Source organism: Chenopodium album, chromosome 6 (assembly GCF_948465745.1).
Source record: "Chenopodium album chromosome 6, dcCheAlbu1.1, whole genome shotgun sequence".
Classification (NCBI taxonomy): Eukaryota; Viridiplantae; Streptophyta; class Magnoliopsida; order Caryophyllales; family Amaranthaceae; genus Chenopodium; species Chenopodium album.
The window spans coordinates 66628958-66701046 of record NC_137839.1 but is presented as its reverse complement, the minus strand read 5'-3'; the positions used below and the strand labels follow the sequence as shown (position 1 = coordinate 66701046).

Below are 72089 nucleotides of genomic sequence, written 5' to 3'. Positions count from 1 at the left end.
GATGCCCTAAGTAACAAAATTGCTTTCCTTAGAAAATGGATTGAAAAGAAATGTAGAGAGGTTGCAAGAACTCAACAAGTGAAGAGACAATTTCTCACTTGTTGGGATTTCCCAAATAATTATGGAAGTGAAAGAAAAAATTATAATAAAAGAAGAAACTATAAGAAAAATAAACTTGACCGATCAAGAGGAGAAACCTATAAGAACAAGTATTATAAACATAGATATATAAAGCCAAGTAGGTTTTTCAGAAAGGCAACATATTATCCTGAGAAAAAGAAAACATGCAAGTGTTGGTCTTGTGGAGAACTAGGACATTGTGCTAATGAATGTAAGAAAGCTAATCATAAACTAATGGAAGCCTTAGGAAGTTGGGATTACATAGAAATACCAGAAGACGAGGCTTTAGAATTGGCTTTAAGTAACAATAAAGGAATAGTAGAAATCATAGAAGAGGAAAATGAGTATAATGAAGAACCTGAAGTTAGTGATGAATTTGAAGATGAAAATTATGAAGAAATAAATAACATGATGGAAGGAGAAGAATTAGAAAATTCAGAATCAGATGACAATGAGGAAGATAAAAGCAAAATGAAAATAGGTCAACTAAAAAGAGCTGAGTATTCATTTGAAGATAATGAGCTAGATCAAGTAAACAAAGAAAGCTGGAATTTTCCCCAAATTACTATAGATAAAATATTTAAAACTTATTTCCTTAAAAATAGAACTAAATTTGTATGTGAAGAAATGGAAGGAAGCATAGTAATCGAAGATTGTGAACAAAAGGCAGCCGAAATGAATATCGTAAACTGGAAAAGTATTAAAAAACATAAAGAAAAAGGAAATTATAGCTATATTTGTATTGGTACAGTAAAAGTATACATAACCCCTTTGCAAGATTTTGGCAAGGATGTTAAATGCTTGAGTTTCATGTGTGATATTAAACATAAAGAATTTTATGATCAAATTATTAGTGGTATCACATGTAACTTAAGTCAAGGAACAGTAAGCTATATATGTGAATCTAGATATTATGTAAGCTTAGAGGATTCCTTTGCGTCAAAGTTCTTAGCTATCAAGCTATTAACAGAAGGAGTGAAAATGCATAAAGGAACACGACCCATACAATTAAGATGGAAGGTGGTTTATAAGTTGGTAAACACTATAGAATCATCTTTTAAGAAACAAATAGTCGATGCTCATAAATATGAGCAAGGAGGAGGTCCTAAGAAGAAAATTACACCTATAAAGGTAAATTCTAATGAAATCGAAAAAACTTGGGAGGAATTCTTTATGAACCCTATTATTAGTAATAGATTAAGTAAGATGTTAATTTATGAATCAGGATTACTTCATATTGGAATGAATACAAAACCTAAATTACAGAGAAATATGAGTTTTAGAACACCAAGTCTAAGTAGACAAAATTCAACAATAATAAAAATGAAAAAACAAGGTGATGAAAAGCCAGAAGAGGATGAAGAAGAAATATTAGTTCTACTAAAGAAACTAAATGAAAAATATGAAACCAAAAAAGCCTTAAAACAACCGGCAAGGCATAACATTGATATGGGATCATGTTTTAATTTCGAGTTAAATGAAAATCAAAATAATCCTATTGATAAAAGGAAGGTAATTGGATATAAAACCAAAACTGTGAGTGAACTAGTATATGAGGATGAAGTTAATATGCAATTGGAAGCTTGTAATGAAATATCCAGTACTAATCCTAATAACATTTACATTCCAATTGATATATTCATTAAGGATTACAATAAATATAGATTATGTGCATATATTGATAGTGATTGTTCTACATGTTTTGGAAAGAGGTCATTATTTCCAAATTCTTGTGGAAAAAAGGCAAAAATTCTATGCAAGTTCGAATTGCTAATAATAGTGTCAAGATGCATACAGAGATAATTGGAGATTTAAAAATAGAAATTGGAGGAGTTCAATGTGTTATTCCCATTTTATGTGCAACTGATCAGCCTAGTCATGATATGATAATAGGAAATAATATTCAAAGGTTATACTCTCCATGCACTCAAACTATTGATCAAATAATCTTAACTATTAATGGTCATTCTGTTCCTATACAGAAAATCACAAAGGCTTATACTCATCAGACTATGGAATTTACGCGCAGATAGCGTGGTGATAGGGTTACTTCTACACAACGAGAGGTTGCACTTAGAAATTCTGAGTGTGATTCATCGTTAATAAATCAGATAAATAAGCAACAAGAAAAACTTTGCGAAAAATTATACTCAACAAATCCTTTATAACATTGGGAAAAGGATAAAGCATTTGCTAAGATAACTCTAACAAATCCTAATAAGATTTTTAGAGTAAGACAAATGATTTATACCTACCAAGATATTCAGGAGTTTGATGAACAAATAAAAGAATTGCTTAATAATAAGCTAATTAGGAATAGCAAAAGTCCTCATAATAGTCCAACATTCATGGTAAGAAATCATGCAGAAGAAAGAAGAGGTAAAGCTAGAATGGTCATCAATTATAAACAACTAAATGATAATACTTTTTTTGATGGCTATTACATTCCTAATAAAACCGTGTTATTTAATAAAATACAAGGAGCCACATGGTTTTCTAAAATGGATTGTAAGAGTGGCTACTGGAAAATTAAAATGGAAGAAGAAAACATTCCTTTAACTACATTTAGTGCCCCTCAAGGGCATTATGAATGGCTAGTAATGCCTTTTGGATTAAAAAATGCTCCACAAATATTTCAGAGAAGAATGAATAATATTTTTAGAGAACTTAATCATTGTTGTTTGGTCTATATAGATGATATCCTAATATTCTCAAAAGATTTAGAACAACATAAGAATGATCTTAAAGCAGTAACTCAAAAATGTGCAGATCATGGTATAATCCTTGGAAAAGATAAATGTGTTTATTCTAAACAAGAAATTGAGTTTCTTGGATTAGAAATTAAAGCAGGGAAAATAATACTGCAAAAACATATTTTAGAAAAGATTGAAAAATTTCCAGATAAAATTGAAGATAGAAAACAACTAAAAAAATTTCTAGGATGTTTAACCTATGCTTCTAATTTCATAGAAAATCTTGCTCTATTAAGAAAACCATTACAGAAAAAACTCAAGAAAGAAATAACTTGGAACTAGAAGGAAAGTGATTCCAAAATTGTTCAAAATTTAAAAGCTATGTGTAAAGATCTTCCTATATTAACACTACCTACTAGTGAAGATGATTTAATCCTTGAAACAGATGCTAGTGATGAGCACTGGAGTGCTGTGTTAAAAATTAAAGAAGGAGAAAGACTTTGCAGATATAGTAGTGGAAGTTTTAATAAAGCTGAGTTAAATTATCCCACAATGCAAAAGGAAATCCTTCCAGTCATTAGGGATTGAGAAGTTCTTAATCTTCTTAGCCCCTAAACCTTCTCAATCTTCTTAGCCCCTAAACATTTCTTAATAAGAACATATTGCAAAGGCATACTCGGTTTTGTGAAAAAGAATTTGTCTAATATGCAAGCGCAAGGGAGACTCCTGCGTTGGCAATTATGGCTTAATCAATTCTCTTTTACTGTTGAACATATACACGGATCGAAGAACTCTTTAGCCGATAATCTAACCAGAGAATTGGCTAATGACGAAGAAGCAAAAGACATCAGAAAAACCTCCTGCCCATCAACTAGAAACTGATAAAGCAATGGAGCGGGTTTCACCCGCCACTTGGGCCTTGATGGAGGCCATGATTGTTTCATCAAAAAGAAGACCTCGAGATGGTTTAATTAAAGTTGTCATGTAGCAGTTCGAAGGTTTCTAATGTACGAAGTGATGGTAATTATCCTGAGGCTCATTCCTGATATTCAGGATATAATACTAAATATAATAAAAGATAATAATTTTAGGTTCTGGTATGATCTAGTTATATCAAGTTCATACAAGATGTATGATGTCTATGATCTATGGGGAATTAGAATAATATTCAACACCAATTCCAAAGTGGGTATTGTGTCAATTCATCCACATTCACCGGAATGGAGGGCACCTTATGTAGCAGAGCACTACAGAGCTTGGGATTATGGGATGGTTCATAGTATTGTACCATTTCCTGATAATAATACTACGTTCCTTGAGAAGCTCACGAAATTCCAGAAGTATGTTTTTAGAACAATTTATGAAGCAACAAGATATAAAGGAAGAATTGAACAAGTCCAAGTGCAATGTGCAAACATTGAAATTGTTGAAGGAAAAATTAACTCTCCACATTTCCTGATCATGTTTGAAGACGTTCATCTCAAACTCAAAGATCCAATCTGTATCCAGCAGAGACGAGTAAAGGATCCTACAGAAGCAAGAGCTTATGGATTTTTCTATATTGCTCAGTATCTTAACCAGTTCATAGCCTTAAAAGAAGAACCACCAGTTATAATGCATGTGGGAAATACTACTATAGTAGCACCAGAATGGTTAAGAAATTATTTAGAAGGAGTATTACATGGTGAATTAGTGTATGATTATCTAGAATAAGTTGAAGATGGGAGATATTTATCCTTAGAGGGAAAAGAGCACTTATTGGAGATCTTTGTCACATGGGATGAATCCTATGCTGCTAAATGTGTGATGGATCTAGGTATAGAAGAAGACAACCCATGGTATGTCCCTTATGAAGAGATTAAGGACAACAAAGGCAGTCAACAAGATATGATAGAATCCTGAGCCCACACCTGCAATTCTGTATTCTACTTTTACTGTTGTAGCACGTTTTATTTGTTTTAAAGAATCTTTAGAAAAGAAGTGAACGATATTCACTTGCTGAGTCATGGTTTTCTATAAACCATAGAAAGTGTTGGTGACTTTTGTGAGCCTTCCCCTATATAAAGGGAATTAGGCAAAGAAGTGAAGGCAGAGTTGGAAGAGTTAGCTAGAGAATTGCTCTGAAAGTATTAGAGAGTCCTCTAGAGAAAAATACTCACCTTAAAAGACAGATTGGTTCTCCATCTCTCTTAAAGTAGAGAAAACTCTAGTTCAGCTTATGTCTGTTTAAGCTTTCAGTTTGTGTGTTTGTTGTAATATATGAGTGTTGTAATCTTTTCAAATTAAATATAAGTTTCGTTCAAGAAGGGAACGTTATCCCCTTGAACCTTATATATCAAATGAGTTTTCTTTCTATTTAGTTGCATCATAAACACAATAAGGATTGTCTAATTAGAGATTACGGTCTAAGGTAGGAAACGAATTAGATCTGTGCTGAGTTTAATCTAAGGAAGACAGGGTTGGGGTTAGTTACCTTGGTAAAGCCGGAAGCTCAGAATGCCGGAGGTTCCATTGTCGACTAAGTTCAGGTATTGGTTAAAACTCTCTAGTTAAATAACTATTATTGCGAAGCATGGTGGCCTTTTAAACTGTTAAAATAATTTATTTTGATGTATAAGTAGTAGAGTTGTGATAACTAGTACCGTTAAAAGTCATTTAAGTAATTATCAGATCGAATTATAGTAAAAATCAGTGTGTTATAAAAAACTGTTATTTTAATTTAAGGTACTGTTATTAATTTATCAAATACTATTATTGAGTCATTAAGTACTCTTAATTACCCTAAATAATATAAAAAAATATATATATATTCTGGCGTCACTTGGTATTGGGCGGGGTAGTTTATACCGGTTAGCGGTCTATCATTTCGATCCCCATGAGCTTTGTTTTTAATTCGGTCACATGTGACGTTTTATGGGCCTAGTGTATTTTCAATACCCCTTGACGGCATTGAGTGTGCATTATTGTAGATAGATGAGAGGTTAGTAGTCTTAGTACTATAAATATGGAAACGTGTAATCTAGGTCACTTGGTATAAATTCTATCAACTAGATAGGATGCATTCACGATGTTTAAAGACAAGAGAAATCAGGAAATTGTTGTCAGGGACAGTTAATAATCCATCCAGTAGGTAATCAATATAAATTTTTTGTGTAAAAAGAACACTAAAACGAAAATAGTGTAGAAAGATTTTTAATCAATCAATTTAGTTGACATCAACTATTATTAGACATTGATTTAACCGAACATTGAACATATAATATATTGACATACATAAAGGCTTGATATATACTACAAAAGTACCTCCTTTTGGTTTACAATGCATGTTTATTGAGATAGGTAAACTGTTAAATTACTTAATTGAGGTTTAGAGGGTAATTTTAATCCTTAATGTTCAAATTTGAGGTCGACGATAAAAAAAAAAAAAAAAAAAAAAAAAAAAAAAAAAAAAACTAGAAAAAAATGCTTCAATCGATTTCCATCCAATCACACATACCAAGAAATTTACTTGGTCATAATTTTTATTTTTTTTTTTTTTTTGAAGACTACTGGCTCATAATTAACTTGGGGCGTTTCTACTAATTTAATGCCAATTTCAACCCCAAATTTGATCCAAATGGACCAAAATTACCCCTAAAAACATAATCGAGCAACTTTTTTAGCTCGAAACAAACATCAAATCGTGGAAATTGCTTGCACGCAAACTGAGGGGTTTTTTATCTTTATTGCAGTTTCAGTCTCAAATTTGATCTTGAAGGGCCAAAATGATCATAAAATAAATCATAAAAACCATAACCTAACAATTTTTGCAACTTAGATATAAAGCATGCATGATGCATACCAAGGCAATATTGCATGCACACCGATGCGTTGAATATAAAATTATTAATTTAATAGATTTTGAACGGAATATTCTCTAAGATTCCCGATCCATGGACCGGCGTATTAATTGCACAAATAGTTAAATAGGAGGTGATGTTGAGAGCAAATACCTTAGGTTATACTTGTATTATTATGCACACAAACAGCAGTTGAGATAATTTAGAGTCAATTTTCCATTTTAAAATTATTAAAATATATTAATAAAATTTACATTATGGTGATTCAATTAAACCAGACACCTAGAGCTGTCAAAAACGACCTGAACTAGTGAATCCGAACCGTTTTGAACTGTTCCGAAAAGGAAACGAATCGCTAAGAACCTATTATTTTAAAACCATAAACCGACCCGACCCGATTTTTTAAAACCTGAAACTGAACCGATCCGAATGTTTGAGAACCACGTTAATGAATCGTACCTGATATCAAGTCGAACTGATACAACCCAAAACCGAGAACAACCCGAATCGAGTACTTTTGAACCCGATAGCAACCGACCCATTGTAAACCGAAACCATTTAAACTCGTTAAACCCAAATTGTTTACAACTGTAACTGATTAGGATTGAACCGTTTAACCCGTAATAAGTAATCATCGGTTATAACCGAACCGTTTATAATCCGTAAGTCCGTAGCCCGTTATGACTGTATAATTTTTTTTTTTTTGGTATATTTTATCAATAGTAAAACAAAAGGGTTAATTTGAATTATAAAGTATTTATATTGAAAAGGTTTGAAATTTTATGCTACAATATTATCGTCCTCTAACGAGTAATGGCTTATGGAACACTATATTGTATTAAAAAAATTAAAAATCTAAATCAAAAGCTAACTCTAGATTTGTTATTATTATATGATCCTTAAAAGTATTATACAAAAAAGAGACATAAAGTTAAACAACTAATTAATACTCTGTATGATCTATTGGAATAACTAATTAAAGAATATTGAGGATATACTAGACAATATATGTTAACAAAACCCGTTTAAAACTAGCAAAACTAGTTGTCAAACCGACTAAGTTCAACTCGAACCAATTACAACACGAACCGATTACAACCCGATCTGATTAGGACCCGATATGTGTTGACCCAAAACCTGCTTTAAACTGACAAACCCTGTTTTTAAACCGACCGAATTTAACCCGAACCGATTATGACCCGAACCAATTATAACCCGACCCAAAGAGAAACTTTAATAAAAATAAATCAAACCGATCCGACCCGAAATTATTTAAAACCGACCCGAACTGACCCGTTAATAATTCCAACCCGTTTAAAACCGACCCATTACAAACCGAAAACCGATAAACCGAACCCTAAACTGAACCGAAAACCCGATAGAAACCCCTACAGATACCACATGACTATTCGTAACTATAAATCATCACAAAATCTAGTCAAAGTGTAATTATACATAGTATAAATAATACAAACATCAAAGTTGTCAACTACAATAAAGAAAACAGAGGAAGTATGCTATATTGCTATATGCACCAATTTAGCAAGTACATAAAATATATAACCTGGAAATTTAGACTAATCCCTTCAACACTGATACACATAAAGCTGTAAAGAGTACGAGTACTGAATAATTGAGAAACATTACATACATTACAGCTCTATATTATTAAGATCATATTATACATGATAGTTACTTAATTGGGACGAACACTGCACCAACTCAATTAACTCATGAGAATAATCTATCAAACCATAACTTTTGTTCACTCCCAAAGTCCCAATCTATTTATTTCATATTGGTACACAAATATATATGAGTGCATATTTTGATATGCTTTCCCTTTCAAAGATTTCATGCACAACGTATCATTTAGTTAAGTTTTTCCTCAACAACCTTAGCCATCTTTTGTCTTGAGGGTGGGTTTGGATAACCATAACCTCCTCCTGGATTACCGTAACCTCCTCCTGGATTACCGTAACCTCCTCCTGGATTACCATAACCATACTGCTTTGACTCTTCCACGGACTCTGCAAAAAACGAAATGAACATACGAACTCAAGATCTAAACATAACCTTCAGAACAATATTATTACAAGGTATATTTATTTGTACATAACCATGAATATTGTTACTTAAATTAGTCATGTTATGCTGTTAAATATAAAAAAAAATACTACCTCCGTTCCTACAAGATCGACTCACTTACTATTCATGCACTCAAAATAAAATAACTTTGACCGCAATCTATGATATATACAATAGAAAGAAATTAGCGTGTGGATCTTATTAGGATCCCCTTATTATAAATATTTCAAAAATCAACTTTTTATAATTTTCACTTATACATAGCCGAATATATTCAAGGTCAAAGATGTTCATTAGAAACCGCGCAAATTAAAAGTGAGTTGAACTTTCAGGAACGGAGATAGTATGTATATATATAGCACCGTTATTTTTCTTACTTCGTATTTTGATTTCCTCATTCTAAAATTTTAAACTAAGCAAATGAAATATAATATAGTATGAGCAGAATTATATTCTATGTTACACCTTCGTCTATGTACTGTGTACCCACGGTGTATAAGTCTCTAACAACCGAATCTTTGTATTCACATCATTTTTATTCAAAGATAATTGAATAAATTTAAAAAATATTGATGAAACCCTTTTTATACCAAAAAAAAAAAAAAAAAAAAATACACCGAAAAACAAGTCAATCATAAAATAAATAATCATTGAAATATTGTGGTAGTTATATTTCATAAACGATTAATATAAAATTTTCTATAGAGATCATGACAACAATACTAAATAAAATTTTGGAAAATTCGTCACAAATGACCTTTTATATCCACTATTTTATGAGAAATAACCTTTTTAAAAAAAATGTGGCAAAAAAGGACTTAAAAATTGGTTTTTATTTGTGAGGAGGGACTTTTGCTTGGAAAATGAGCGTTGACTGAAGAAATCCAGCGTTGACCACCACAACATGGTAGCCACCACCTCGCTCTTCCATGAAACGCCCTTCCTCCACCCTTTCACGGCAACCACCCCTTCCCCCACCCCTTTCACGGAAACCATCCCCTCCCCCACCAAAAACCACCCTACAACCTCGAAAATCACCATCAAAACCTCGAAACCCACTTTCGAAAAGGGGTTGGGGGTACTGTGGTGGTAGACGAAAATGGGGTAGGGAAGTTGGGGTTCAAATCGGAGGTTAGGGGAAGGGGTTGTTGAGCGGTGGGCTGGGGTTCGAATTTCGGGGTTGAAAGAAGGGGCTTTCGAGTTCGAAATGACAGTGGAACTGCCATGTAAGGGGTAGGGGTGGCTGCCGTAAAAAGGGTGGGGAGAGGGGGTTTTGTGGAAGAGCGAGGTGATGGCTGCCTATTCATGGTGGTCAATGACGTATTTCTTTGACCAACACTTACTTTCCAGGCAAAGATCCCTCCTCACAAATAAAAATCCATTTTTAGTCCCTTCTTGCCACCTATTTTTTAAAAGGTTCTTTCTCACAAAATAGTGGATATAAAGGGTGCAAATTTTCCTAAAATTTTAGGAAAAGAGGTCATAAATAATGGGAACGATTGAAGGATGTAAAAGAAACTAACGAGTTTGTCTAGTCGACTGAGGGTCAGCAAGCTCACGAGCTGAGACCTCATAGGAACTGATATGAATTGCCGCGAAGAGGATGACAATAAGAAAAGCTTTTGTGTTTGCCATATTTTGTAGGCTCCAATTAATATTATTTTTTGGATGGGATGTGAAAGATTGGCAGGAGTTGTACATGTATTTATAGACGGTTGTACTAGGAACCTGGACCACGAAGAACCCTAAAAGACATATAGTTATATACTCTCTCCGTTTTTAAATACCTGTTCTATTTTTTCATACGCGGAATTTTAGGAGAAATGGGAGAAAGTAATAAAATGTAGAGGTAGTAGGGTTAGTGGAATGTAAATTGAAGGATAGAGAATCTAAAACTAATAAAATTAGGTCGCACTTGTTAAGAAAATTGAATTAAATATTATTAAAACTTTCTAAATAAGAAAATGGAGCAAGTATTTAAAAACGGTAGTAAAAGGAAAGTGGAGCAGTATTTAAAAACAGAGGGAGTGATAATATTTCCTCAGTTTTGTATTAATGAACATTACTGCCTTACTGGCCAAGAGTAATACAGAACTAAGTAGAGCTGACAAAAGTTGACACGACACGAACTGCATATGAAATAATTGGATTAGCATTAAGAATTTATGATTCGAACTAACATGTCAAATAAACACGACACATGTAATTAAACAGGTCGGATTATTATTTAGATTGGACATTTTGTGAGAAACTACCTAATAAAGCCTAAATTTTGTGAGAAACTACCTAATAAAAAAGAATGTTGTAAGAAACAACTAATAAAAGATAAAATGTTGTAATATACTATCTTTGACCGAAATTCCACCGTTGACTTAATTTTAGGATGTTGATCCACCTTAGAACACCCCCAAAACCACCGTTAGGGTTGGTTTTCAAGGTGGTAACGTTATTTTTGGGGTGGTTGGAGGATATTTTGAATTGGTGAGGGTTAGAGCTTCGGGATGGTGGTTTTTAGGGTTAGAGGTGGTGGTTTTGGGGTTGGAAGGTGCTTTAGATGTGGCGGAGACGATTTCAAGCAAGTTGTGTTAGTTTTGGGAATGAAAGTGGTGGTTCTAGAGTGTTTTGAGGTCGATCAATAGTGAAAATTCGGTATAGATAGTATTTAACAACATTTTACCTTTTCTTAGGTAGTGTTTTGGGTAAAAATTACCCTAAACAGGTGTCCCAATAAGAGAACGCCACGTGTCAAAATCAGACTGACCCAAGTGGCCCCCTAGCCATCTGACACGTGGCTCCTTCAGATAGATTCTGAAATGGCGGCCTTCAAGGGCCTAAATCCCAAGAAAACGCCGTAATTCGGCGCAGCCCACTAAAATCTAGGTCAAGTGACCTAGATAGGGGCACACCTACCAATGCCCCTATAAATAGGGAGATATTTCCCCATTTTTGGGACACATTCAATCATTTATTACACCTACATTCTCTCTCATCAGAGAAACACCTGAGCTTGGAATCCAAGCAGATCCTCACCTAAATTTTCGTACTCTTCATTCTCTTTCAAGTTACTAACTTGATCGTTGGAGGCGGAGCTCCACCATTCGGAGTCTTCGTTGTTCTTGCAGGTACAACTCAGCCGGACCAGTCTTTGTGACGTAACTCTCCCGAGGGACAAAAACACTCAAAACATTTGGCGTCGTCTGTGGGGAGAGTACTTCAAGGATGGTTCAAGAGTCTGTACCACCTCCTAAGCGTCCAGTCGACGACCCGAAAGTTTTCACGGACCAAGAGGATGAAGATCCTCAGGTCGAAAGTTATATAGACGAGGATGGCTCCTTGATAACCAAGCGCATTCGGCCCAGAGATACTCTGGAGCGGGGTGCCAACCAGGCGGGTACAAATCGACCCCCAGTGCAGCCGGAAGGGGAAACCCATACGGCCAGCGGATCAGCTCCCGTCACTCGAGACGAACTCATGAAGTTCATGGCAAGTTTCAAGGGTGAAATTAAAGATCTGATCACGAAGAGCCGGGCTGGCCCAAGTAGGGGTCAGTCGGCAAAAAAGACTCTTCTGGAGAAGGGGAAGTCAGTCAGAGATCGGCAGCCAACTCCTCATCCAAAGGAGAAGGCAGCCGGGACCATTGATTGGTCCAAAATTCTTCTACCTAAGAGGAATGCCAACAATCCCCGTCGGAATAAACAGCTGGTGGGAAGCAAAAAGTCAACTCTTGACGCCCTGGAGATCATCACCCGCAAGAGAAATAAGTAGTTGTCTGAGTCGGCTTCTACGTTGAACTTTCCAGACAGCTTCAACAACACCTTTGTTGGGAATGTACCTTCCTTGCATGAGAGCCAAACAGGCGGTAATACCGTCCATTCTGGTCCTCAGATGATTGGGACTGCACCGTATGTACCTTCATAGGTCTACGGTCAGTATTCTCCCTATTTCATGCAGCCGACTCTCTGTTGGAGGTCAGGCGGCATACAACAACGTCCAGCCACTGGACTGGCAGCTTCGTCTGCTCCGCCTGGGTGAACAGCCTTCTGCGTTCACCCGGGAGGTAACCGAGGCGGCACTGCCGGCCAAGGTTAAAAATGTGTTGGTAGGAACCTATGACGGTACCTCCAACCCGGAAGATCATCTCATGGCTTATACCAACCTCATGTACTTACAAGGGTTTGATGATGCCACTTGGTGTCGATGCTTCCCGGCTACACTGAAGGGCATTTCCCAACAATGGTTTGGCAACTTGCTACCCGGGTCCATTGATAGTTTAGGAAGCTTGCCTTCCTGTTTGCTTCCAACTTCTCGATGAACATCCCTGTGAAGAAAACAAGTCTTGACTTAAGCACCATTAAGCAGGGGGAAAGAGAAGGATTGCGCTCCTATGTCAGGCGGTTCAATCTGATCAGAATTCAGATTCAAGGACTGTCTGATGACGTAGCTTTTACAGACTTTTTCAAGGGTCTGAGAGACGGGTCGACTTTTAAGTTCGACCTAGTCAGAAAAGGGGCTTTCACCTTACAGGCGGCCCTGAGGTAGGCGGAAAGCTATATTTAAACAACCGACCTCTGCTCGCCTGGTAGCTAGTCGGACTCTAAGAAGTCTTATAAGCAGAAAGACAGTCGGCCTGCTCAGTCGGCCAAGAAGAAAGAAGAGAACAAGAAAAGAAAAGAAGTCTGGGTGGTTAGTGATTCTGACTAACTGTCTCAAAAGAAGAAGAAAGAATTTAAACCGTAAGTTCCCAAGTACGAGTTTAACAAGGACTGCAACTTCATCCTCATGGAGATCAAGGACCGACTGTCTCTAGAGAAGCCGAATCCAATGAAAAGTTCCATTCAATCAAGGAACAAAAATAAATTCTGCCAATACCATGAGGAAGTTGGCCATGACACCAACGACTGCTTCAGCCTTCAACGGGCGTTGGACCATCTGGCTGACAAGGGGATGTTAAAGTCCTATATCTCTAAGTCCAAAGGGACTAATAAGAAGAACCCAGGGCAGTTGTCTAAGACACCCCATCTTGCTAGTAGTTCGGACACTGATAAGGAGCCGGTATACACCATAGCAGGTGGGTTCTCATAAGGTGGCCCTACCATCCGGGGGACCAAGAGCCATCTTCGAAAGATGGACAATGATGATGATGAGCAAGTGTCTGCTAGATCCTCCTTCCCAGACGTTCTGATCATTGAGAAGGACAGGGGCAGCGTTCGCCGCCCGCATGATGACCTGGTCGTCAATGAATGTAAGGTTGCCAACCAGCTGGTTGGACGAATCCTTATTAACACCAACAGTTCATCGGACATCATCAGTATCCGGTGCCTACAAAAGCTGAAATACAACGTCAGCAGCATACATCCGGTTACACACCCCCTGGTTGGTTTTGGGGGTGGAATAGTTTACCCAGTTGGAAGGGTTGATTTACCAATCCGGCCGGGTGAAAAAGGAAAAGGACGACACCTGGTCGTCAAGTTCTTGGTCGTTGAGGAACTTACTGCCTATAACATTATTCTAGGCCGGCCAACCCTCAACGAAGCCAAGGTTGTAATCATCCCTTCTCTCATGCTCATCAAGTACGAGAGGGATGACGACTTTGTTGGTTCCTTGAATGGGGATCAAAAGACGGCCCGGGAGTGCTACCTCTCAGCCGTCATAGATATTGTGACCCCAGGCGACCAAGGCCCATAACCAATAGACCTTGACACTGTCAAGGATGCCGACCCAGCCCCAGCCCCACCAGCAGTCGGAAAGAAAAGAAAGGCCCCGCTGCTGGTGGAGGTGAAGAAAGAGAAAAAATAGCAATCACTGACCGGGGAGCGGTCAGTTAAGCTCCGTCCCCAGCCGGCTGGAGACCATATTGATATACCTCTGGACGACAGCCGTCCAGAGCGTACTGTTAAGGTTGGGACGGCTGCTCATGCTAAATTGGGTGCAGATCTGCACCTCCTGCTGAAAGAATTCAAAGACATTTTTGCCTTTGAAGTGGAGGAGATGCCAAGCGTTAGCCCGGATCTTGTTGTCCACAAACTCGTCGTGGATCCTAAAAAGAAGCCCATCCGGCAAAAGAAAAGAAATCACGGCAAGGAGAGAAGTCAGGCGGCAGCTGCCGAAGTAAAAAAGCTGTTGGACGCTGGGTTCATTCGGCCATGTAATTTTCCCGACTGGGTGGCGAATGTTGTGCTTGTAAAGAAGCCGAATGGTACCTGGTGTATGTGTGTTGATTACACAGAACTCAACAAGGCATGTCCCAGGGACAGTTACCCACTTCCAAAGATCGACAGTCTGGTCGATTTGACAGCCGGGCATGCCTTGATGAGTTTCATGGATGCCTACTCCGGCTTCCATCAGATACCCATGTGGAAAAAACATCAAGAGAAGACGGCCTTCGTCACTGATCAGGGGTAATTCTGTTACACTATGATGCCGTTTATCTTGAAAAATGCGCCGGCTACATTCCAACGGATGATTAACACGGTCTTCACTAATCAAATTGGGAGGAATGTGGAGGCATACATTGATGACATGATAGTCAAATCCAAGCAGCAGGCGGATCACCTTGCTGATCTCCGAGAAACCTTCACCACACTCAGGCGGCATAAGGTTATGCTAAATCCTAAGAAATGCGTCTTTGGTGTTGAGTCTGGGAAGTTTCTCGGATTCCTAATTGATCAAAGGGGGATAGAGGCTAACCCCGAGAAGATACAGGCGGTAATTGACATGAAGTCACCCCGCACTGTCAAGGAAGCACAAAGACTAACCGGTTTCCTGTCGGCTTTGGGGAGGTTCCTCAGCCGGTCAGGTGACAAATGCCTTTACTTCTTCCAAGCAATAAGGAAGAAGACCAGATTTGAATACCGGGGGGGGGGGGATGATGCTGAGGCGGCCTTTCAAAAGCTGAAAGAGCACTTGCACTCTTTGCCAAGGCTTGTTAGCCCTCTGCCCAAAGAGTCGTTATATATGTACCTAGTCGTCTCAGATCATGCTCTCAGTGCTGTTCTCCTTGTTGAGAGAGACGACATTCAGCTCTCAGTCTATTTCATTAGCCATGTTCTAAAAAATGCTGAGCTCCGGTATCCCATGGTTGAAAAATTTGGCCTTGCCCTATATATGGCCTTCAAGAAATTGAAGCCGTATTTTCTGGCCCATCCGGAGGTGATTTACACCGATCAGCCCCTCAAGCGGCCAATGTCTACCTTGGAATCATCCGGCAGAATGCTGAAATGGGCTATTGAAATGTAAAGTCTTGAAATCACTTTTGAACCTAGAAAGGTAGTGAAAGGTCAGGCGTTTACTGACTTTATTGTTGAAATGACACGACCGGTTCAACCGAATAAAATTGATCAGGTTTGGAAAGTGTATGTAGACGAGAGCTCGACGAAGAACGGCTGCGGTGCAGGAATTATATATGAGTCCCCAGAGGGGGACAGATTTGAATATGCACTGCGGTTTAAGTTTTAAGCCTCAAATAACAAGGCGGAAGATGAAGCCCTACTAGCCGGAATTCGCATGTGTAAGGCAGCAGAGGCAACTAAAATTGACGCCTACTCTGATTCACAGTTGGTCGTAAGCCAGTATGAGGGAAAATATGAGGCAACTCATCCGACTACGATCAAGTACCTTCAGGCAGTCAAATAAGAGGCTGGGGCACTTGAGGAATTTTGTTTGAGTCAAGTGCCCAGGTCAGATAACAACCAGGCTAATGCGTTGTCCAAATTGGCTTCATTCGCCTGCTGTGATACGCCTCGGTCAGTCTTTTGGGAAGTTCTTGAAAATAGAAGTATATATGAAGAGCCCATTGGAATCCTGGACCGAAGCTCTACCTGGATGGATGGCATCCGGGCATATTTAGTAGACGGCATACTTCATGATTCACCACAGGAAGCAGCCATACGTCATGAAGAAGCGAGCAACAAACTTCGATTTAAAAAATGGAGAGCTCTTCAAGGCGGGTTTCCTTAAACCTCTATTGAAGTGCGCTACCCCAGAAAAGGGGAAAGAAGTTCTTGAAGATTTGCATGCTGGATACTGTGCCTCTCATATAGGCGACAGGTCCCTAGCCGTCAGAGCCAGGCGGCATTACTTTTGTCCTACTCTTGAAGCAGAAGCTAAAGAGTTGTGAAGAGATGTGACAAATGCCAGAGGTTTGCAAGCTTATTCACCACCTGGCTACTGATCTGACGGCAATCCACTGCCCTGTCCCGTTTGCTAAGTGGGGCATGGATATCTTGGGTCCTTATACGCCTGCTCTAGGCGGAAAACGCTATATTTTGGTGGCTATGGATTATTTTACCAAATGGGTAGAGGCTGAGCCGGTCAAGAACATCAAGACAAAGGATGTCATCTCTTTCATTTGGAAGAACATTATCACCCGGTTTGGGGTACCTATGTCTATGGTGTTTGATAATGGCCCTCAGTTTGAAACGCCTCACCTTAAGACTTGGTTGGGAGATCTGGGAATCTCACATAGTTTTGCATCAGTCGGCCGACCCCAAGCAAACGGCCAAGTTGAAGCCTTCAACAATCTTATCTCAGACAGCATAAAAAAGAAAATTGAAAGAGCCGGTGGCTTATGGGCTGAAGAGCTGATTCATGTCTTATGGGCCATCCGGACAACTATCAAAGGGGCAACCGGTGAAACCCCATTTCTTATGGTATACGAAGCTTAAGCCGTCTTGCCCATTGAACATTACGAGCCGACTCTCAGAGTCATGCTTTATGATGATGAAGCAAATTGGGAGGCCATGCGGCTAGCATTGGACTCTCTCCCGGAACGCAGGGGCAACGCTGCCCTGCGCCATGAGATATACCGTCTGAGAATGACCAGAGCCTACAACAAAAAAGTACGCAAGCTTCCTTTAAAATTTTACGACTTTGTGTTACGTAAAATGGAGGCAACCGGTAGGACCAATGAGGTTGGAAAGCGAACTCCTAATTAGGAAGGCCCCTATCGGATTTATGAAGAAGTCAGGGATGGCACTTACCGTCTGGAAACTCCAGACGACCGGCGTCTACCTAGAACTTGGAATGTAGATAACTTGAAAAAATACTACTTCTAAGAAATGTAAAATTTTTGTAAACAGTGAGTCCATCAATGAGAAATCAGGCTTTTTTTGTAAAAAGTGTTTGGCTATCTTTATAATTTCTTATCCGCCTGGGTTATTCTCAGACGGAACTTTTGCTTAACTATCTAAGTTTGACACTTGGTGTAGATTCAATGACATAATTACTTATCCTCCTGGGTAATACTCAGACGAACTACTTGTTTAACCAACTAAGTTTAATACTTAGTGTAATTTAATGTTATAATTACCATTCCGCCTGGGTAATACCCAGACGGACTAATTGCATAACAAACTAAAATTGACATTTAGTGTAAATTTGATATAGCGCGTGGCCGATGGCCAGATTGAAAAATCTAAGCACAAAAACGCTTAGTGCCTATACAACCGGTCTCAAACAAGACCAAAGGACAATGGCCGGATGGTTGCTTATTTTATAAAACCGTCTGTCCTAGCATGGACAATGGTGTCCGGCGACACCCCTCCGGGTGCAATCGTCGTAGAGAGCAGACACTTTGTCAGTTCTACGTACCAATGCAGACGACAAAGATTGAATGACCAAATTGGTCAATTCATAGCCGTATGACCAAAATAATCTACGAGAACGATTAAGTTTCCGAATACCTAATGCCCTGAGGCATCAGTCGGTTACCGGCTGAAGTTTTCACTTAGATTATTTATTCCAAAGTTGCACTATCTCCCAATTGGGGCAAAATATTTTGTGTAATGGCTATGTAATAATCCCATACAGAATATAACCGCCTAGGTAAGAGGCTCGAAGCACCCGTTCTAATGGCCGACTGTGCACTTGGTTTGGGGAAATCACCATTGTGATTGATTGGCCTTAAAACACCTCATACTTCTCCAAGTATCAAGTGTTTTCCAAGACAATCAATCAATTTGAAATGAAACCAACCACACAGCCGTCCAGGGGCAAGAGCACTCGGATTGAAAATTGCCGCATGCCTTTTTAAGTTGGGCAAAATATTAAAGAATTGTAGTATATACGCAAAATTCAAAAAATTCAAAAAATTCAAACACAAACATGTATAAACAACCGATTGAGACGGATTACTTTATATAAATATTAAGAATGGCACTGAGGCCCTAATAATTGTTAACCGGACTCACATCCAGTGAAAAAGCAAGAAAATAATTGTTTACCCAACTCCACAGTTGGTAAAGATATAGCATACTCGGCTTACAAGCCGGAAAAGAAAGAAACTTGGCATACTGCCGCTTAAATTGGGGAGGTGAACTCAAGGCTGAGGGGGAGGCTGCTGCTCCGGCTGGTGTTGGCCAGTTGGGCCTTCATTTTGCTCTTCCTTCGCCGGCTCCTCGTTGTCCGAGACTTCATATCCCTGCTCGGCAGCCCAATCTTGGAAGCGAGGCAGAGGAACCTCACCCAACACTTGGGCATCATACACCTCAGTGGCGTAATCATACCTAATTTTATAGACTTCAAAGTCTATATCCGGGTGGAGGAGGCTACAAGTGATCTTCAGGCGGGCTGCGTTTTCCCGCTCATTTTCTTCCATCAGCCGTTTTTGCTCCTAGGCGATCTCGTCCGACTACTTGTTCTACAGATTGACGATCTCGACCCCCAGTCGGGAGACATCTGCCCGGAGTTTGGTGTTTTCTCTGTCAGCATGTTCTAAAGCCTTGAGTTCAAATTGAGCATCCTTCAGTTTTTGCTAAGGGTCATTAGCCCGGCTGGTGGCTTCATCATTTGCAGCCGTCAAGCTCCGGATCATCTCTTCCTGTTTCAACTCTACTGCTTTAATCTCTAAATCACACATATAATTAGCATATTCAGCAGAGTTGAGGTTTTCAAGGGCCCTCCGTTTGGCGTCATTTACCTCTTCTTGCTTCCGCCTGAAGTTGCCTCGGAGCCCGTCTACTCTTAGCATTACCTGAGAAAGGAGCATCCGGGTTATGGCATACTTAGTTAAAATGAAAAAAGATATCAGAATTCAGATTGGGATTCTTTACCTCAGCTAGCTGGCCCATTATCCGGTCAAATTCCACTACCTGCAGATCAGGTATGGAATTCTTCTCTGATCGAGTGAGGGTCCTCACAATCCGTTTGGCGAAACCAACAAGATCCGGCTCGTCGGATGTAAGATCTGCACCCAAAGTAGAAGTACTCTATGAGAAGGAAGTAGCATGGTTAGCATGCATCCGTTGCCGGCTGCTGACTGAACCCCCGGAGGGTTCTACCTTGGTCTTGACTCTCATGAAGTCAAGTGGCCAAGGTATTTCAATCTTTCCCTTACCTTGGGTTTCCGGATGGGGCTTAGGATTTTCGTCCTCCCCGGTTGTTGCCGCACCGGCTGCAACATTAGGTGGCGGGCCACCCTTCGATGCTGTGGAGGAATCCGGCGCATCTTGCTGCGAACGCTCTGAGCCTTCGCTCAGAATCTTCATTGCAGCAGGGGATTTACCACCGGTCGTGGGACGATCAGTTTTGGCAGTAGAGGTTGACCGAGGAGTGTCCTTCCTGGCGGCCTTGGCAGCCGGAGCCTTTTCTAGATCTTGTCCTTGCCTTTTGAAAAGCTTGGAGAAGGATCGTGGCACACGTTTTGCAGAGTCCTTCAAATTAAGAAGTTAAATATACCCAACCGAAAAACTGCCTTTGTAAAAAAAAAACAAATAAATAAAAAATAATGATAAATAATATATATGCTAAGGTAGACGGTCTTACCCCGCCTCTCTTGGACTCTTTGGCTTCAACGACTGCTTTCTTTGCAATAACAGCCTCCTTGCGCAGTAGCGCCGCTAACTTAGCCGGGGTTTTGGTCGGGTCAACCATCTTCAAGGCCTCGGCTGCATGAATAAAATAAAAGTTAGAAGAAATTATGGAAAGTTTGTAATGTAAAAATAAAATCACAAACTATCCGGATGTAAGTGGATCTACCCTTGGGAAACATGGGACTTAACCCACAGGCGGACAAGAAGCATTTGTCCTTGAAGTAGTCCGGGTGGGGGATCCAGTTTTTTGGAACTATAATATGAGTCCCATCCCCCATGGGCTCAGTAGTGGTTTCAAAGAAACCCGACTCCATTATTTGCTCCCGGACCCTAGTAGATAGCTCCGGGAGAGGGCATTTCCTACCAAGGAGAGCTGGTTCTTGATTGTACCGGCGTAGGGTCCGGTTGTGTCTCAGAGTTGCTGAGGAGATTAAGTAAAACTTGTCCTTCCACCCGGACCACTTGGACACCTTGTCCAAACTCATCAAATACTGGGGCAAGGTGGAAAGAGTGTACCATGCCCCGTGACCGCTTGGGGCCTTGCTCAAGTAATGCATATGAGCGAAGGTGGAGAAGCTGGGAGTGAGGTTTTGAAGCTCGCAGGCGGCAATGTAAATCAAAATGTTCACCCATGAGTTGGGAGTGAGCTTCCAAACTCCCAGATCATACCCCTTTAGGATTTTCCTAATCCCGGTATGGAGGGGGAACCGGAGATCGGCTTCTATAACCGCCTCGTAGCAGACAAAGTAGTGGTCTGCATTATCGATGTCATCGTCCCATGCCATTACTGCATCAGCAGGCGGGACGATAATATCCCACCCCTTTCCAAAGGGGTGCTTCTTTTTGAAAGCCCTAAAACCACTCTTTAATAGGGCAATGTCACCCGGTAGCATTCTAATCCTTTTTGGGTTGGGATTATCAGTGACTTTCGCCAGCTGCTGATAGTCAGCCGTGAAGTTATCTTGGTCATAGCCAGAAGTTTCGGCTCTCGACCTTTCATCGGCCTCTCCATCGCCGGATCCATTTGAGGAGACGGCTTCTTCACCGCCCTCCTCCCGTACGTCCGAGCTCCCGGAACAAGAGGGAGCCTCTTCATCAGAACCGCCACTCTCCTCCAAATCCTCATGTTCCCCATCCGAAACAACCTCATCAGCTGGCACTGCCATTGTGCACCGGCTCATAGACTTTCTGGTCGTCTGTTTAACTCTGGCCATTGTGTCCTGTACAGACACAGAGAAGGAGGAATTCGAAGATGAGCACAGCAATTCTGACAGTCCAGAAAAGGCATCTCTTGTTTTAGACTCAGCCGTTCCAGGAGACCGGCTGAGTGTCCTAGGCAGTGCTGAGTGTGTGGATTGAGAACTCATTTTACTTCTAAACTATGTATACAGGCGAAGAAAGAATGTATACAAGTTGAAAAGAAAAGCAAAAAATGGTACAGGTGGTTACCTTGCGTTTAACTCTGGAAACTCTGAAAACTGCTGCAGACGGTGACCGGGTGTTGCAAGGTTAGCACACGGAAATCTTGAGAATTTGATGCAGACGAAATTAGAGAATCTCTCTCTAAAAAATCTCTCTTTCTCTCTGTAGAAAGTCAAATGAAAATGAAGTGAGAGAAGGGGGAGTAAACTTCTATTTATAGAAGGTGAAAATGGGGGCATCCCGTTTGAATTTTAAACTTTACTAGCCGTTGTTACCGTTCACCTTTGATAGGTGGACACGTGTCACATTCCCCACGTGACATCCACGTGACCCATGTGAGGGGCAAATGTTTAGGGTAAAAATTACCCTAGACAGGTGTCCCAATAAGAGAAGGCCACGTGTCAAGATCAGACTGACCCAAGTGGCCCCCTAGCCATCTGACACGTGGCTCCTTCAGATAAATTCTGAAATGGCGGCCTTCAAGGGCCCAAACCCCAAGAAAACGCCGTAATTCGGCGCAGCCCACTAAAATCTAGGTCAAGTGACCTAGATAGGGGCACACCTACCAATGACCCTATAAATAGGGAGATATTTTCCCATTTTTGGGACACATTCAATCATTTATTACACCTACATTCTCTCTCATTAGAGAAACACCTGAGCTTGGAATCCAAGCAGATCCCTACCTAAATTTTCGTACTCTTCATTCTCTTTCAAGTTACTAACTTGATCGTTAGAGGCAGAGCTCCACCATTCGGAGTCTTCGTTGTTCTTGCAGGTACAGCTCAGCCGGATCAGTCTTTGTGACGTAACTCTCCCGAGGGACAAAAACACCCAAAACAGGTAGTTTTTTACATCATTTTACCTTTATTAGATAGTTTATTACAACATTTTTTTAATAGGTAGTTTCTCGCAAAATATTGGTTTTATTAGGTAGTTTTTGACAAAAAAAACCCATTTAGATTTCGTACACAAATTAGCCCGCTTTCGAAAAATAATTAATAATTTACGGATTATGATAAATATTTTGTTTATGGCTAACACATTTACTTATAACATGACAACACGACACGAATCGGATACAAAAATTAGTGGGTTAGTGTCAAGCAATTCTGACACAATTAGTTAAACGATACAATATATGGCACATCACGTTTATTAAAAAGGGTTTAGTATTGAGATTCTCTAACTCATTTAACTTCGAAAACGAACATGAGAATAACACGACACACAATGGTTGCCAGCTCTAGTACAAAGTATGTACAAATTATGTATATACAAATTGATTATATACTACCTCTATTAAATATTTGCTCCATTTTTCTATGTGCAGAGTGTTAAGAGAACTTAGAGAAAGTAATAATATATATAGGAGTGCAACTTGGTGCATCGCTGCTATTTGTTTGGGATGCATATAGAAGGGTTAACCGGTAAATTCACTTAATTTTTGTATTTTTATTACTACAGTGGTATTTTTAATGTACTATTATACTTACAATGGTTTTTTTTTTTTTTTTTTTTTTTTTTTTTTATGTACTATTATACATGTATTTTGTACCACTAGAGTATAAGTTATTTTAGTAGTACTATTTATACCCATTATAGGTAAAAGTGGTACAATAGTGGTACAATATTTATTTGTACCACTAGAAAAAAAAAATCACCACTCTTTTGTCTTATAGTTGCTATTTACTTGCTATGTAACAGCAGCTATAGCATCAATACTTAACCTATATATAGAGGTAGTGAAAGTGGGGTTAGTGGAAGTTAAGGTAAATTAGAGGAGAGATAATCTAAAGGTAATAAAATATAATTCTATTGGGACCCACTAATTGAGAGAAATAAATTAAATATTGTAAAAACTTTTCAAATAAGGAAATGAAACAAATATTTAAAACATCCAGAAAAGAAAAATAGGGAAAGTCTTTAAAAAATGAAGGAAGCATTATTTTGACAGCTTGTAGAAGATGGAGGGAGTGCAAAATAGCTTTAAATATGATAAAAAAAATAAAGAATGCCAAATTATCATGCAAGTGATTCATGTCTATGTATGTATTGAGTGAAGGGAGTACAATTTCTACAAACGCATAATGTAGACAGTGAAGGGAGTATAATCCTTACAAATACATAATGTAGACACATAATTATGTCAGTTCAAAAATACCCAATGATTAAGTCAAACAAAACTCGTTCAATTTGGTTTGAATTAAAAGATGCAAATGGTACTTAGACTTTGGCCCTAATCCCACTTAACTAACCTAATAAATTAACACTCGACGTTTTCTAAAAGTCCGTCTCTGCCATCTAATCAGCCTTCAGGTACTCCGTATCCATTAGCACATTATATTCATTGTGAAAATTTATCTGTGAATTATTGGACATTTAATTCAGCTGTTGTGCAAAGTAAAGACCTGAAAACTTTCAAAGAAGCAATGCAATTTAAGGGGTGGGTCAAGTCCATGCAAGAAGAGATTCGGGCTTTAGAAGACAATGGTACTTAGACTTTGGAACATCTTCTGCCATGTGAAAGAACTCTCGACTAGTAAATGGGTTTACAAGACTAAGTTTTTACCTAATGGAGATGTAGAGCATTTCAAATCTCGTTTGGTGGTATTTGGAAATCATCAGAAGGCAGGTATAGATTATGAGGCGAATTTTGCTCCAGTTGCAAAAATGACTAAGGTGCGTACTGTCCTAGCTATTGCGGCTGCGTAAAAATTGAGAGCTACATCAAATGGATGTGCACAATACCTTCTTACATGGTGATCTTGGTGAGGAGGTATACATGAAATTGCCATCGGGTTTTGAAAGCTCTGATCCTTCCTTGGTTTGCAGAATTCGCAAATCACTCTATGACTTGAAACAGGCTCCTCGATGTTTGTTTGCAAAACTTACCACGGCTTTAAAATAGTATGGTTTTAAACAATATTACTCTGATTAATTGATCTTTGTTCACATATACTGCAAGCAAAATTCAGATAAATGTCTTAGTTGATGTTGATGATTTAATTATCTCTAGAAAAAAGATTCCGCTGCATTAACTAGCCTATCTTAGTAAGTGCTTCAAGATAAAGGACCTTGGTCCTTTGAAATATTTTTTGGGCATTGAGGTAGCTCGTAGCTCTACAGATTTGTTTAAATGCCAACGGAAGTATACATTGTACATCATCTCTGAAGCAGGTCTTTTGGGGGCTAAGCCTAGTGGTTTTTCTATGGACCAAAACCACAAGTTGAGCCTTTCCACTGGTGATCTTCTCCCTTATCCAAAGATATACAGACGGCTCGTAGGCCGTTTGATTTATCCTGCTGTTACTCGTCCTGATTTGGCATATTCAATTCATATTTTGTCTTATTTTATGCACGAACCTCGTAGTGAACAATAGGATACTGCATTGAGGGTGGTTTGTTATTTAAAGGGTACTCCAGGACAGAGAATTTTGTTGAGCTCGGATTGTGACTTGAATCTGCAAGGTCAGTATGATGCAAACTGGGCCGCTTGTTCTCTTACTCGTTGTTTTTTATCTGGTTGGTTGGTGTTTCTTGGTAAGTCGCCTATCTCGTGGAAAACCAAGAAGCAACCTACCGTATCTACATCCTCGACGGAAGCTGAATACAGGTCCATGTCGGCTATTACTTTGTGATCTAAAATGGCTCAAAGCGTTGTTATTGAGTCTCGGTGCTTAGCATCCAAAGGCCATAAAACTATGTTGTGACAATGAGTCAGCTCTGCATCCATGAACGAACAAAGCACATTAAGGTTGATTGTCACTTTATTCGGGATGCTATTATCGAAGGGTTGATTTATCCTTCACATGTTTTGATGTCTTCTCAGCTTGTGAATTTTTTCACAAAGGCTCTCGGAAAATCACAATTTGATTATCTTCTTTCCAAGTTGGGCATTTGCAACCCGCATGCTCCAACTTGAGGGGGGTTATTGAGATATTATTTGATATGATAAGATATTAGTCAATATTATCTAATGTATTATAGTTAACTTCCAAAGATCCTATGATATTTTTTGATTCTAGGTTTAGGAAGGTTGTACACTATATATTTTCCATTGTGATGAATGAAAAGGAAAGCCACATATTTATCTCTTTCTCTCTAATTTAGCAAGATATTCATTTAAATTAGTTTTTTCTAATTGTATATATTTTACACACTTAGACTATATTGTATGTTATGTATGAATATTATACTTTGTATATATGATTATATATGATCTATTTGGTTTTAATTAATTGTTCAATCATATGTTTATATATTGTTAATCAAGTAAAAAAAAAAAGTACATGCAATCACATAACATATATAATATGATTAGGAATGACTTGTTATGATCTAACTAATTAATTCAAATTCATGTGGTCCTTAATTAATAACTAGCTTGCTCTTTTATATATGTGATGAATAATGTGATTGATTCAAGACAACATGTCACCCTGCCTAAAAAAAATTTTAGAGAGAGAAAGAGAGTGTTTTAGAGAGAGAAAACCAGAGTGAACCCCGCAAGCCGCCAGACCCCACCGTGGATAGCTCCTTGTAGCAGCGCTCTGCCTCCTCTTCGGTCAGCAACCTCTTCCCAGTCCCAAATCGTACCTCCAAACCCTTTCCTTTGGCCCCTTGCCAATTCTATCCCCCCTTACATCATAAACTCCTTCCTTTCTCCACCCGACTCTGCCTTTGATCCTAACCGCCATGTGAGTGTAAACCTGGAAGGTATATACCTTACCCCCCTTCTTTCACCATGGATTTTCTCTATAATTGTAAAATCCGTGGGGAAATCGTTCTCCTTTGACTTCCTCAAACGCACTCTCACAAAGTTATGGAAGTTGAATGATGATGTTCGCTTTATCACATAGGTAAGGGGTTTTATACCATCCAATTGTCCTCCAAAGATAAACAATTTGAGATAATGGATGGTGGACCCTGGTTCATTGGCAAGCAATGGCTATTCATTCAACATTGGTCCCCAAAATTCAAACCCTCATAAGCAAAAATCCAATCCTTCCCTATTTGGATCACCTTACCTGAATTTCCGATAGAGTTCCAATCTATGCAGGCTTTAGAACGGATAAAAAATTCAATTGGAACCTTCATCAAAGTTGATATAAGCATTCTTCACATGAATAAACTGCAAGATCCTCGTATTCTGATTCTCATTGATTAGGAATCGGAGAAGAATTCATGAGTTCTGCTTGGGGAAGGAAATGGATCGGGTAATTCGGATCAGGTAGAGCTCCACCCGCATCCATCTGTTTCACCCGATCCATCCGTCACCCGCATAATACATCACCCAAAATCCATCCATCCATCATCCGCGGGTGAAACGAATGGGCCGGGGGTAAATGGGTGGGTGAATAAATATTAATTTTAGATTAAAAAAAAAACTTGAGAAAACTATTTTGACCCTTTAATATTAAAATAATTGTTGTCAAATAATTGTGATATGTCAAATATTAACATAAAAATAAAATACAATCATACCATACGACTTCTAATATGCAAATATTATATATGTATAAGATATTTATATATATTTTTTTGACAAATTTTATATTTAATTTTAAAAAATCAGAATATTTATTGCTTGGAAGGCCAGAAATTTTTCCAAATTAATTAAGGCTGGTAGAGCAGTTCTCATCAAATCCACTCTAGCTGCCATCCCTTCTTACATTATGCAAACCATTTTGTTGCCTAAAAAGATTGGCAATGATATTGACAGAATCTGTGCAAACTTCTTCTGGTATCTATCTAGGGCTACTCCTGAAAAGAGGAAAACTCCTCTAATTGCCAGTCCAAGCTTTGTTGTCCTAAATCTCAGGGAAGGTTGGGATTCAGACTTAGCTCCCTTTAGAATCAGGCTCTCCTTTCTAAGCTCTGCTGGAAGCTGCATAGTTTTGATACCCTAGCCTCCTCCATCATAAAAAACAAATACTTCCACTCCTCTTCTATCACTGCTTTCAAATATGATTCTCACATTTGGCAAGATGTTGAGAAAGTCTGGGATCTCTTTTCCTCCTTCTCTCAATCTAGGATTGGGAAAGGGGACACTATCTCTTTGTGGTATGACAATTGGTCAGGGCTGGGTCCCGTTAGATCCTTTTTTCTGGCCCTCTTCTCAGAGAAGACCTCGAGCTAAAGTTGCAATCCATTATTTCCCATATTAGGCTTGACATCTCCTCCTTAGTTCCTATCCTTCCCCCTCAAACTATATCCAATCTCTTTATTCTTATGCATCCTCCCCACAAGTGGTGAGGACTACTTGTTCTGTACCATTGCCCATAGAAAATACTTTGATTCTGGTAGGTTTATCTCAAACTTTGGAAAGAGAAATTTAGTCACTCAGCCCTTTCTTTCCAGGACCCTCTTGCTTGGGATCTCCAAGTTGCTCCTGCTAACAAATTCTTCATATGGCTCCGTCTATGGGATAGACACTAGTAGAAAAATGTACATTTGCGTCGCCATATTTGCGTCACTCATTCTAAGGAGCGAAGCAAATGTTTATTTTTACCATCCTTTTAAGTTATTTGCGTCGCATGTTATTCAAGAAGCGACGCAAAACTCAACTGCATTTCAGCTTTCTCTCATTTGCATCGCTCTTATTTATTAAAGCGACGCAATTAATAAACTTATTTGCGTCACTCATTTGTTAACAAGCGACGCAAATAAGGGATTAAGTAATTTGCGTCACGCTTTTACTACATGAGCGACGCATATGAGCTGTGTACAATATCATAAACAAGGTTATTTGCGTCGCTTTTTTATAATAAAGTGACGCAAATAACTCTTTTGGCTTTAGGTTTTCTGCGTTTTTTTTACCTTAGTTTTTCATCACATACGCCTACATTCACTAAAAAAAAAGAAAAAAAACAAGAGTTCTTCAATTCCAGTGAATTGCTACAGCAAAACACCCACGAATTCGTCTCTGAAATCCAACAAATTAGGCCAAAAAACTGCGATTCCCCAGCAAATTTAACATCTAAATTAAAATTGCAGTCGAGTTGAAGCAAATCCGAGCAATTTCGAGCAAAAATTTAGACCAAAAACCCTAAGAAATTCGAACCCTTAAACCCAGAAAAATTGATTGTTTCCGACCAAAAATCCCCCATTTCGAGCAAAAAATCAACTCAAAAGCATACGAATTCGAACCCTAGAAACCCCAAAAAATTCAATTTCGGTCTTCAAGTTCGATTGGGGGATTTCGAGGGGGGATTTCTTGGGTTTTTGGCAGCGACGCAATATACCCTAAGAAATTCGTCCCATTTCAGTCATAAATAATTTTTGTTCGAATTTCAGTCAAGAAATTACAGCAACAATAGTTTCAGTCAAGAAATTACAGCAACAATTATTGTTCGAATTACGTCTTTTTCTGGGTTTAAGGGTTCGAAATCCCCCATTTCAGTCATAAATAGAAATTGTTCGAATTTCAGTTAAGAAATTACAGCAACAATAATTCGAGGGGGGATTTCGGCTTGACATTGTTAAATTTGTGAAGTCAATTTCACCTAAGGTAAGATTGCTTCTATTTATGTTCATTCTTTTCATGGTAGATAGAATGTAGCATTTAACTTGAACAATGACTTAGTTTAATTTCAGGTTTAGTGTTAGTTCATTAATTAGAAAATATATATGGGAGATTTTAGTTGAATATATAACTGGTTGCATCTTTGAGCTGCTGATTTTTGTGCTGCTGGTAATATATTACTGATTTCAAATATATAACTGAAATCGAGTGCACAGTATGACTATATGAGCGGTTTTGCAAAAATAGATAAGCCACGTGCTGTCGATCTTCATCCAGGCCATTAAATTCGGTAACATTGAACCTTATTTTTCAACTGTCTTATCTTTAATTTTCTGTAAAAATGCTGCTAAATAAATTACAAAATACATGTAAGACTTGCACTCGTTTAGTTGGAAGTCAGTGTTTACATATATGTTATTTAGTTGGAAGTCAGTGTTTACATATATGTTATTGGGTCTCTTATTTAGTTGGAAGTCAGTGTTTACATATATGTTAGAAGAGCGTTTTTTGAGGTTTTCTGTGGACTGATACTATGAAATCTTGTTGCCTGACCATTGTAATTGTATTAGCTTTGCTGTGCTATTGATTGAAAAGAGAGATGAAGAAGGGCAATTACAAGTACTATCAGCTGCACTTGAGGTAAAATACTAAAATCCTCTGGTTCCTTTCAACTGCCCTTTGTATTAAGTTTCTGTCTTATGTGTTGATGCAATTAAAACTATAGCAATCTTATAATGCTTGCTCAGATTCAACTGTTCAATGGGATCATTTTGCATTTATGTTTGAGAATGTAGGAATATATTAATAAATTTTGATTGTATACAGTGGCCAACAATTACTAAATCTGTTTGGAAAACTTAAAAGATAATTTAAAATCGAGGAGTATTTACGGTGCTCATGGATTGAGCTTACAAATTGTTTAAGTATAATAATGCAGAAGTGCTACTTTTATTTGCTGGGTAAAAAGTTTGATTTAGTCTGTGGTTGCAGATTGCTGAAGCAGAGAGTATTGATCTAGATTCAAAATTTCGTGCCCTAGTTGCTATTGGATCATTGGTATGTTGTCTTCTTATATCTGTTGTGTTATGAGAATGCCACAGCCCACTGGGTAATGTCAAGAGATACTTTCAAGTATAAAGAGGTTGTTTTTGCAATTGTTTACTATACCGGCAGCTCTTTGTGGAGCTTCTGGAGGGGTGATTGCCATACAGTTTTGCTGTGCAAGTCTTTGGATGTTTGTATGGTCTTTGGGCAGAGTATTTTATATGTAATGTTGAACTTTAGATATTTGGGCAGAGTATTTTATATGTAATGTTGAACTTTAATTTATATTTACACTTAGCGCATGTTGGACTCTTGTTTTGGATTATAGGCTTGAAATGAATGAATTTGGTTAATTGGGGTTGGGATGATGAGTATAATGTCTATGATATTGAGATGTAATTTATTGGACAGGTTGTTAATATAATGCTGTCATTCCCAATTTTATGGGTAGGCCAAATTACAAAGGAGACTCTGCCGAAATTTACATTTGCATTATTCAATAATATTGCATTTTAATTTCAATTATATTAGCGTTATCATATTACTTTATACCACTAGTAAGAAAAACAGGTACTACAAACATATACAAGGCAATTATTATAATTAAAAAAAATAAAAAATCACCTCATTTGCGTCACTCATTAAACAAACAAGTGACGCAAATACAGCAATTTGGTATTGTCTACTCAATCATTTGCATCACTCCTATATAAACAAGTGACGCAAATAACAAATAAGAAGTTTATCAGAAGATTCATTTGCGTCGCTCTTTTATAGAGGAGTGACGCAAATAACAAAAAAGAAGTTTATCGGAAGAGTCATTTGCGTCGCTCCTTTATAAAGGAGTGACGCAAATAACAAAAAAGAAGTTTATCAGAAGAGTCATTTGCGTCGCTGCTTTATAAAGGAGCGACGCAAATGATCTTATTTGCGTCGCTCATAGAAGCGACGCAAATACACTATAAATGAGCGACGCAAATGAGCCTTTTTCTACTAGTGAGACTTCCTACTTCTAGTCACCTCTACCATACACAAATTATCCCCTCCATCCACTGTGTCTTTTGTCTTGGTGTGCCTGAAACTATATCCCATGTTCTCAGGGATTGTCCTAGAGCTGTGGAGGTCTGGAATCTCACCAATCCAAACCCTGGATTTTTCCTGTCTACTAGTTTAGATTGGTTACGTTGGCTTCCAATCTAAAAAATACTTCTGCCCATGCTACCTTGGGTCTCTCTTAGAGAGATACCTTTGCTTTGATTACTTGGAGGATTTGGTTGAGGAGAAACCAATGGGTGTTTGCCAAATCTTCTCAAAATATCACTCCTTGGTGGTCCTCTGTCAAAGCTTTAGCCTCTGAGCTTTTATTCTTAGGCCCTTCATCTGCCACTAAAAATACCCCCTCACAAACCATCTATCAGACCCACCCTAACATGTCAACCTTTAACACATTGGTAGATGCTTCTTTCCTAAAGGACACTTTCTCTGCTGGTGTAGTGTGTATTTGCAGGAACCAACAGGGTAACTGGCTTGGAGGTATTGCTTGTTATACCAGTACCACCTCTGCCCTTATGGCAGAAACTTTAGCAATCATGGCTGCAGCTCAGTGGATTGCTGAGAATCAGTGGGAGGATACAACTATATTTTCTGACTGTGAAAGAGTTGTCCAGGGATAAATGATACTTCGGCCAAACCTGATGAGATGTCACTCCACTATATGTCTTGTAGGGAATCGATTGTTCAAGGACTACAAAGGGGAAGGCTCCAGCATTTAAGGAGGCAAGGACTAAGGGTAGCAGATACTCTGGTAAAGAAAGATGTCAAGGATCTTCAGTATCAGTTAAATGGTTTGGCTTCTAAGGAAGATGTACTGAACCATTTAGTAATGATTAACTATGTAGCATCTAACAACTCTTGGTCTTTTGGCACTAATTTTAGACAGCCTGTCTTGGCTGATCTTAACTTTGATCCCCATTGGTCATGGGGAGGACTCGATTTTGATGTGGCCCTGAGGGCTGGCTTGTAAAACTCTTTATTATTATGATGCTTTAATCTTGTTCCTTTTAACCAAAAAAAAAAAAAAAAAAAATCAAATTTTAGGATTTCATAATGTAAGTAGTATGTCACTATAAAAACGATTAGAGAACAATACAGATAAACAATATGTATTATCATCCCTGAACCCTAAGTAGTTTAAGACCATATGTGCGTCAATGATCTCATGATCGACTAATGAACGATTTAAGTTCAATTGGTTATTGTATCGTTTTGTAATAACTTTTGGAATGTCCAATCCCTTATTCGTGAATGAATTTATTTTTGTATACTTAAATTTTTGCAAATTGCATTTATCCTCTAAATTGCATTATTCCTTCATTCGACCCCCCAATTTGCAAAGATCAAAAAGTAGGAGCTCGAGCTCCTATCAATTCATCATTCCGTACACTTCAACCTTAGTAGTGTTATTGTTAAAATGCACATTCGACGAACCTTAGTGAAATTAACTTCGTATTTAAGATTTATTCTGGTTTTGTCATTTTTGTGGGGATAATTGTTAACTGGTTTGAAAATGACCTATATTTACTATGGAAAAAAGCACAAAATTAATAACAAGTGTAACATATACCAACTAAAAGAGTCATTGAGTGCAAATTTAATTATTAATTGTCTGACGATTATTCAAAGGGCACAAGTAGCCCGTAACAAAGGGCAACAGAGAAATACCAAGATGGAAAGGGATTTATGTAATTCAATATGAATGGCTAGAATTTTAATCAAAACTAACCCATTTATAACTCATTAATGATATAATATTATGGTGATCGTGAATAAATTTTGTTTTAGGGCTATGTTCTGAATTTATTTTTCAATAATAAAGGGGTTTAGAAATCAGAGAGGTAAAAAAATAGAAAAAAAATATATTAGCCTCCGTTTTATATTTTTTACAACTTTGGAATATTTTATACCTCACAAATAATACCCAAAGTTGCAAAAAAATATGAAACGGAGGTAGTAGAATAATTTTAAAGTATTTGAATGAATGAAAATAAATTGGGCGAGAAAATAGCTTTGATTGCACATACATGTAAAGATGTAAGAGCATATAGGTGTATGAAATAATTTTAATAAATGAATTTTTAAAATAGGAAAAAATAACTTTAATTAATTTTGACATTATAAAATAAAGGAAATTTTAGATTTTAACACCATATAAAAACCCGAAAATGGTTTTTAATACCTCCATAAAAAAAATTGATTTTAACACCACACAAACTAACAAAAAACGGGTATTACCATCACTTTACGGATTCCTAAACGGAATCAGTTAAGTGCCACGTGTCGCTTTCTTATTGGCCAAAAAATTAAAAAAAAAATTAAAAAAAAATAAAAAGACCTAAAACTACCCAGCCACCCCACCCCCGCCGCCGTGCCACCACCACCTAGCCACCCACCCACCCCTGCCCTCCCAAGAACCACCACCAGCGATGCCTTCGCTCACCCAACCTAGCTGAAACCTCCCCCTCCCTTTCCCGCAACCGCCTCGCCCCCAAAATCCACCTAACCCAAAACCCTCCTTCCCTAATACGGTCACGATTCCGGTCAAAAATGGTCGAAATCGGCCGATTAAGGCAACTAAACCCCAAAACCGGCCGATTTCGTCCAATTGTGGCCGGAATCGCGACAGTATTGGGGAAGGAGATTTTGGGTTTGATCGTTTTTGGGGGCGAAGCCATTGCGGGAAAGGGAGGGGGAGGGTTCATCTGGGTTGGGGGTGTGAAGGCGTCGCGGCCGGTGGTGGTTTCGGGGAGGGAAGTGGTAGGTCTGTGGTTGGCGGTGGTGGCGCAGTGGTGGGGCTGGGGTGGCTGGGGTAGTTTTAGGGTTTTTTTATTTTATTTTTTATTTTTTTAAATTTTTTTTAAACAACTTAAATGGTGACACGTGTCACTGAGGACCCCACTTAACGGAATTTTTGGACGGAATCCGTTAAGTAGTGGTAATACCAATTTTTTGTTAGTTTGTGTGGTGTTAAAATCAATTTTTTTTTATGGAGGTGTTAAAAACCATTTTCGGGTTTTTGTGTGGTGTTAAAATCTAAAATTTCCTAAAATAAATCAAAAAGAAATGCTTATGTGGGTTATTAGAGTCAATCACTATGCGCCACCTAGTTTACTTTAAATTAGTCAATTTAAAGATGACTATTGTAGAATCATCTCTCAAAATTATCTTTTATTAATAAATTTGTTATAAACTAGAGAGAAATATAAGAGAGATTGATAGAGAATATATCAGTGTATTTTTATTCCATATAATGGGGTATATATAAATACAATATATTAGGGTTTGAATGGATAAGAATATAAACCCTAGATCTAGATTGTTCCGGAATGATACAAAGGAGGATAATGGATATCCACAAATATTTCATAACACTCCCCCTTGGATGTCCATTATCGAAAATTGTGCCTCATTAAAACCTTACTACGAAAAATCCTGTGGGATAAAAACATAGTGAAGGAAAAAGAGTACATCATTCTTCGTAATACGCTCGAGATGCTGCCTCATTAAAAACCTTACCAGGAAAACCCTATTTGGGACAAAACCATGGTCAAGGGAAAAAGAGTGCAGCGTGTATTTTCTCCCCCTGATGAAAGATCTTCTAGTGTCGCAACAATGAATCCAATATGTTGGATATCTTCTAATAAGTTGGTAAAATATCACTTGTTGATCTTTGACTCTCCTAAGCTGAAGTTGCATCTTCAATTCTTCAAGTCTTCACGTGAACATGTGAAGTGTCTTCATTTCACCATATATGTGTTTACCTCTAATATCACCATTCCAAATATCTATTTAATAGTTGATTAAAAAGGTTAAACTCATGTGGTTATGACTTCTTCTGGAAGTCGTTAATAATAAATATTGGTGATCATTATTTGATTTAACATTCATTAATAATAATTTGATGACAAAACTTGATATTATTAATGTCATTCTTCAATGTCATATGAATTACAATATAACATATGTAATTATGTACGCTAATCATGATTCTTCTGGACCATGAGAAAACATTCTCGCGCATAAGTATTCCATTGATATTATTTAGATGTTTCATGATTGACATGATAGCTCTCTTGTAAATACAAATAGTAAATCTTACTAACTCTCATATGCTCAAACTTCAGGTTGATAACAATTGCAATATTCAAGATATAAACTTTCTAGGGCTGGATATTACAATAGGTCGTATATAAGTTCTTTAGGAACTCTTTAATTCATAATGTGCAATTAAATCGGTGTCATCAATAATTTCATCACAATTATAAGCCCATTGGAATATTAATCTCTTCCTAATTTTCAATCAAAGTTGTAAACATACCTTACTATACTTTGAATGAACATTTACATACACCACATTTATTGTATAAAATTAATGCATGCAATATGAGATATAGAAAATATGATAACATATTAACAAATATACAATAAAGTAATGCATCTAACAACTTCCTATATATGCAATAAATATCCATTAACTTATGACTCACACATGCACATGAAAATAAGACTTAAAATGATGCAAGGCACTGTACAGTGTGGATTTAAAAATCCATATTTCATTGGACTTCGGGTCCATGATAAACTTATGATCATTATCATTATGTCGACATCGAAATGTACATATATTTCAGATCCCTTACTTATTAGTCCATTCCATTATGCATATGCATATTATTCATCGGTTCCATTATGTACCGGTATCATAAAATTCCTTTAACTTACATTCCGCATGCTATTTTACTATGATATCTGAATACATTTCTCATTGGTACCATCATAACTTTTCTTACATCATAGGCCATCTATTATAATAATTCAGATATCTATACCACTTTTAGGGTATTTCATACACTATGGTATTTATATACTATTACACAATTAGTTTCAACTGCACTATCTTGCCAAATATCATATCTATTAAACATATCTTTATTTTGGAACCGATCATATACAACCTACACTTCAGGTGTAGTTATTCAAGTACAATTGGCAAGATTTTATCTCAATGTATACACATAATTAATATGACCAAAATGTATCTTCAACGCTATGCAACATGAGTCATAAGTGAATACAAATCAAATCATAAATGTGCAACATATCTTGATAATGTATATACAAAAGTTGGCATATATATAACTTTTCAAACTACCATTATAGGGATCATATTTATTATTTATTTATTTTAATTAATTTTTCCAACTTTTGCTAATTCGTTCTTCTCCCCCTAAATTGGTAAAATATCTCATTTATAGGGGCATCTTATTATATACCAACTTAGTAGAGAAATTTGCATTAAAATTCATTTCATTGGGAGGATCACAATCAAAATTTATCTCTTCTGGAGAACAATTTCGATGAAGAATCATTTATTCATTAACTTTATATTTCATGTGCATTTATTATTAAATTTTCAATAATATTTTCTCTTCTGGAGATCAATGTCAATGGGGAGACATATGTTGTGCAGTTGTACGTTTTTCTTTCTTCTCCTATTTCATATGTGCTGACATATAATAGCCCCAATCAAAAGAATTGTTATACAAGCATAAATCACTTGCTTGTAATTCTAGTAGGTGATGATCTTCTGGATTTTTAAAGACTTAAATAGTGTATTTGGTGAGCTTCTGATCACTTGATAGTTGACAATAATATATAAGTTATTTTGGTGAACTTCTGGTCTGCCATTACTCCTTTATAAAAAAAATCAAAACATATTAAATCTTGAAATTATCATCAATACAAATTATTATAACTCACAATCCAAATATAACTCAATCTCAATGTTACGTCTTGCCATTCAATTCATATTATATATTTAACATTGAGAAAGCGTCAGCACATTATCAAATGAAACTTCAGGTTTCCATTACGAGTAATTATTATTAAACCCGAATGGCTTATTTTAATTATCACATCCAATCACTTCTCTAAATTTGAACTCTGGTCAGTTTTCAACACTAGTGATCACTTTATTAAACTTACTATATGCATGGCCATGAATGTGATGTGATATTAGAACACCAACATGTGTTTCTTTATACAATTGGCAAGACAATCAATTAATATTTTATCCAATAATTACTCATACTTTACTGGAGTTTAAACTATAAACTTGATACATGTTAATCTTGTTGGATATTTCATACTCTTCTGGAGTCTTTTATATAATCATGAAACATATGAACTTTACAGTGATTTCTTCTAGAAATGTAATGATATTTACCACTTCCTCAAATTTGTCATTGTCAATAGTGGCTCCTTTCCTTTTCAAAGATACTTAATCATCTTTAGAACCTATTGATTTATCACGCTTCAGGCGGCATGCTATAGGTTCATCAAGAATTGATGTTGTACTTTTAGGACATCAATTTTAAATTATAGCATTTACAACTAGTATATGATAAATGTTATTTGTTTATATCCATCTTCAAGATGGTATCATTTCAAAATATTTAATTAACATGTAGCCACTTCTATTAAATAAATCATTGATATTTAAGTTATTGTATGTATCAAACTGACCATCAATATATTTTATTATTTATATGCAAGGATTACATACAATGTCCCTCTACTCCTTGAATATGGGGGTATGGAATGAATCAATCCAACAACCTTTAAAATCCTTGCAACTTTTAAGCCATAAATTCTTTTGGCAATGTCATGTATCAAGTAACGTGTTCCTTTTAGCAAAAACATGCTTATATAAAATTATACTTATAGAACATTTATCATGTTCCTCATGCCCAATTACGTTCATCTTAAAAAAAACAAAACCTCTTATATTTATGGGCATAATAAAACGTTAATTATGTATAGTTTCTCACAATGTCATGTTTAATTACTTGAACTCATAAAACACTTTTTGCTATATATTTGATTAATTAAGGAACTTCAAGTCCATATGTACGAGAATATATACCAATCCATCTACATTTTTCAGAAAGAGAAGGTAAAAATAAGACATGAATACTCTTTATAAATATAAGGAACTTCAGGTCCACACATCATATTCAATTTACATTCATTCCAATAATCTAACTTCAAGTAGGTACATAATACTATAATTGAATGAGAAGGTAAAAATATGAAAACCTATTACTTCACGCTTTAATAAAATCATACCTGAATCGATTGAATCAACTATATTGTCGGATCAATTATATCAATATATTGTCTGATAAAGCTTAATTAGAAAATAGAAACAAACACATAAGCAACCACATGTTTCATATCATACTTGAAATATAAAAACATAATTCAATACATAAATTATAAATAGTTTCACATGTACCTTAGGCTTACTTCGTACAATTTACAAACATTCAAGGCATTAGACATAGAATTTCACATACAAATTATATGGGTAAATAATTGTTTAATCAAACCATTCACATTTGCTATCAAGCATAGAGAAATAACCAAACTCATTTACGGATAGGAAAAGTAATACAAAATCTAGCAAATATATGTAATACAATTTCATGAAAACCATACGTTCATAAAATTAACCCCAATAATAATTCTAAATACCCTTTTAGATTCAAACTAAACAAAACTCATAGTCAAAACAAAACTACTAATTAGTTAATCTGCATCAAATTCAACTATTCCCAAATTGCTCATTGAACTCCAGGAATAATAAAAGTACGAAAATTTGGGAAACAATATAAACATATTATGTAAAGGTTTAAAATTAACAATAACAGGATAGTTGAGAATGAACTTTCCTGATATCAAAACCTTTCCCACTATAAAAACCAGCCTTATCGTTAACTTCATGTTATCAACGTCATCTACTAGCCTGTAACTCATGAAAACGTCAATGAAAAGAAAATAAAGTATAGCCCTTGCTTAAGGCTAATCTATTATATTGTGGATAGATGAGAAAGATGATTTAAGATAAACAAACCAATGCAATTGAAAAATAATACGAGTAGTTCTTTGTAACCAAATTATTAATACCGTGAGACTCCTTGTACTAATCCCAAATTAATTAATAAGGATTGGGAATGATATGACATTCTTGAAAGGTGTGATTTCATTTTTAAAAGTTCAAAACCCATGATCAAGAGTAATCTCCTTCTAATTTCTTCCCAAGATGCGATACAACAAGATAATAATAGTATAATTTAGCAGATTCAGCATACAACGAATTAATCATTAAGCCTTGGTGCTGATAACGTGTTATAAAATAGAGAGAAATATAAGAGAGATTGATAGAGAATATATCAGTGTATTTTTATTCCATATAATGGGGTATATATAAATACAATATATTAGGGTTTGAATGGATAAGAATATAAACCCTAAATCTAGATTGTTCCGGAATAATACAAAGGAGGATAATGGATATCCACAAATATTTCATAACAAAATTATGAATCTACTAACAAAACATTTGTTCTTGTTAGTTCTTTGTTAGATAGCAATTGTTTTGGGCACCAAATGGGCCTTTAGATGGTCTTTTATAAAAATATATAAATGTCATGTCTAAACATGCAAACAAACAAAATAGAATTCAAAATAGAATGCAAACAAATGGGCCTTTAGATGGTCCCTTTTAGGCCCGTTTCTTTCAGTACCTCAATGGATACCTGACTCTGATATCCCTAGTTTTTTAAAGGTATGAGAAAACACTTTTAAAAAGTGTGAGGACAATTATATATATTCTCAAAATGTTTGTTTACCTATATCTTACTAGCTATTGATATAATATTAATTGCCTCTAATTATGTCTTGGTGTGATTTAATGATTTAACTTTTACAAATAGTGGTTAAACAATTATACCCACTAAAATGTTTACTTATTTGCCCTTATTAATGTTAATTACCTTTTTTAAATTAATCTTAAAAATAGTGTGCAGACATTTTATTATACTCTAACTGTATTTGTGTACATATTTTCCTTGATAAATGTTGTCATCAACTATAAGGGATCTCTGAACGTGACTATTTGTGATGTACGCATCACGTACGTTAGCCACCCTATGCTAGTCATGTTAAAAGACCAAATCAACTAAAAGTTTAAACTGATGGTTGAGGCCTAAAAATATGTTTTATACTCTATAAATCAAATATGTCCGAACAAGGCACATTCAAAGCATAAGGCATCTAATATTAATTAGCTGGCCCTATCAAGTAGAGGTGTAAAAACAATGCCCTACCTCACTCGATCCGAATCCGACCCTAAAAATATTTGATTCAAATTTAAACTCACGTGGACACAATAATTTAGCATTACTCAACTTTAAAATTGACCCGACCTGACCCAACCTCATCAGACCCAATATGATTATCCGAATTGACACCTCTTCTTATGTTTACTTATTGCGGTTTTTGGCTCCAAAGAAGTCCTTAGCCCATATTAGAAGTGAAAGTGAACCTAATCCGAGGTGATTGTCTTCATCACACTGTAACACTACCACTTATTGTGATAATGTCTTCTTCAAATTAATAATGTATGAATTTTGTATTTGTTTTTTGGTAAGTAAACAAGCGTATCATTAATACTAAAAAAAGGTATATACATTAATTTAGATACATTATTAAAAAAAATAGACCCCCTTAACTAGGGAAAACAAAAACAAAACAGGAAGAAAACAAACACCCAAGCCTGAGGTGTTCCACTCTTCATTCAGCACAACACTGAAATTTCTAGATCGACTCTTAAAACTTCTACAAACTAAACTAAATAAATTATTTTTGTTGTCACTAGTTTGTACTTATTAGATTTATTTCAATGTATATCATTTAAATACAAACTTTTTATAATTATATTCATTTCATAATATATACAAAAAAAAAATATATATAATAATAATAATAATAATAATAATAATAATAATAATAATAATAATAATAATAATAATAATAATAAAATAGTATTAGTCAATGTTTCATGTTAACAAATACAAAGTATATACCGAATAATATAGGACATTTAAATAATCAGAGAGAGTAGTTAATTAGAGTGACAACAAATATAATTTATTTAATTTTTTATTTTATTTTTAAAATAACATTTTCATCGTTTTCAACCCTTCCACTAAGATGGACACAAACTAGTGATACTTTATGGACGATATCCATAAAACTGCATTAGTCAAGTCATGGCTTCAAAGGGTTGAAATATCAACGGATTGAACACGTCAAATGTTTCAACAAACATAATTAAAGTGATGCACTATGTCTATATCCACTAGCTACTATCTAGTCAATAAACTACTGTTGATAGTGGCTCTTTGCAATTAATCTTCAATTTTGTCGACTATAATTGACTCCATTTATTTATTTATTTTCAGGTAGGTAAATAGAAAATCATAATAATCTACACAAATCAATTTGTCCTAGATCAATAAGCAATATCGTTAGAATTTCCTCCCATCTCAAAGAGTTGAGAGCTTCATCATTCATCACATAAATAGCTTATTACCGGGAGATGTGATCATGCATTTATGTGAGACTCTAAGTAACATGACATCCTAACATATTTTGTCAATGATTGAGATAACTCTTATTAATATTGTTTGAACAATAATCTGTTTTAAATGTTTAGTTGCCTATTTTTATCTTATAAATGTTAATACCCTATTTTAAGTATACTATGCGGACATTTTGATAGAGTATAAACATATTTATGGACCTTAACCATCCGCTTAAACTTTTGATAGAGTTAATTCTCTAACATGGTATCAAGAACAAGTGTGACATTACGGTCACAGATTCGAATCTCATCCACCCCTCTTTTTTAAAGTGGAATATATATTATATAAGGTAATAATACTCGGTACACTTTGCAAGTTAATCTTATATAATCAAGTTAATTTATGTTGGGATTCTATGCATTAGAATTGATTATAACTTGCAAAGTGTACCGAGTATTATTACCTTATATAAATTAACTCTAAATTACGATGATATGTTATTTGTTGTTCATGTCATCATTTGAGTAGAATATGTTTTGTGTTAGCATGAATTATTATGTGTACTTTAAAAAGATCTTAAATTATGTTTTGAGTGGAGTATGCTAATACATTTAGCAATGTGACAATGATATGCATTGCATGTACTTTAAACATAGCATATATTTGTGAAATAGTTGTAGTGCAATATTTTACAAATTTGATAGTGAATGACTAACGTTGTTGTTTAAACTTGCTTCATCTTTTACTAAGTATCCTTTTAGGTACGAAGATCGTGAAATACACTAGCCTTCGGGAAACGTTGTTCAAAAACCTTTTTGGAAGGCAAGTGCTGATGATTGATGGTTGATGAAGAAAATTCATTGATGTGGCTATGTTATTTTCAAGAATTGGACTTGATTAAGGTTTTAAAATTTCAAGTTTTGGGTACGTTGTCTTATTACTTTATTCATCTAATGGTGAAAGCTATGTGATATTTTTTTTTTAACCATTTGTGCAAATTAAGTTGATCTTGGTAACATGCTAGCTTTCCTTATTGGAAAGTGTTTTAGCAAAATAATTTTACACTATGGTAAGGAATTTTGGAACGTGTAACAATCCTTGATAATTTGTGGAAATGTCGAGGGGGATAGACCTTAAGCCCATGTGGAAAGATTAAAAGCATTACTTTTCTATCCCATGGAATGTGTTGTAATGCTTGATAAAGGTTGAACTCTTTTGAGTTTTTAATGGATCAATAAACCACTTAGGTTGGTGCTATTTGAGACGCACTTTATTAATACATCGTTTGAGGTTGAGTCCTTTGACTCTTAATGAATCCAATTGTTTGAGTGGACGCACTAAAACTTTGGATCACCGTTGTTTATGATTATTGTGAGGTTGAGCGTTACGCTTTTAATGAATTCATGGTCTTGTGGGAGTTAATGGCTACAATGTAGCATTTGTTGAGTCCTTATAAACATGTTTTAACCCCGTTGAATAAGTACTTTTGAGAATTTCTTGTGATTCACGTATGTGGTTGTGAAGACTAGCCATCTTCTATGAAAAAACTTGGGCGGATTTCCTAGAGCTTCCAGTAGACCTAAGGTGAATATGCTTGGCTAATAAAAGGCATATCTCTTCGCGGAGTTCAGGTAAATTTTTGGAGAAAGATATGTGATGTGGGGGTCTTGAATTAAATCTTGGAATTTCAAGGTTGGTCTACTCCTTGATCAAGAGTCTAAGGGTTTCAAGGCTTGTCCACCCTTATACTTGTAATTCATTGTCTCATCTCACTAAGCACTAGATTTCAAATTACTTATGTAATATCTAAGTGTTATGTATTGATCTCCTCTTATGCCAATATGTTGCTTCTCATTTCATTGTTGTTTTCTTCCCTCCCTTTAGTGGGGGATTGTTGGAATAAAGGAAGGAAAAAAAAACAAGTTTAAAGGAGTATTTTTTTCATTTTCTTGTTTGCCCTGGCTGCAAGGGCGAATCTGCCCTGGCAGGGCGGAAGAAGGTAGAAATTGAAAAATGAGAAATCTCATTTGCCCGGGCAGACCGGGCAAGCTCGCCCGGTCGGGCGCGAGAAGCCACGTTTGGATGGGCTTGCCCGCCCGGTCGGGCGTGGTTTTTCCCGGTTTGGGCAAGTGGGATACCAAATTCTTAAGCATTTTTTTGCCTTCTTCTTAGATTCCTTTCTTGTTCTCTTTTGATTCCTTATAACCCTTATATTTAAGAAGATGATTATGGTGATTAAATCTTCATCTTTATTCTGATTTATTCACCCCTTATTGATGCTTGAGATTCTTCAATGATATTCCATGTTCTTTCATTCTTTTCTATAAATGGAAGACTCATTTTCTAGATTTTTATATACTTAATTGTTATTTCGGATGATATACTACAAGAGGGGGGGTGAATTGTAGTATGTTCCTAGTGCCTACTTTTCGCGGAATATAAAACTGATTGCTGTTAGGAACTTAGACAATGCAAAGCGGATTTTACGAGGAAACCATCCAGGGCCCAACTGGAAGTAAAACCTCGACCCTACCTTAGGGATTTCAAACACAAACCACTTCACTATAATAGGGAAAACACCAAGTTAAAATCTATTAGACAAGGACCTTTATTTCACAAGTTCCTCACTGGACTTGCTACTTGATAGGACCCTATCCTACCCAATCTAAGCACCACAGTTAGATTCAATCGTACCACCAAAGTACTACACGTACTTCCAAAGTACAAAATACTTGTACCACCTAAGTACAAAACCACAACTTCACCTAGAAGCTTACACAAACAACTCTTACTATATAATTATAACGAGAATCCTCACGAACTCTCTCACCCCAATATATAAAGCACTCAAAACCCTTTTTCCCTTTTACAAGATCTCAAAGAATAACTCTAAATACATACCAATGAATAAAGAGATAAAACTAATATGTTGGAAACTCGAGATCTGTCTAGAACTTACTGGACGAACTGTAACTGGAACCTGACTGGAACTTCGACCTGGAGGTTTGACTTAGCTTCGTGGTGAAGGATGAAACCATTAAGCACGACCACTAAGTTTCATCAGCCTCAACTTTGAATGAATACATATGAACATATTTATAGTACACCCAAATTATCCTTTTCGTAAAAGATAAGTTTTATTAAAAGATAGAAATAAAAGATATTTTCCAAAAATAAGTTTTCCAAATATATATCTTTTGTTAAAAATATATTCTATTAATAATAATAAGGTATATTTACCATAAAATCAGATTTTATCTAAATCTTATATTTTCCAAATATACTAATATATCTTTTAACAAAAGATATACTTTTACCATATCTTTTGTTAAAAGATATTATTTTTACAAAAGATATATTTACCATATCTTTTTACAAAAGATATACTTGCCATATCTTTTTATAAAAGATATAATTATCATATATTTTTATAAAAGATATATTTATCATATCTTTTAACAAAAGATATACTTGCCATAAAATTAGATTTTATTTAAAACTTATTTTACTGAAAATATTTTTCAAAAATAACTTATCTTTTTCCAAAAGGGATTTATTAGAAAATAAATATTTTTATTCTGTAAAACCAAATCCCTAAAAGATGTGCACGTATTAGGTAAATATTTATATCATTAAATTCGACCTGCGACCTTTGACGACGTGCAAACCTAAGTTCCGATTAGGTTTCAGAACTCTGACAGTATCTGAGTTTCTGACAAGTCAGTAACTCTAATTTCATTAACTATCATGAGTTCACCTTGGTTCTTTAGACTTGTTCCAGACTGACTTTTGTGTCTAACATACTTACATGAATCCTAGAGCGATATACTTCGATTTCTCCGTCTTCATGTTGTTTCTTTGAAACTCTTGTTCTGGAATCTTGTAGTATTGATGTATTCTAGATCTCGGGGCAGCGTTAAGTTCCAGCTAGGGAACGTTCCTGTTAGGGAACTTAGATAGTTCTTGTTAGAGAACTAAGTTCCTGTTAGGAAACTCTTGATGTACATGTTAGGGAACATGGAACTCTTCATGTACCTATTAGGGAACATGCTCCGGCTCTCGTGGGAAAGCCTGCCAAAGGTTCCTTCTGCATCTCGTTAGAGAATATCTTCTGGTTCCTTCGTGGTTTGGTTCTTGTGGGAGAACCTGCTTTAGGTTCATTCATTCTCTCTTGTTCCTCTTGAAGTCTTCTATGTTCCAACCCATTGACTTCACCTAAGTCAGTTCCTGTCTTCACATAAACACTTAAGATAAACATTAGATTAAAGTTTGTTTGTTATAAACAAACTTCAAGTGAGAGAACTAATTAAACTTAAAGCTTATGTAAATACTCCTATACAACTCATGTATGCATAGTGTACTTACCTCATGAAGCTAACATATGCAAACACCTATTTACATAGTTACCTTCACATACGGTTCTTTAGCCATCATCATTCTTATCAACCATGACACTCATCATTGTTCTTGTTTCTCTATTGCTTATCATATATTGATCAGATTCCTTATATATACGTGACATTGCTGAGGTTCCTTGTATCCTGTTCCAAGCATAACTTGTTCTTTCTATGCACAACTTAACAAACACGTTAGATAGATAATCATCATTAGTTTACAATCATCATAACCTAATTACTCAACAATTTCCCCCTTTTTGATGATGACAAACTAATGATGTTAGAACTTTAAACTTAACTATTGCATACCATAAGCATCATACATATTCTTCCTCCTTTTGTCATTATCAAAAAGGGTATTGTTCCACACGTTTGTTTTCCATAAATTACACACGCGTAAAGTCATATATGTCACACCTATCACCATATAATAAGTAAATATATAATGGTTAAACACTTGTTGTTCCTAAAAGCCTCAAGATACTCACTTTTCAAACACGGATAACATTTCCACACTAATTTCCAACTCACAATCCAAAGGCCCAACTTCAAAAACCTTAATTGAACTTGACAAATAAGAAGTTAAAAATCAAGTAAAGAACAGAGCTCAAAAGTTAGAAATGGATTGCATTAATAAGCAAATGAAAGCGCAAGCTCAAAGGATATATAAAGAAGCATACGGAACAAAATAAGTAGAGGGAACATGAAGTGGAATTTGTGCTCTTCGTTTAGACCTTTTGAGATGATAAGATTCACCACATTTGTTCTTCATTTCATACTCTTGAACCTCCTGCTAAACACAACACATATTCATCTTGCTAATTGATAACCAAGTTCCCTTACTTCAACTACCAACTTCTTTGAGAAACATTCTGCTTACTGGAACTTAAACAGATTTCAGCTTCATAGTCAATTTCCTTCAACGTTTAATGTTGCTCCTTCACTAGCTAGCTTACCAAGTATACGAGTACACCACATCAACATAGTCAATATTCTTCATATTTAGATATCTAGGAAATTAAATATTGGATCACCCTTATTCTTCTTCTTCCTCCTTTTTTTTTTTTTTTTTTTTTTTTTTTTTTTTTTTTTTAACATAGGGTGTCATTACACAGATTTTGCATGCTTTCCTATAATCACACATTTTAAATCAATGAAGATAATACTTACTCATACACTTGAGTTCCACAACCAGCTTTGAACCATTTTGATTTCTTGGTTCCTACCTTATTCCCCCTTAGTTCCTTACCATTCTTCTTCCTTTTCAAGTGCTTACATCTTTTCTTTTTCTTCAACTTCCCCCTCAACATATAATCACCATTCTTCACGTTTCAATGATCCATAAAAAGATGATGAATAAACTTAGAGCACATTGGAATTAAGAATAAGAAGTATGGCTATATGAAAAGATAAGGAAATAGGGTCGATAGAATTTCGAATATATGAAGATATGAAATAAGTATAGCGCAACACGGACACACAACTAAAAGTTGTAGAATAATGTTGCATTCGAAGAAATATAGTGTGGATGCTTGAAAGTTGGCTAATAGATAGGTTAGTTCCCTCTGAAATTTAAACGGGTGAGATACAAACGGTCTGGGAACTTACCTGTCTTGTTCCATCAAAGTTTCTTCCATTGTTCCTTTGGCAACTTAGGAACTTCGTGTTTGACAACACCCATAGTTCTATTATGAGACCTCTAATACTCTTAGGCAAGTGAGTATGTCTTTTACAACACAAGAACTAAGTGTGACACATAAACAATAAGTGTACATTCTTTACTTCAAGTTTAACATGCACCAATCTTGACATAACTTAAGGGAAAAATACTTTATAATCATGTTATGTTTCATCAAGTCTTGTTCCATTAAGCAATATATACAAGAATATGACAAGTTAAGACAGAACCATAAGTTAATCAATTCATAAATTCGCATATTGCATTCATACCAAAAATATATCAATTCAATTCATATATAGACATAATGTGAAAAGGAACTTATATCTTATGCAGTCTTTTACCAGTAAAAATATAACTTTTAAAACATTGGTTGATATGATGGCTTACCTTGGAGTTATTTTGAAGTGTTTATTCTGTTCCTTGATGATCTCAAATCTAATATCAACTTTCACTTCTAACTCAAGTTCCATTGTCAGTGGTTAATGCTTACAAATATATTTTCTCATCATAGAATCATCAAAAACCAATGCACAATGGCTCATTAGTTGTACCAGAAATATAATCAATGTAAACAAGCACAACTAAAACCTCAGTCCATCTTGAAAACAAAAATTGATAATTTTAAAGCTCAATTTTCAAGAAGGAACTTGGATAGCAATCTATCCTAGAGTATGTTCCACATTGACATCTATAACAGAAAGTTATACAAAAGACATTTATGACATCCATGTGGTACAACTCTAATCCCATATAAACAACAAGATAAAATAATATTCAATTACCTTTAAGTCTAGCTATACGAGCAATAAGTTCCTAAAAAACAATACGTACCTTTATATTGGTTGTTTCCTATAAGAACCAACCTGGCCTTGTTCCATTTTCGTGCCTTACTCAACAAGCTTTCTCCAGAACACCCTTTTTACTCTCCGACCCTTTTTAGGTGTTCTAGAATAGGTTCAGGATGTAACAAACACCTTCTTCCTTTTAAGCTCATTGAGTTCCTGTTGCACATGTAACCTTCAAGCTACATCCTTAAATGCTTCAATAATGTCGTGAGGCTCGGCCTTGGTTACATATGCATGAAAGACACTATAGTTCCTTTTGTTGAGATTTTGCTGCTAGGAACAAATATTATCTCATCTCTGGAACTTCGTCAGAACTTGCTTTCTTATATTGAGTTCATTGAACTTTGCTGCATGAGTTGGAACTTAACATCTAAAAGTTCCTCAACATGTGTAGCTAGCCCATGCTGTTATCCTTAGTGACATATTTCTTTACTAGGAACTCAGTTAGTTCTTCAAGAACATGTGAGTTCATCTTTTATAACCTGCTTGATGAGAACAAACCTGTTAGTCTCAAAATATGTTCACTTTTTGCACATTAAACATGATAGTGTAAACTCTTTTTGTTTTACTGATCTAGGCGTTTATGGGTAAATCGCCTTGGCACTTCTATCATCAAACATCCCTAAGTGGAACATACAGTGTCTTGTTAATCAAAGATCTATTGCTTCAGTGTTGATGATGTAGTAAGAGACATTGAAAACTATTCCAAAGAACCTGCAAAGACCATTAGCATATAACTTTGTTCTCTTCATGTCTTTCACGATTCAAAGTTGGAAACTTGTTGTCAATCCTATGTTCCTACGAAAAACATCAAACATGAATGGAACTAGGTTCCATTGTTAGATCCATAACTTCATAAATGATGAACATTTAGCCACAAACACTGTGATAGAAAAGACTTTCAACAAACAGTTCATCATCTCTTCTATTAAGAAAAGTAACCAAGTGTCCATTTGCGTTCATTACTTATAAACAAGACATATCTTTCAATTAGTCTCTAAATATCACATGATAAACAAATCCATATCACTAAGATCCAATGGATTAGTGTTGCTTACCATCTACCCGATGTTGAAAGAGAATATAACATGTTTTAATTCTCATGCTTCTCAATCTTACCTGTTTGGAACTTACATATACATATACCTATTATCGAGTTCCTACTAGGTTTATCAAGCATAAAAAAATTAACATGTTTACAGTTTGAAGCATAGAATTATTTCGTAAAACATCTAGAGTTACAAGCATTTAAACACCAAAATGTGCATCTAAAACTCGACAAGAAAAATGTTCACAATGGTATAGGAACTTGACTTACTAACCACCTGTTATGCAACAATTTTACCTTCTGTGTTAGTCTTATAAGTCAAAGTTCTTCCATTGTAGGTTTATAGCAGGAAATATCTTGATTTGACAATCACCATCCCTTTGGAACCTCGCTGTTGAGATACTACGAGTTCCTTCCTACTATGCACCTTCAACTGTTCATGTTCCTATTGATATCAGGTTGGAACATGCCCTTCTGGTCCTTTTGACCATTGTATCTTGGGTAGAGGAACGTGTTGGTTTAATCTCAAGTTCTTCAACACCTTGTCAAAGTTCCTCAAATATTCATTCTGAAGATATAACCTGAAAAATCAAAACCCAAGAGAATTATTTTGTGCTTTCAAAAGGTTAGTAGGTTAGTCAAGAGAGATAGATAAAACCTAAAGTATAAAAGTATTGAAATATAAAGTTCCAGTAAGAATACTCCCTTTTGGATGTCGTTCCATAAACGAAATTATGGATCTCCAACACGTAGTCAAAGATAATCATCTTAACTCATCATCCTTCATAAGAGTCTGCTACAGGAATTTATGCTTGGTTCCAAAGAACTTTGAACAATAGGAACTTGACTGGAACTTGCATAAGAAGATGAACAGGAACTTGTACACTAACTCCTATAGCACCTTGATATAGAAGCTTTGTTAATCCTGTATCCTAAATCTATTTTATCAATTCAAGTTCATTAAGTTCCAACTAGTTAAGCACCAAGTTTCTAACGGAACAAACTTTTATGCACCGATTTATCTCAATGGACAAACCTACAAAACAATCATTAACAACCAGCACAAAACTAGAAGAGAAGTTAGTTTGTCATGATATATGTTATAAGCTTCAAAACAACTTCTCTTTTACATCCATTCACTAATAACCTTCATAGAAATGGGGAATTGAATTTTAATAGGAGTTTGTGAAGGATCAATACATACCAAAAGCACATGACCAATATTTATAGAGAAATGTATAGGTGACTTACACACCTATCCATATTATCGCTTCACCTACTACAAACCTCTTATAAAGGCTTTGTAGTGAGAGGAACTTGCATATAATTCCATATATACAAACAACCAAAAATCATTGTTATTAATAAGTTGTCTCCACTCACATAACCTGCAAAATCGGTCACGTTTTGGCTTTGGTTACCCAATATATATTGGGTACCTTCATGTTAGTAATAGACGTCAATAATCCATAATTAAAACAAATACTGTTAAACCAACTATCTTTACTAACCATTAACATCATGTGTCTACATAATAAATATTCAAAATAATAAAAACACATGATAAGGTCATTCTTTGGCCAATATTCAAAATATACGTTTATTACCTTGCCTAAAGAATTAAGTTTCCATTCAAGGGTAGTCCAGGTTCCAAAAGACCAAATATGCATAATTCTAAACAATAAGTTCCTTGAACTATTTCTAGTAAACTGACTCTTAATTAATAAATCAATTTATAAATCAAAAAAATGATTTTTAAATACACTCCAAATCAGATTTGTGGTTACACAAAATTGATTTAAAAATATTAACAATAAAATCAAAAATTTAACAAGAAATACTGTAAGGAACTTGCACACATAGTAACATGCATATAACAAAGAATTCAAAGACAAGACACTTACCTTCAAGATGTTAATCTTTGAATTACTTATGCTTTACAAGCCGATTTTGGTCTTCATGTGGTGTTGGGAACATTCTCGGGCTGAGTTCCAACCGCTGCATTCCTCGTAGTTATACATCCTTGCCTAGAACTTGCTCCTCGGGGTTACCCGGTTTTCTCTAGAGCATTGGCTCTGATACCAATTGTTATTTTGGATGATATACTACAAGATGGGGGGTGAATTGTAGTATGTTCCTAGTGCCTAATTTTCGCGGAATATAAAACTGATTGCTGTTAGGAACTTAGACAATGCAAAGCGGATTTTACGAGGAAACCATCCAGGGCCAACTGGAAGTAAAACCTCGACCCTACCTTAGGGATTTCAAACACAAATCACTTCACTATAATAGGGAAAACACCAAGTTACAATCTAATATTAGACACGGACCATTATCTCACAACTTTCTCACTGGACTTGCTACTTGATAGGACCCTATCCTACCCAATCTAAGCACCTTACTTAGATTCACTCATACCACCAAAGTACTACACGTACTTCCAAAGTACAAAATACTTGTACCACCTAAGTACAAAACCACAGCTTCACCTAGAAGCTTACACAAACTACTCTTACTATACAATTATAACGAGAATCCTCACGAACTCTCTCACCCCAATACATAAAGCACTCAAAACCCTTTTTCCCTTTTACAAGATCTCAAAGAATAACTCTAAATACATACCAATGAATAAAGAGATAAAATTAATATGTTGGACACTCGAGATCTGTCTGGAACTTACTGGACGAACTGTAACTGGAACCTGACTGGAACTTCGACCTGGAGGTTTGACTTAGCTTCGTGGTGAAGGATGAAACCATTAAGCACGACCACTAAGTTTCATCAGCTTCAACTTTGAATAAATACATATGAACATATGTATAGTACACCCAAAGCATCCTTTTCAAAAAAGATAAGTTTTATTAAAAGATAGAAATAAAAGATATTTTCCAAAAATAAGTTTTTCAAAAATATATCTTTTGTTAAGAATATATTCTATCAATAATAATAAGATATATTTACCACAAAATCAGATTTTATCTAAATCTTATATTTTCCAAATATACTAATATATCTTTTAACAAAAGATTTACTTTTACCATATCTTTTGTTAAAAGATATTCTTTTTACAAAAGATATATTTACCATATCTTTTTACAAAAGATATACTTTCCATATCATTTTATAAAACATATACTTATCATATCTTTTTACAAAAGATATATTTACCATATCTTTTAACAAAAGATATACTTGCCATAAAATTAGATTTTATTTAAAACTTATTTTACTGAAAATATTTTCCAAAAATAACTTATCTTTTTCCAAAAGGGATTTATTAGAAAATAAATATTTTTATTCTGTAAAACCAAATCCCTAAAATATATGCACGTATTAGGTAAATATTTATATCATTAAATTCAACCTGCGACCTTTAACGACGCGCAGACCTAAGTTCCGATTAGGTTTCGGAACTCTGACAGTCTCTGAGTTCCTGACAAGTCAGTAACTCTAATTTCATTGACTACATGAGTTCACCTTGGTTCTTTAGACTTGTTCCAGACTGACTTTTATGTCCAACATACTTACATGAATCCTAGAGCGATATACTTCGATTTCTCCGTCTTCATGTTGTTTCTTTGAAACTCTTGTTCTGGAATCTTGTAGTATTGATGTATTCTAGATCTCGGGGCAACATTAAGTTCTTGCTAGGGAACGTTCCTGTTAGGGAACTTAAATAGTTCTTGTTAGAGAACTAAGTTCCTGTTAGGAAACTCTTGATGTACCTGTTAGGGAACATGGAACTCTTCATGTACCTGTTAGGGAACATGCTCCGGCTCTCGTGGGAAAGCCTGCCAAAGGTTCCTTCTACATCTCGTTAGAAAATATCTTCTGGTTCCTTTGTGGTTTGGTTCTTGTGGGAGAACCTGCTTTAGGTTCATTCATTCTCTTTTGTTCCTCTTGAAGTCTTCTATGTTCCAACCCATTGACTTCACCTAAGTCAGTTCCTGTCTTCACATAAACACTTAAGAGAAACATTAGATTGAAGTTTGTTTGTCATAAACAAACTTCAAGTGAGAGAACTAATTAAACTTAAAGCTTATGTAAATACTCCTATACAACTCATGTATGCATAGTGTACTTACCTCATGAAGCTAACATATGCAAACACCTATTTACATAGTTACCTTCACGGTTCTTTAGCCATCATCATTCTTATCAACCATGACACTCATCATTGTTCTTGTTTCTCTATTGCTTATCATATATTGATCAGATTCCTTATATATACGTTACATTGCTTAGGTTCCTTGTATCCTGTTCCAAGCATAACTTGTTCTTTCTATGCACAACTTAACAAACACATTAGATAGATAATCATCATTAGTTTACAATCATCAAAACCTAATTACTCAACATTAATAATAATCATTAAACACAATTATAGCTTAAACACATCTCTATTTGGACATAAGTTACTTGGCTCCAACTGAAAGGATTACGAATGTGCTAGCAAGTTTATGATTAACGATAATTAACAATAATCGAAGAACGAAACCAAGTAAAACAAAGAACAAGAACGAATTTACCATGAGAATCCGAGTGCCGGGAGAAAACCCACCAATCCACTATGAAGTAACTTGATTATGATGATTACAAGCTCTCAATACACCATGAAAGCTCACACCTCTCTTAATTCACTCTCTTAAACTCTAAGAAGATGAACTAATTTCAAGAGGCTTTTTCTCTCTCTTAAATCTAACATCATACCCTTTACAATGATAATACATGAGTATATATATAGTGTTAGGCTAAATAAAACAATCCTACGGCCTTAAATAAGCCACATCGCTTAAGTCGCAAAACCGTAAAAAACAGGGCATACACGAGGTTCGACCGAACCTACCCCATGTTCGACCAAACCAAGGGTGGTTCGGTCAAACCTCCAGAGGTTCGTTCGAACTTCGAGTCAGTAGCTTTTGCAAATGAAAATCTACAGCAGGTTCGACCGAACCTTTAAGAAGTTCGGTCGAACTCCCGCACTGCTCAGATAGGTCTTTGTAAAATGGCCATAACTTCCTCGATTCTTGACCAAATCGAGCATATGACCAGTCGTTGGAAAGCTCTTGAGACGAGCTATCACCTCCAACTTGAATAATCTCAATATCACTTCTAGATCTTGAGATATGCCCATTTGAAGTCAGCTGCTACTTTTCATTGTTGCTTTACACCAAGCAAACAATCCATAGCTTAACACCAAAGCTATGCACCCCCTTAGCCTCCTTAAACCGTTCTCTACACTTTTCAAACCCAACACCAACCTTCCACCCAAAAGTGTCTTTATGTGAAAGTGGTGTGTTAACCTTAGGGAACGTACCGGCGAATACAATGAATACCACGGTTGCGCCGGAATTTTGTTACAAGTCAGTGATTTGCATCACGACACTCCATACTCTTTCATTGTCATAAGATCATCTTTTCGATCTTATTATTTTACTTTCAATTCAGCCTTGAAAATATTTCTTATATTACAACAAGTATGGTTGACAACAAGGCTTTATGAGTATGGCTTCTAGTATGTAAGCCTTTATTGAATGTCAATCAACAATATTTATAGTTGAAGATGGAGGTTATTCAAGGAAATGACAAGAATAATTTAGAACACCATCATTCTTGTATGAACATTCTTGTAGCCACGACCCATGAGTTTCTAGAATTTCCATGAATCATATCTTCTCGTTTTCTAGTGTCAAGAATCTTTTAGATAATTATAGTGGCTTGCATGATAAAAGCAAGTAGAAAAATCTAGAAAGTTAAGTTCACTAAAAAAAATCTATAGAGAACTAGAAAGCAATAATAACCATACTACATGTATTCGAAAACTTTATTAAATCCTCCACATAAATAATGGGTCTATAAAATTAGGGTCACACCCAACAACTAATTAACCTTAAACAAGTCAAGTCAATCCAAATTACCGGGTAATTAAGGCCTCATGGGAATGAAGGAACGATAATGGTGTATGAACCATTGGACCCGGCCCAAATGTCCTTAGTGGAGATCGTATCTCACAATCTGATGATATGGTGACACAACTAGATTAAGTACTACATGGCAAACAACGAACAAGTCAATCCTATAATGTACAAATATATTTTTTATTTTTTAATAATGCGATTATTGCTGTTGACTACAGTCCTGCCTTTGAGGCCACAATTGGCTATAAATAAATGATGAACTTTTGTACTTCTTATGCAAGAACAAGTTAAAGTAGTTTAATAAAAAGATGGCTTCAAAGGTTTTTCTAGTTGGCATCATTTTTGCTGTTCTTTTTCTCACTCCTTGCGTAGTTTCAGCTCGTCAGATGGCTGAGCCCATCTCAACTCAAAAGACGCTAAGCTTCTTATTCTTTGCTATGTCATTTACTCATGTATTGTTTTTTTTTTTTTTTTTTTTTTTTTTTTTTTTTTTTATCTTCTTATATTAAGTTGTTTTTCTTACCATTAATTAAAAAAAAAATAAAATAAAAAATTCCTTTATTGTATTTATCGTTCTATTCAATTGTAGCATGTATGGATGGATTAAATTAACAACCTCCATTTCTAATTAATTGTCCTATAATTAAGGGTACTAATATATGTAGCCCTTAGGGCTATTGCATTAATTATACTTCTTAAAAATGAAATTAAGTAGAGAATTCATGACAAATCAAATTTTACAGAATAATCTAATACTTATTATAAGTATAAATATGTTTCAAAACTTTATCAAGATCTTGTTATATCGTCTCAATTTGTATTTTTTAAGTATTTAATTTTGTATATTTTTTATATACATAGCTTGAGAAATTCTATAAAAACACTCTGTTGAAAATCATACAAAAGTAAAATAGGACAATAAATTCGAAATGGAGAAAGTATGTCAATTTGTACAAAGAGAACATATATGCCAAAAAATTTGAAGGCAACCAATATAATTATGGGAATGATATGAGGGTTGGTCTTGGGTGAAGTTGAAAAGATCGATGTTGCTAAAGAAAAATTATTATGTTCAACCAATGATTATATGCTTACAAGTACTATGTTTTAAAATAACTCAAGTCTTATTTAATAATTAATTAATTGAGTCATTTTAAATTCGCTATTTGTACAAATTCAAGTGCAATTTTTAATTAATAACTCCAATACTTGTGAAAAAAGTTAAATACAGTTGATTTATTTAAGGGATTTGAACAATATACCTAGTTTATTAAGTTGAACCAAAAAAATAATTTATTTAAACTTTTTCTTAAAAGAAAACTAAAGTATATTGAGAAGAACCAATCTAGAAAAACTTTGAGGATATGTTCACATTTACTGAACTGAGCCGAACTCAGCGAAACTGAACTGAACTGAACTATTTATGTGAGATGGAAATTAGGAACTGAAGTGAAATGAACTGATGAGCTGAACTGAATTGAACTGAACTGAAATTAAGCTGAAGTTAACAGACCCTAGTTCTTTAAATAACTATTTTTAAAAATTAAGAATTTGTGATCAAGGGTTTTATTTTTGGATAAATATTCTAAAGTCTAATAAATTTGTGCCAGTAGTAAGCAAAGAAATTTAGGCTAACAAACCAAAATACAGATTACCAAGTATTATTTTTATAATATTGAACTTTTAAGCTTCCATTTTTACTACAATTATATCTTTAAAAGCATGTATTACCTCGTAACATAATAGATTTGTTTTTTTTTTTTTTTTTTGGAAGATTATAATCAAATTAAAGATGTTTATTGCAAACTACTCCATATATATATGCTAACATGTGTATTTGCTTTGCAGAATCTAGGATGCAGCGCAATGGTAGACCTATTTACTATCGTAATCCACCGAGTTACGGTGGTGGTTATACAGCTACTCCTTGTCGAAATTGTCAAATTTATTCAGATAAACTTCTTCCTTAATTATGGCCAGTTGCCACATAATATGCGTAAATGAATAAGTGTTAAGCTATGTTGAAACGGAGTTAGGATTAGTAACTAAAACAAATAATTAAGCGAGTGATGATAGTATAATATTACACTTTATTTACCTTTGACTTCCAAAGTTGTATGGTTTTATAAATAAGTAGTATTTCTTATATTTGTACTACTCTCCAACTTTCACTACAAGAAAAAGGGTATTAGGGACGGATTAGCAACTACTTTGGTTAGTTGGCAATGACCTCGTCGCAAATCCATTTTTGCGACTAATTTTTGAACTGTCGCAAATTTAGCGACGAATTTGCAACGACTTTGCAACTGCCATTTAGCGACTAACTTTCAAATTTATTTAGCAACTATATCATTGTCCGTCGTAAAATATTTGCAACGGATTAGCGACTACGAAAACTAATGTTTTAAAACTATTTTTGCAACAGATTAGCAACTATAAGACCAAATTTTGCGACTACGAAACCAAACTTTTGCGACTACAGAGATTGATTTTTTTGCGATGGATTTGCAACTAAAGGCCAAAATTTTGAGACTATTGAGACTAATTTTTTCGCGACGGATTAGCGACTACAAGACCTAACTTTTGCGACTATGAAAATTATTTTTTTTTGCGACAGATTAGAGACTACTGAAACCAATTATTCCAACTATGCAGATTTCTTGTAGTCGCTGAATTTTTGCGACGAGCTATTAATATTTGGAGGCCATAATTTAGCTATGACTAATATCAATCATAAAAAAAAAGTACCCACGCAAAAATTCAAAAAACCAAAATATTAATTTTATTCGAATAACCAAAATATCATCATCAATTTTGTATCAATGTATTCAAAACAATATTAGTAACCATAAGACTAATTGTTTCAAAAATCACCTCTCGTATGACAAATAAGAACTAATGACGATATACAATATGTAGTACGGTGAGAAGTAGGAACGCTCTTGTAGTACATTTGTGAAGCACTCCCTAAACCTTACACTTTTTCATTCTTTTGCCCACATACAACCTCCAAGTAGACTTTGTCGTCCTTTGTTCTTATATTTCCTCAAGTTTTCCATATATTCTCCTGCATTAAGATATGTATTAGTAACTATGATTTCAATTGTTAAAACTTAAAAGACAAAAAAAGAGCAACACTTACAATAAAATAATTAATGTAAACAATTATTAGAAAAAATTTCGGCAGAGTCTCCTTTGTAAATTGAACAATTCCCTCCAAAAAGCTATGGCTTCAAAACCTGTTTCAATTCACAATATGCCATACCAATTATCACACAAACAATTAAATAATCTATAATATCTAACAGCATTAACTACCATACATTTTTTTGTAATCTTAGCAAAATATATAAGTATACTCACACCATGACTTGATGAGTCTTTTCACCCATCAATTCGATTTCATCATTGCCCACATCAACAGAATGAGTGCTTTCATAGACTTTAGCAGCAGTTTGTAAAACTCCATCCTTTTTCTTTTCCTTATTAGAAGAAGTTGTTAGAACTGAAAAAATAAACAAAAAAAAGGGGACATATAAAAAGGAGTAGTAGGGATTGGCTTAGTTAGGTATAATGTGATAATTGTATCCTTTAATGTTATTTCTGATTTATTTTACAAAATGCAGCCCAACTTCCCTCATTTTCTTTACTGTTCTTTCTGATTTATTTTGCTCTTGCTTTAGTTGTGAGAAACTGAGTAAAAGTAGTAGCAGTTCGTTAAGTAATGCCTAAAAACAGAGCATAATGCCAAATACTTGATTTATTCCAAAATTTTATCCAAAAACTCTCCTAAACCTACAATGAACAAAGGAGCTGGCATGCCACGTAGACTGATCACATATACAAGGAGGGGAAGAATGAAGAAAGCAGCAGTAGCACACCAAGTGACAACAGCCTACCAAATAACTATCACACATAGGACAGGGGAGTAGTCGGGATCCTTTTTCAACATTGTACATATAAAAAGGGGAGAAGGGGCACTGCGATTGGTAGCTAATTTCTTGTATAATAATTTAGTAACCCTTGAGATTTGTTACCTGGTGGTGGTCATAAGTCACCCTTGTAGTAGCCGTTTTTGCTAGAATGAAACCCATCCCTTTTTCCTCGGTTTACTTATTAGGTCTATTTTCTTTATCTGGGTTTGATTACAAATTTGCAATAGTCAATAGTAATATAGTAGTTGTTGTCTTTCTAAATTTATCAGAAGATTGAAAAAGTCAACTCCTTTTTTAAATGCCATTTACAACAACCTTCAAACTTAAACCTTTTCCCACATCACTTTGACTCATTTCCTTTCATTTTGCATGCAATTTTCAGAATACCCATAATACTTTCACTTTCACGTGTCCATTTTCCCACATTTATTTTTCGAATAGAGCATTGATCATAAAAAATCCCCTGTTTTTTCACTTCATAAATTACACCCAAAAAAAGCTAAAACTTCACTCCAAATTTGCTCCTTTTTCATTGTCTGCAAAATTTAGCATCTGGGTATTTGTCTAAGTGATTAAAGATTGCATCTTTGAGGACTTATACTCTGTTTTATTTTTCTTCTGGGTAACTTTCTATTTTGGATAAGGAAATTACACCACAAAATATGTAAAATTCACTTCAATTTTCAAAATTTCCTCATAAAATTCAAATTCAAATTTAATGATCTAGGTAGTTGTACACTTGTACAGTTTAGTTGATTAAAATGGCATTTTGAGGTTTTCATTGTATTATTTTACTCTGTTTTTGGCAAATGTTTCATCCTAAAAAACACTCAACTTTGGAAACTCTCTTAAAAGTGAAGAAATCATTTACAGAAGACCTAAATGGGGTTTTAAAATGTTGGGCATAAACCAACCCAAATTGATGTAAATGAGAAGGAATCATATGTAAATGTGTCGAATGCATCACTCGGTGGGTCAATTTAACCTTCAATCGGTGGTTTAAAACACCTAATAACCCACAATACTAGTAGCATTACACTTAACTCCCATTCATTCACCAAATGCACCACACACCAAGCCACTATTATTCCCCCTGCAACAACAACAACAACCATGCAACAACCACGCATCTAGCAGCCACGCATTCACACCCTATTGATGCACCTACTTCTCCCTCGCACCCTTTCCATAAACCCACCACAATTATTGTCTTAACAACCAGCCAGCAGCAAATTAGGCTCAAAAACAGAATAAAGTCAGAGCAAAACAAGAATTCCAAGCAAAACAAGAATTCCAAGCAAAACAAGAATTCAAACCAAAATAAGAATTCAATGGAATTCGAGAGAACCTCAATAACCTCCATCCATTAATTAACCAATTAGAGTTACACTCTAACCAAAAAACCCCCTTCTTCAGAAAATATACAGTATTTAACAACTAATAGAGAAAAAAAATATATATAGGGGTCGAGATAGTCAGAATTGCGATTTATACACTGAAGAAAAAATAGCAATTTTAGTAAACTCAATCAATTTTGAACGATTTTTCATTAGCTGACTTAAATTACATCATGGAAACCAAATTAAAATCAATTTATTGGACAAAAAATTCAATGATAAACCCTAAAATTCGTAGTTGCAAATTACAATTAGCGAATGATAGAAGTGACATCAAACGTCGTTTAAACTTACCCGGGAGGAGACGTGGTGGCGCAGCGGAGGCAGATGAAGAGCTACAGTTAGGGTTGAATCTCTGAAAATTGCCTTCTGCGTGTTTTTTTTTTCTTTTTAATGGAGGAAGAGTTTCGTACTGTACAGTGTATATAAGGGTTAGAGTGATTAAGTTAGTTTATTTCCTTTTTTGTTTTTTTGGTGGCAACTCCTCATTATATTTACATTTACGACCTTTTTTTTTTTAATAAATTTTAAGAACAATAGAACGACTAACGACTACTGACTTGGTTGCAATATTAGTCGCAAATTTTAAATTAAAAAAGTTTGAAAATCATTAACCCAACAACTACAATTTATAGTTGCAAAAATTATAAGAGCGTCGCAATTTAGCGACAGCATTACAACTACTACAAAATGAGTCGCAAAATTTGCGACTACTCATTTTAGTCGGTCGCTAATATATTTTTTGCGAATGATTATTACAGTAGTTGCAAAATTCAGTCGCAAATTAGCGACCGTGTAGCAACTAGTGGAAAATCAGTTGCAAAATTTGTGACTGTCCGTCTTTATCAGTCGCAAATATATTTTTTGCGACTGAATATTAGGGTAGTCGCAAATTTCTGTTGCTAATTCCTCTTTTTCTTGTAGTGTTTTACTATATGTCACTATGTCAAGAAAGTCTCCTCATTTTCAACTCTAGTCATTTTTATATATACACAATACACGTGATGTCGCAAATCTTAATCTCTTAAGCTTTGTGTTTAACATATAATTACTGAGTAAAGTTTTACTCATTTGCTAATACTCTTGCCATATATTATTGATTTCGAAATTTGAATCATCACTACAAAAAATTAAACAAAAAAAAAAACAGTGAAAAACCATTGCCTAATATAAGAAAAGGGTTTTTCTACATAGTACCCCTGAGGTATTCACTTTTCTAAGCTGTGCCCACCCATTTTCAAAATTCCACACTGTAACCCTAAGGTAACTTTAGTGTCTACAATGTAACCTCCCACTAATCCTAAAGTTAACACCGTTAACTTTTGTTAAAAAAATCTGTTTTAAAAAAAAATAAATAAAAAAATAAAAAAACCTCCCTCCTGCAAAACCACCCACCCACGCACCACCAACCCTTCCCTCCTCCAAACCCACCCAGCCAGCGAACCACCCATCGGACTTCACCCAAGCCACCGCACCCACCCTATGAACCGCACCCAGCACAACGCACCGCCGAAACAACAACAACAATTCGCCGCCGATTCGACCATAAAAAATCTTATGTGTGAACCCTAAAGGACGAAAAACTCCAATCCTTTACCCTTTCACCCTTAAAATGGCCGAAATTTACCATTGAAACCCCGAATGGTCGATTTGGTCGTTTAAAGGGTGAGGGAAAAGGGGGGTGCGTGGTTTTGCGAGGTAGTGGTTGGAGCTGAGGTGTTTTGGGTTGGGCTTGGGTGGTGTGTCATCCGCGGAGTTTGGGGTTGGGCTAAGGTGGTGCATCGGCTGGAGTAGGTGGGGATGGGAGTGCCGGTAGCTGCTGCCGGCAGTGGCTGTGGTGGGGCTAGTTAGGGTTAGGACTGGGTTCAATTTTCTTCATGGTTGTTGGTGTGTGGCGGTTGTGCTAGGTGTGGTGGTTGTTGGTGTGTGGCGGTGGCTGGGTGCGATAGGTAGGGTGGTTAAGGCTGGGTCGTGAGGGTGTGAAGGAGGCAACATAAAACTAACGGTAATAGCTAACGACAACTTAATGACAGGGTTACATCGTACACACTAAAGGTACCTTGGGGTTACAGTGTGGAATTTTGAAAATGGGTGGGCACAACTTAGAAAAGTGAATACCTCAGGGGTACCATGTAGAAATACCCATAAAAAAATGTTGTTTTCTAGCTCAGGCAACACATATACAATGTAGTTTATGCCCCCGTTGTCTATTTATAAGGCAACACATTTTTTATTCAAAAGCAATAATTTTTAAAGCAAAGGTAAAATGATAGATAAAACAACAATTTTACAAAGGCAACAATTAAAATTTGTTACAATCTTAAAAACAATTTTAAACATGTGTACGTGTTTGGCAATCAATGTGAAATTGATATTGAATCAAAAGGGACATGGGAGAAAGTAAGGAACTTGTAAATCATTCATGGAATTTAATGATGAGAACGACAAAAGCAACCAATATTTTTTTTATCAATGATGGTTATAGCCCATTTAGGGTCTGTTCACATTTACTGAACTGAACTGATTGGAGCTGAACTTAACTGAAATGAATATTTTATTTGAGAAGGAAATTAGGAGATGAACTAAACTGAACTGAACTGATTGGAGCTAAACTGAACTGAAATTATTGGAGCTGAACTGAACTATTGAACTGAAATTAAGCTGAAGCAAATAGGCCCTTAAAATGCTGAAACTGACAACTCCATGTGGTTGCTAATCACGAAAAGAATATGTTTAAATTTTATAGTATAATTTTTTTTTTAAAATACCCTTTAAAAGCACCATTTTGTGGAAAAAACCTTTTAAAAGTTTTTTGGTTAAAAAAAAAACACCACATTCTTTTTTTTTTGTAGGAGAAAACCTATTTCCTTAATTACACTCTTAATTAACTTGATTAGACTCTAATTTCCTCTAATTAACCTCTAACCCACAAAATTACTAAATAGTTACATTAAATTAAAAAATTAATAAATAAAAAAAACCACCACCCCCTCCCTTTCCTCCTCCTTCCTTCCCCCCCCCCCCCCCCTTATCACGAATACAATTCTGCTTGTATAGGCCGCCGCTCGGTTCTTATTGTGACTTGTTTTATTGTCATCGAAAGAGTTATATACACTTCTAGGTAATTGTGATGGCGGAGTTTCTAGAATCAATTTGATGAAGCTCATCATAAACTTGTAACGTATTTTCTTTCTAGGGATGCCCAGTTGATCTTTATGATTTATTTAGCTTGTCAATCTTTTGTGCCAAGTCAGCCCTCCTCAATAAACGTTGATGAGTCAGTACAACCAACGCAGCAGTACCCTATTGTATGTGATGAGTGGGATGATGACAGTGCTTGAGGGTGTTAACGTCGCAAGCAGAAATGTTAACGCCGTTGATCGGGTTACGTAAAGGAGAAGTTGTAATTACATGTGTGGTTGGTAGGTTTATTGTTTAGCTGTATAAAAGCTTTCTTGGGTAACAAGTTTTAAGAAACACATTATGGCTTTTACATGTTACTGTAATTTAAAAAATAGTTCATAGCGTACTGAAAGATTGGATCTGTCCTCGGTGGAAGACACGGCAAATGTGTCTGGCGCTCTGATTTCAGGTTTAAGGTATGATTTGTTTATAGATTATATTGATTAGTTAGTATATGAATTATTTTATTCATGGTTGGTTATTTGAAATTTGTGCTTATTTTGTATAAATCTCGACTAAATAACCTAAGTTATGAAACGGACATTAAGTCAATTTTGTTTGTATGTGGTTTTTTTTTTGTGTTTGATTTAATTATCAATGCGATTGTAAAATGACATGATGAAAATTTACTAAGAATTATCGAAGAGTGTTCATGTTGGCCCGTTCATGATACAGATAAATATTATAGGCCCGTTCTGTTAATTTTAATGTGGAATGGTGACTTAATAATGTAGATCGATCTTATTTTTTTAAAAAAAAAATGAAAAAAAAAGTAGATCGATAAAAAAACTGAAATTTTCGAGTTATACAAGGAGATCGTGCAAATAGGGGGTTAGTAGAGTTATGTGTTTTAAGAAGTAATATGGAAATATTTGGGAATTGCTTGTCACTAAATTCAATTGTGGTGTTTGGTAAAAAAAAAAATTAAACACCTTTATTTTACGGAAAAAATTATACTAGTACACTATAATGATAGAAACTACTAATATATCTCAGGTTGGGACTGTTGTGAGCTGAGCTAAAAACATAGAAGTTCAAGACATTTTGAGTGATGGTGACGATGGCCCCGATAATGTAAACTACGGAAAGGGAAATTCTGGGATTGGTGGTGGTCAGGTTAAGTCTGGGATTGGTGTTTGTCCAACATCACCAATGACCCAGGGGTTTGACAATGCTATGAATTGTGAGCAATTCCAATCTCCAATTAACACGTTGGATACCTTAGGCACAATTTTAGGTAGCAATCAGTTGAGCGGTTCTTCAACTATAGAACCGCCAAAGGTGGGTATGGTTTTTAAGACGTGGCAAGATGTGGAGGCATATTATAAAGAATATGCCCAACAATAGGGTTTTGGAGTCACGAGAGCACAAGGTGTTTATTCGAAAGGTGAGGGGAGATATTGTATTTCGACTACTTGTAGGTGTGAGTGTTGGGGTAGACCAGACATGAGGGCTTTGAGGGAGGCACGAAAGAGGGCTAAGGCTATGGATGTATCTGGTACAGGGGGAGCAGTTGAAGGTATTGTGTGTGCAGATGAATTGAGTCAACGTAAGCGGAAGTCTAAAAAATGTGAGTGTAAGGCGAAGGTTTATGCAAGTGTTAATCGTCAGGGTGAGTGGGTGCTGAAGGGAATGGAGTTGGAGCACTCTAATCATACACCAACACCTAGTAAGGCGAAACTAGTGAAAGAGTATCGAATGAAGGGATTAACCTCAGGGGCAAGGAGGCAGTTGCTGAAATTCTTTGATGAGGGTGTTACTGTTACACAAATTCACGGGTGTCTTTCTACAGAAATACAAGGGAGCCAACCCAATGTGCGATTAACTGTGAAAGATTTGTCGCATGTGGTGTACAAGGAACGGAGGTTGAAAATGGTGGGGGGGAATTTGGCCGCAATGATGTCCTATTTTAATAAAATGCAAGGGGCAAACCCAAATTTTTATCATGCCCAACAACTAGACGAACAAGGGAGGCTGAAAGATGTTATATGGGTTGATGCGCGTAGCCGCGCAGCATATGATGAATTTGGTGACGTTGTATGCTTTGATGCCACATATTTGACAAATGAGTATGAACTCCCATTTGTGAATTTTGTAGGGGTTAACCACCACGGGCAATCAATTTTGTTGGGATGTGCTTTGGTGTCACACAAGGATTGTGATACTTTCCGATGGATATTCAAGGAATGGTTGTCATGCATGAAAAATCGGCCTCCTAAGGCGATTCTTACTGACCAGGCTGCCGCCGTGCGAAAACCCATTGAGGAGATCATGCCATTCACCCGGCATCGGTGGTGTATCTGGCATATAATGAGGAAAATACCCGAAAAACTGGGTAAATGTGAGAGGTTAGTAAACAATAAAGTTATTGTTTTGTAATTTTTATTAAGGTGTTAAATATTGTTGTTGATTTTTTGTGTCTCCTTGTAGGTACAAGGATTTTAAGGGGGTTTTGAAGGCTGTGGTGTATGAAAGCTTGACAGTTGAAGAGTTTGAGAGTTGGTGGGGAGAATTCACTAGTGAGTATAATCTCGAATGTAATGATTGGTTGAATAGCCTTTTTAAGGAGCGGCATATGTGGGTCCTAGAATTCATGAGAGATTACTTTTGGGCTGGTATGAAAACCAATCAGAGGGTTGAGAGTATAAATAGCTTTTTCGACGGGTTTGTGAATCGAAATACAAAGTTGTTTGAATTTCCACAGAAGTATGCGAAGGCTTTGGAGAAAAGGGTGCGCGATGAGACAGCCGCGGATGCGAATTGTGTCAAATATGTGAGGAGGGTAGTAACTGGGTTTGCTATAGAGAAGGTGTTTCAAAAGCTGTATACTGACACCAAGTTTCAAGAGGTTCAGGCGGAATGTTCTAGAATGATGTACTGCTACTGCAAGGAGGAGAAGGAATTGAGTGACAACATAATTGCATACGTTGTTGAAGATCGGGTATGGATTGTACCCGAGGGTCAAAGTGAGGAAGTGATTACTACTCAAAGAAGGTGTTACTCAGCCACTTTTAACAAGGAGACAAATGAGGTTTCATGTGAGTGCCGAAAATTTGTAACACACGGTATTATGTGTAAGCATATGATGAGGATACTAGATCAGAATTTGGTGTTACAAGTACCGGAGCAGTATATTGTTAGTCGATGGAGAAAGGATATATTAAGAAAACATTCTCGTGTACGTGTATCGTATCACGACCCTAGTAACAATGTAGAGGTGATAAGGTACAACAAGCTAATGAGCGAGTTTGAAGCATTGTGTGATGAAGCAGCTATGGTCAATGACGAGGCTATGCAATTGGTTTATGGTGCTATATCACAAATGAGGTTGCAAGTTGATGAATGCAAGCGTCAGAAATTAGAAGAAAGTGTAGACCTATCTTTCCCAGAAGATGCTAATGAATCAGACTCATTTGTCCCTGAAACAGTAAATGGTTACTCTACGGCTGAGGTGATTGGTGGATCAAATTCGTGTCATCGTAGTTGCGATGTGGTTATTAAAGATCCTCTGTTGCAGAAAAAACCCCGGGGAAGGCCTAAGGGGTCACGGAATAAGACTCTTGCGGAAATGGGTTTCAAGAAACTGGTGCGCAAAGGCAAGAAAACGGTACCAGGTGTTCCCAATAGCGTGCCACCATCAAAAGGCACCTCGTCCAGCAATAACAGCAAGGAGGGCGGAAAACACGGAAAGCACAAAGGATTGGACATCATTAAGGTGATGCCCAATTCAAAGGGTCGTTCAAATGCAACAAAAAAAAACAAAGATTGTGAGCACTGAATGTAACACAACCAGTTGCAGTAGACCCACCAAGCATGCTGCATCCAAGGTAATAGATTTCGACTCCTTCGTAGTGTTAGATGTATAAAAAAAACTCGAAGTATTTCGCTTAACCATGTTTAACTGTCTAACAAGCCATACATTTCGAATCCTAAACAGGCCCCAAAGTTGAAATCTGTAAGTGAATTGACTCCTGTAGTGTATTCCAAAACTAACAATCCTGAAGTGAGTCCCTCTATCACAGTAATTATCAACTTTAATATATGTTTGTTATGTGTTGTCACTGTTGTGAGCTTGTAAATTGGCATTATATTTTCGGTAAATTTTGACAGGCAAAGAGGAAAGCATCAAAAGATAATCCTAGTACTGAGCGTTCAAAGGGTAAAAAGCGGGTGCGGCTTGAGTGATTGCAGCGACGAATGAAGTCAACACATTTGTTACGAAATTTGGTTACCGTTCAAATTGCAGTTAATCGTCAGATGTAATCGTTATCTATCATCGTTGTTTTTTAGAATTACCGTTATGTTTTGTTTAAGGATAATATCGTTTTGTTTTGTGTAACGATAATTTCTTTATGTGTTGTTGAAGGAAATAATCGTTTTGTGGTGTTTAATGATAAAAATGTAGTTTCATATGTGTTTTTAAACCACATATTCCTTAATATAAGGTTCTGTTGACATTGGGTCTAAGAAAATTGAAGTTTTTAAGATAATTGTAGTTTCTAAGAAAAATGGGTTTGACAAATATTGAATTGTTGAAAAAAAAAGAAAAAAATGTAGAACTCGGTCATGTAGAACTCGTCTTGTTGATGAGGCTACCTAATAACATTATCTTGTTATTATAAGCGTTTTTTAAGCTAAATTTACATGGCTCTATTCAAAGTGGCCCTGATATGTGTTCAAAGTCAGTGGAAAATCTTGAGTACTTTTCTTTTAGGGGCCAAACGTATTTAGACATATGACATAAATTCCTGATGTAAAACTTATTTAGGGGTTTAGGAGGTTAGATTGGAGTTCTTTTTTTGTACTCCTTATTATATGAAGGAAAAAATAGTACACCACACATATACTTTCTTGTGAACATTTAATCAAATAAATCTCAATGCACCACACATATACTTTTGAGCATTTAATAACCAATTTTGAACATTTAGTAACAAAATATGAACACTCACATATTTTGTATTATTGCAAGTGACCAAATTTTGAAAGAACTTTGTGTAATAATTCAATTGTTTTGTAATTTAAACTGATGTGAAATGTTTAAATTTTTTTCACTAAATATTCAAAAGTGTAGGAGTGGTGCATTTATGGTGCACATAATACTAATTGAGAAAAATAATGTTATATAATTTTTTTTTTGGGCTGCACCAGCTTGTGTTCAAGTTTTTTGGGCTGAGCGAGTTTTTGGACTAATTTTTTGGACCAGGCCCCTACTGTAGGTCCGGACGTGTTCAATATAGCCCATATGGGAATTGTATAAGAACTGAACTTGTGTCAATGGTTTCAATAATATTCATATATAATAACTTCATATTAAGACCCGTAATCGGACATTCAAATCCAAGACCCTGACCCGTATTCGGAAGTTGATACTAATATCCGTTTGCGTACATTTATATAAAATCCATGACCCGGAACCATAAGAAATAAAATTTCAGTTATTAAATTTCAGTTATTTCAGTTATCTTTTTAATAAAACCCGTTTGTTAGACCGTCCTAAAAAAAACCCGTTTTATAATCCCAGACCCGTTTTTTAATTGAATGTATTATTTGAATCTGCGAATGGAGTTGTTTTAAAAGACGAATACAGACAAATTGGGCCACCGTCGTCAAAAATTAATATAAGCGTACCAGAACTAGTAACACATCACTGACGTGGAGACTAATTCTTTTTAGATATGTAAATAAATATACTTTGTACTCAGACATTACATATAGACAGATATAGTATATCTAATTCTTAATAAACATTAAGTAATTCATCATAAAATTGAAGAGAGTACTAAATTAAACAAGCAAACGACAATGGAAACTGATTGAATTAATAAAGTGCTAAAAGGGCTAGATTTCTTTTTTTTTTCTTAGAAAAAAAGAGCAATATATAAACTGGAGCACAGCAGTCATAATTAGTAGTCTTACAATACAGACATGAGAACTTAATGAACATGAAAGACACAGTATGGGAATGGTTCACTTAAGAGGCTTTCAGTACACGGACCTTAATATTCCCACAAACAAAAGGGAAGTAGTGTTACCAAAACATTTAATCCTAGGATAATTAAAACTACTAGTAGCATGTACGTCCGTTAAATAAAATTAGTTTATCACAAAAAATTTAAGGAAGTCCAGCTAAAAACATAATTACGAGTTTACGACATAGGGTTTGCAGATCTTGTATTAAAACCACATAGGTGATCTAAATTAGGGAAACACGAAGCATTTTAAAAAAAACCCAACCTTCCAAATACAACTCGCACGTTCACGCGCCACAGCGACCGCCGCAACACCTTTGTCAGCACTTGGATCTTCAGCATCCTCGGCACCATGGTCATTGTCAGAATCTTTCTCCTTGTTATAAAGCTTGTTCTTCTTTTCAGCAAGGATTTGCCCTAATGTCGGGAAATTTTCCCCTTCTTCACATCGAAAAGACCCACAGCGTGACTGCGGAGGAGTTAGCGGCGCCTCACGCAGTCCTATGGTCGTGAAGACATTGTGGTTGAGGATGGGGAAACTGAAGCTAGGTTTCCTTTGGTGAGTCGGTTGTTTACAAACACCTGGCCAACGCATCCAACTCTTGACGCGGGTGGTGGTATTCTGGCGAAGACGGCGGAGTTGGAGGGCGAGCATCCTATCAAAATCATGCTCAGTAGGGTTAGATCCCCCAATTGGTCCGTATAAGCAATTTGGAATTAGGGGGTCAATATCCAGCAGGTCCGGCACCAACAGTCGGCCGTTGGACTCACGGATTAGCCTTTTGAAACGCCTGGTTGGAGAGGTCTCCTTGATTGGGGTTTTCCGGGTTCGGTGTTGACATCTATGAACGTGGAACATGGTGTTAAGGTGGATTTCTAGAAATTTGTGAGTGAATGAGTGTGAAGAGCAGAAATAATCAGTGAACGATGAGTGAATGAGGAAAAAAGGGTAGATGTTCAGAATAATACTAGGGTACGGTAGTATTAAATATGGAGATGAAGGTAGTTGGGTGTATAGTATTTCGAGGTGCTAAAGTTGTAGAAGTATGACTTCAATTCAATGTTTAAATGGAAGGGCTTTTATTCAAAATTTTCAAAGTCACTAATAAAAAGTGGGACTAATTTAAAATGTTTATAGAAATGGTAATTAATCTAAAAATAATACCAATGGCAAATTCATATTTACTGAACTGAGCAGAACTGAACTGAACTGATTGGAGCTGAACTGAAATGAAATGAAACGAAATGATTGGAACGGAACTGAACTGTACTGAACTGAACTAAGCTGAAATGAATAAATTTTATGAGAGAGGGAAATTAAGAGCTGAGCTGAACTGAACTTAACTGTTTGGAGCTGAAATGAACTTAACTGAATTGAACTGAACTGAACTTAACTGAACTGAACTTAACTTAAATGAACTGAACTGATTGGAGCTGAACTGAACTGAACTGAAATGATTGGAACTAAACTGAACTCTACTAAACTGAAGTAAGCTGAAATGAATATTTTATGAGAGAGGGAAATTAAGAGCTGAACTGAACTGAACTGTTTGGAGCTGAACTGAATTGAACTGAACTGAATGGAGCTGAACTTAACTTAACTTAAATGAACTGAACTGAAATGAACTGAACTAAACTGAACTGAACTTAACTTAACTTAACTTAAATGAACTGAACTGAAAA

The 72089-nt window shown here is 35.8% G+C and overlaps 1 protein-coding gene and 3 long non-coding RNA genes across 4 annotated transcripts; 3 read left to right on the top strand and 1 right to left on the bottom strand.

Annotated features, from left to right (window-relative positions):
* The first annotated feature begins 28973 nt into the window (after positions 1–28973).
* Positions 28974–31003, top strand: LOC145635039 (uncharacterized). Its single transcript, XR_014113755.1, has 3 exons — positions 28974–29482; positions 30067–30136; positions 30488–31003. It is a non-coding gene; the product is annotated as an uncharacterized LOC145635039 (long non-coding RNA).
* A 25208-nt stretch (positions 31004–56211) lies between these two features.
* LOC145635038 (uncharacterized) lies at positions 56212–58125 on the top strand. Its single transcript, XR_014113754.1, has 2 exons — positions 56212–56371; positions 57768–58125. It is a non-coding gene; the product is annotated as an uncharacterized LOC145635038 (long non-coding RNA).
* Positions 58126–58678: 553 nt separating this feature from the next.
* Positions 58679–61695, bottom strand: LOC145635037 (uncharacterized). Its single transcript, XR_014113753.1, has 2 exons — positions 61546–61695; positions 58679–58986 (listed from the first exon to the last, which is right to left on the bottom strand). It is a non-coding gene; the product is annotated as an uncharacterized LOC145635037 (long non-coding RNA).
* Positions 61696–65880: 4185 nt separating this feature from the next.
* Positions 65881–67412, top strand: LOC145637083 (protein FAR-RED IMPAIRED RESPONSE 1-like). Its single transcript, XM_081688594.1, has 3 exons — positions 65881–66782; positions 66865–67282; positions 67371–67412. Exons 1-3 carry the CDS (start codon positions 65881–65883, stop codon positions 67410–67412), a joined length of 1362 nt encoding a protein of 453 aa, XP_081544720.1.
* Positions 67413–72089: the final 4677 nt, after the last annotated feature.

Bases quoted from the DNA above. Each gene is read 5' to 3' on its own strand.
- LOC145637083 (XM_081688594.1), top strand. From the start codon at position 65,881: ATGAGGGCTTTGAGGGAGGCACGAAAGAGGGCTAAGGCTATGGATGTA. The intron at 66,783-66,864 runs GTTAGTAAACAA...GTCTCCTTGTAG, and splicing joins AAACTGGGTAAATGTGAGAG to GTACAAGGATTTTAAGGGGG. The intron at 67,283-67,370 runs GTTCAGGCGGAA...ACGTTGTTGAAG, and splicing joins CTGACACCAAGTTTCAAGAG to ATCGGGTATGGATTGTACCC.